The sequence below is a fragment of the Dermochelys coriacea genome, chromosome 27, assembly GCF_009764565.3.
Source record: "Dermochelys coriacea isolate rDerCor1 chromosome 27, rDerCor1.pri.v4, whole genome shotgun sequence".
In the NCBI taxonomy this organism is placed as follows: domain Eukaryota; kingdom Metazoa; phylum Chordata; order Testudines; family Dermochelyidae; genus Dermochelys; species Dermochelys coriacea.
In genome coordinates, this window is record NC_050094.1 from 5,356,689 (window position 1) to 5,428,509 (window position 71,821).

At 47.9% G+C, this 71,821-nt stretch overlaps 1 protein-coding gene across 1 annotated transcript; it reads right to left on the minus strand.

Annotated features, from left to right (window-relative positions):
* Nucleotides 1-13,333: 13,333 nt before the first annotated feature.
* LOC119849185 (aquaporin-5-like) lies at nucleotides 13,334-30,642 on the minus strand. Its single transcript, XM_038386015.1, has 4 exons — nucleotides 30,112-30,642; nucleotides 18,348-18,590; nucleotides 17,828-17,908; nucleotides 13,334-13,522 (listed from the first exon to the last, which is right to left on the minus strand). The coding sequence occupies exons 1-4, from the start codon at nucleotides 30,640-30,642 to the stop codon at nucleotides 13,334-13,336; spliced, it is 1,044 nt and encodes a 347-aa protein (XP_038241943.1).
* Nucleotides 30,643-71,821: the final 41,179 nt, after the last annotated feature.

Below are 71,821 nucleotides of genomic sequence, written 5' to 3' on the forward strand. Positions count from 1 at the left end.
TCCCTACACCTTTGAAGATGGTTCCCCACCACCCCTTGCACCTCTGCTTATTAGTGGGGGCTAAAAGCTAAGCACAGGCTTTGTTTATTCCGATACGTGCTAATAGCGCTCATGATGTCTGCCCAGCCACCACATAGGGTCACCTAGGGTGACCTGACAGCAAATGTGAAAAATTGGGATGGGGGTGGGGGATAATAGGAGCCTATATAAGAAAAAGAACCCAAAATTGGGACTGTCCCTATAAAATCAGGACATCTGTTCACCCTAGTGGTCACCACCTTTGAAATGCAAAAGAAAAAAAAAGACACCCCTTCCCGCCCCCCACACACAAGATAAGCCCACAGCAACCCCAACCCCCAATAGCCAGTTATAGTATCTGAAGAGAGAACACACAGAGATGACTGATAACATCATTGATAACAAACGGGTGTTCTATCAGCGAGCTTTTTTTTCAGGGCTGTAGTAGGATCTCTCGCACCTTTGCTCTGATCTTCCATTATTTAATATGCCTTGCACGTGTCCTCCCACTTATGTGACTCAAACGTTCTCTTGCACACGCGTGTGGTACACTCGCACAGTGGCGGGAGGACAACTGCTCTATTTTCAACCGTTTTTATCTGTTAGCACTTAAACTGCAGAAGAGGGAATGCTGCAGCATCTTTAGCTGGACATAGAAACTTTTAACATTAGATATCCCAATGTAGTGTGATAATAATGCAAATCTTTAGACCCATGGAAAAAAAAAACCCAGCAGATTCAATTATTTTTCTAGCAACTGGCAAATCCAGAAGGAAACCAGCCAGGCCGGTCAAATACCAGCCAGATGGTAACCCTACCATCTGAGGACAAACCCAGCCCTCTCTGGAGGGCGCCTGCCTTATCAGCTGCACGAAGCTTTTTATGGCAGCCCCATAGACTGTGTATTATAGGCAGTAGGGGTGAAAACCCAAGACTTAAGCACTGCCTAGGGCCTGAGCTCTGACTCTGTGCAAGGGGGAATTTCATCCTAAATTAAGTGTCACGTATAAGGTGCTCCTCTGTGACACACCCCATCAGAAGGCTCCCCTGCCCACTCGGGGCTCAGGGCACCAACAAGCTCCCTTGTAATGATAGCCAATGCTGTAGCAAGCACTCCAGAATGATACACACAGCCCATCGCCAGCTCTGTCTTGGGGGCAACCAGCCACTGCTTTAGAAACTCTCTGCTGTGGCTTGATTTCCTCACCCAGCAGCCCAGCTGTTGCTGTCCCAGCTGATTGACCGAGCAGGGTGGCCATGAGGAATGAGGAGGCAGCTGCTGATCAGACCCCTGCTGTTGATTCGCGAGGAGGATTTGAAAAGCATGGGGCAGAGTCACCTTCTTTGTTTCCAAACCTTTCCATGAGTGTGGCCAGACGACCTCTTGGATCCGCCCCATTTTTCTCCCCACCCCTCTACCAGGAGTTGTAGTAGTGGGGGGTTAGCTTTGCAGGCAAGAAGTCTGGGGAAAGGGCCTTGCAAAAGCCTATGTCTTGTTATACAGAAGCAGTTGGGAGCTAGTAAAGTGTCTCTTTCAAGCACCGATCCCCACACTAACTTCCTCCCTGCCTCAGTCTCCCCAGTGGTAGTGTGAGCACTTTCTCCTCTGCAACTTCTGCTGTTCGGAACCATTTCTGTTCCCCACTGACTCTCCATGCGCTTTCCAATCTCTCGTGCAAACCTCTCTCTTTCCCAACTGCCTGTGGTAGTGGCCTGATGAGTTAATGCTTTCATTTATTCCCCACAAGCTGCCTTTCCCATCCTGTATTCCGTAATTCATACCATTCGCCATCTGCTGCTTTTTATTATTTAACTATGTACAGTGCTTTGGGGACAGTTTGCATAAAGATCGCCAGTCAGCCCTATGCTGTGTATGTTTGCTGGGCTGTTCTCAGTTGCTCATAAGGTCTGCTTGCTGGAGAAGTGGGTAATTTGTGGGGATTCACTAAACAGCCATAGGACTAGAGAGACAACTGCCTAGTATGTGCATGCGTGCTCGCACGTTTGCACACTCGTGCACCAGTATTGTCTACTGGATGGAATGGAAACGGCTGACCTGGACCCCTAACAGGCAGTGGAGGTTTTGCTTTAGCTCCCCTGGGAGGGATGGGTGTTTGAGGATCTGCTGTTGCCATGAGGTCGCGGCGGATGTGATGTGCAGTGTATTGACAACGGCTGTGACAGCAGGAAGGATGGGGTAGTGGTCAGGGGACTAGCCTAGGACTTGGCAGACCCAGGTGCAATTCTCTGCTTCCCCAAAGAATTCCCCTGTGACCTTGATCAAGACCCTTAGCTTCTTCAGCTGTGTAATGGGTTGAACAGCATTGCCTCACAGGGTGCTAGAGGGTTAAACACACTAAAGGGTCTGACATGTTCTGACACTACATCAGTGGGGGCCAGATAAGCCCCAGTGCTAACTCCTTATTACATAACCTTCCCAACAAGAAGAAAGCCAAGGAAAGTGTGGGCCCCTTACTGAATGAGGGAGGCAAGCTAGTGACAGAGGATGTGGAAAAAGCTAATGTACTCAATGCTTTTTTTGCCTCTGTTTTCACTAACAAGGTCAGCTCCCAGACTGCTGTGCTGGGCAACACAAAATGGGGAAGAGATGGCCAGCCCTCTGTAGAGATAGAGGTGGTTAGGGACTATTTAGAAAAGCTGGACGTGCACAAGTCCATGGGGCCGGACGAATTGCATCCGAGAGTGCTGAGGGAATTGGCGGCTGTGATTGCAGAGCCCTTGGCCATTATCTTTGAAAACTCGTGGCGAACGGGGGAAGTCCCGGATGACTGGAAAAAGGCTAATGTAGTGCCCATCTTTAAAAAAGGGAAGAAGGAGGATCCTGGGAACTACAGGCCGGTCAGCCTCACCTCAGTCCCTGGAAAAATCATGGAGCAGGTCCTCAAAGAATCAATCCTGAAGCACTTAGAGGAGAGGAAAGTGATCAGGAACAGTCAGCATGGATTCACCAAGGGAAGGTCATGCCTGACTAATCTAATCGCCTTTTATGATGAGATTACTGGTTCTGTGGATGAAGGGAAAGCAGTGGATGTATTGTTTCTTGACTTTAGCAAAGCTTTTGACACGGTCTCCCACAGCATTCTTGTCAGCAAGTTAAGGAAGTATGGGCTGGATGAATGCACTATAAGGTGGGTAGAAAGCTGGCTAGATTGTCGGGCTCAACGGGTAGTGATCAATGGCTCCATGTCTAGTTGGCAGCCGGTGTCAAGTGGAGTGCCCCAGGGGTCGGTCCTGGGGCCCGTTTTGTTCAATATCTTCATAAATGATCTGGAGGATGGTGTGGATTGCACTCTCAGCAAATTTGCGGATGATACTAAACTGGGAGGAGTGGTAGATACGCTGGAGGGGAGGGATAGGATACAGAAGGACCTAGACAAATTGGAGGATTGGGCCAAAAGAAATCTAATGAGGTTCAATAAGGATAAATGCAGGGTCCTGCACTTAGGATGGAAGAATCCAATGCACCGCTACAGACTAGGGACCGAATGGCTCGGCAGCAGTTCTGCGGAAAAGGACCTAGGGGTGACAGTGGACGAGAAGCTGGATATGAGTCAGCAGTGTGCCCTTGTTGCCAAGAAGGCCAATGGCATTTTGGGTTGTATAAGTAGGGGCATAGCGAGCAGATCGAGGGACGTGATCGTTCCCCTCTATTCGACACTGGTGAGGCCTCATCTGGAGTACTGTGTCCAGTTTTGGGCCCCACACTACAGGAAGGATGTGGATAAATTGGAAAGAGTACAACGAAGGGCAACGAAAATGATTAGGGGTCTAGAGCACATGACTTATGAGGAGAGGCTGAGGGAGCTGGGATTGTTTAGTCTGCAGAAGAGAAGAATGAGGGGGGATTTGATAGCTGCTTTCAACTACCTGAAAGGGGGTTTCAAAGAGGATGGCTCTAGACTGTTCTCAATGGTAGCAGATGACAGAACGAGGAGTAATGGTCTCAAGTTGCAATGGGGGAGGTTTAGATTGGATATTAGGAAAAACTTTTTCACTAAGAGGGTGGTGAAACACTGGAATGCGTTACCTAGGGAGGTGGTAGAATCTCCTTCCTTAGAGGTTTTTAAGGTCAGGCTTGACAAAGCCCTAGCTGGGATGATTTAACTGGGACTTGGTCCTGCTTTGAGCAGGGGGTTGGACTAGATGACCTTCTGGGGTCCCTTCCAACCCTGATATTCTATGATTCTATGATTCTATGATTCTATGATGCAACTTTTGTGCCTGGGAGGGGACAGCAGGACAGTACCAGCTGACTCAGCAATTTGCCCCACATGTGAGGTTAACTAGGCAGGTGCCTCGCACTCCTTGAGTCTCACTCAACTCTTTTCAGTAAACCAGGGAGACCAGTAGACGTCTCAGTAGGTGCATTGTCTAGGCAGCTCTCTCTCTAGTCCTATGTGGAAACAGAGAACAGAGAAGAAGCGTGCCTCAGAAAGTCTCCTCGTCTTCCTCCCACGCAAAGGAGAGGCTGGGGAACAACAGGGCAGGGAGCTGATCAAGGGAATATTAAAGAACAGATTTGAAGGAAGCAATTGTTTTCCCTCTGGTGTTTCTGCATTGAAAAGACCTCTCCTGCCCTCTAGCGTCTCAACCCACCCCTGCTGCTCTTGGAAGGAAAGCTACTTGGGGTGTTTATAAAAGTATGAAGAAAAAGACCTCAATGGTTTGATTTTTTCCCCCCGGACTTTCTCTGTGCTTCTTTGCTTCCAAACAACGGTGAAAGTTCTGAGCCATTGTCACTTTGAAACACGTTGAGTGTGAATGACTCGAATCTGGCTGGGAACAGGATCATCTAGTCTGACCTCCTGCAAACCCAGGCCAGGGAACATCCCCTAGAGAGATTCATGCATCAACTCCATAACTTGGGCTTGAACCAAAGTAGGTCATTTAGAAAGACAGCCGTACTGGATTTAAAAACTCCAAGTGTGGAGAATCTACTACACGCTTTGGTAAATTATTTCAGTGGTTAATGACCCTCACTACTAAATATGTACACTTATTTCCTGGTTGTGTTTGTCAGGCTTCAGGCTCCAGCCACAGATCTTGTTCTGCCTTTGTCTCCTAGACTGAAGACCTCACCCCACATATTTCAGATGTCTTCACCCCACGTAGGTGCTTGCAGACTGTAATGAAGTCAATACTGAACCATCTTTTTGATATGGCCAATTGACTGCGCTTCTTGAGTCTCTCACTGTACGACAGGTTTTCAAGATCATGCTCTTCTCTGAAATGTCTATAATTTTATTACAGCCTTTTCAAAGTGAGGACAGCAGAACTGGCCACGAGTCCAATAACGGTCTCACCGGTGCTGTATTCAAAGGTAATATCACCTCCCTCTCCTCCTCAATATTACTTCGCTTTAAGCACTTTTTGCCACACATCACACTGGGAGCTCAAGTTCAGGTGGTTATCTACAATAATCCCTGTTGGAAGGTTTTTCCAGAGTCACTGCTTTCCAAGATACAGTCCCCGCTCCTGTAAATATGACCTGCATCCATTGTTCCTAGATGCATGACCTTGCAGTTGGCTGTATTAAAACACAAGTTGTTTAGTGGTACCCAATTTACCAAGCGATCCAGACCCTCTGTATCAGAGACCTGCCCTCAACATTATTATTTTAAAGAATGCTTATTGAGGTTACAGGGACAAACCATCCCGATGTGTAGAAAGAATAGTAAATATGGCAGGCGACCAGCTTGGCTTAACAGTGAAATCCTTGCTGATCTTAAACACAAAAAAAGAAGCTTACAAGAAGTGGAAGATTGGGCAAATGACCAGGGAAGAGTATAAATATAATGCTCGGGCATACAGGAGTGAAATCAGGAAGGCCAAATCACACTTGGAGTTGCAGTTAGCAAGAGATGTTAAGAGTAACAAGAAGGGTTTCTTCAGGTATGTTAGCAACAAGAAGAAAGTCAAGGAAAGTGTGGGCCCCTTCCTGAATGAGGGAGGCAAACTAGTGACAGAGGATGTGGAAAAAGCTAATGTACTCAATACTTTTTTTGCCTCTGTCTTCACGACAAGGTCAGCTCCCAGACTGCTGCATTGAGCAGCATAGCATGGGGAGGAGGTGACCAGCCCTCTGTGGAGAAACAAGTGGTTCGGGACTATTTAGAAGAGCTGGATGAGCATAAGTCCATGGGGCCGGATGCGCTGCATCCGAGAGTGCTAAAGGAGTTGGCAGTTGTGATTGCAGAGCCATTGGCCATTATCTTTGAAAACTCATGGCGATCGGGGGAGGTCCCGGACGACTGGAAAAAGGCTAGAAAAGGAAGGAGGAGGATCCTGGGAACTACAGGCCAGTCAGCCTCACCTCAGTCCCTGGAATAATCATGGAGCAGGTCCTCAAGGAATCAATTCCGAAGCACTTAGAGGAGAGGAATGTGATCAGGAACAGTCAGCATGGATTCACCAAGGGCAAGTCATGCCTGACTAATCTAATTGCCTTCTATGACGAGATAACTGGCTCTGTGGATGAGGGGAAAGCAGTGGATATGTTGTTCCTTGACTTTAGCAAAGCTTTTGACACGGTCTCCCACAGTATTCTTGCTAGCAAGTTAAAGAAGTGTGGGCTGGGTGAATGGACTATAAGGTAGATAGAAAGCTGGCTAGATTGTCGGGCTCAACGGGTAGTGATCAATGGCTCAATGTCTAGTTGGCAGCCGATATCAAGTGGAGTGCCCAAGGGTCGATCCTGGGGCCAGTTTTGTTCAATATTTTCACTAATGATCTGGAGGATGGTGTGGATTGCATCCTCAGCAAGTTTGCGGATGACACTAAATTGGGAGGAGAGGTAGATACGCTGGAGGGTAGGGATAGGATACAGAGAGACCTAGACAAATTGGAGGATTGGGCCAAAAGAAACCTGATGAGGTTCAACAAGGACAAGTGCAGAGTTCTGTACTTAGGATGGAAGAATCCCATGCACCGCTACAGACTAGGGACCAAATGGCTTGGCAGCAGTTCTGCAGAAAAGGAAATGGGGTTACAGTGGACAAGAAGCTGGATATGAGTCAACAGTGTGCCCTTGTTGCCAAGAAGGCCAATGGCATTTTGGGATATATAAGTAGGGGCATTGCCAGCAGATCAAGGGATGTGATCTTTCCCCTCTATTCGACATTGGTGAGGCCTCATCTGGAGTACTGTGTCTAGTTTTGGGTCCCACGCTACAAGAAGGATGTGGAAAAATTGGAAAGCATCCAGCGGAGGGCAACAAAAATGATTAGGGGACTGGAACACATGACTTATGAGGAGAGGCTGAGGGAACTGGAATTGTTTAGTCTGCGGAAGAGAAGAATGGGGGGGATTTGATAGCTGCTTTCAACTACCTGAAGGGGGGTTCCAAAGAGGATGGATCTTGACTGTTCTCAGTGGTAGCAGATGACAAAATGAGGAGTAATGGTCTCAAGTTGCAGTGGGGGAGGTTTAGGTTGGATATTAGGAAAAACTTTTTCACTAGGAGGGTGATGAAACACTGGAATGCATTACCTAGGGAGGTGGTGGAATCTCCTTCCTTAGAAGTTTTTAAGGTCAGGCTTGACAAAGCCCTGGCTGGGATGATTTAGTTGGGGATTGGTCCTGCTTTGAGCAAAGGGTTGGACTAGATGATCTCCTGAGATCCCTTCCAACCCTGATATTCTATGATTCTATGATTATTTACCAACCCCGATCTTAGTTGTGGGCCCTACATGTTACTAGTAATACAGATAATAAATCCTATATTGTTACAAGGACATCACAGATTTCCTTTTTGCTGGCATTTCTGCAGAGTCCAAAGACTGAGTGGCTCATGGCAAGGATCTCTTCTATTCCTAGCATGGGTGTCCCCCCACCCAGAGCAAAGTTAATAAATATGGTGAACCTCAGATGAATAACAGAGCACCAAGAGAACACTGCTGCTGTCGTCCAGAAATGAGTCCTCTAATTGCTTAGTGTAATATGCCAGGAAGAACCAATTCCAGAAGAGGTGACCTCAATTATTTGCTTAGGATTAATCTAGGTATCTAAATATGTTTGGAGATCGGGGTGTCAGTCTCTCTACTACCAGTTAGTGCCAGCTGTGGTGCCCATTTTGGTATCATTCACTCTTGTCCACTCAGAGCTGGACTGAGGGTCCCCCAAACTCATGTCACCTACAGACGCCCAACAGCCTTCAGGAAGCATTGCCGCTCAACCCGGTGCCCTAGAGGTGACAAAGTCTTTATAACTCAGTGGCATTCCTGTCCCTGCATTTTTATGAGCCTATGTATGTGTGGGAGAAAGATTTAACCAATTCAAATGCCAGTAGATCTACAAGGCCATTTCATTCCATCCAAACGTAGCAAGCGGCAATTTTGCACGTTACACTGTATTGATTTGCTTCTTGCAGCTGCACTTGGCTACTGTTGTTTATTTCAATGTTCGTACAGCGGTGGGGAATCATTTCAATGCACATCTAGGAAAGGCAGCTAATGAGACAGAGCTTTTTTTAAAGAAGCCCTGCAATCCCCAGCTCCTGAGCAGTTCAGGGCTGTATTTTATGGGGACAGTTTTATGAGAAGATGCCATCATATGATATGATTAGATCTGCCACTGTGCAACCAGGGTGGTGAAACACAACAGGCAAAGCCCATTGCAGGCCTGCCGAGTTTAGTGTCTAGTGATTAGACCAGAGGTCTGGACATAAGAAGTCGTGGGATCTGTTTGCTCCTCTATCCCTGAATATTGGGGGGCAATTAATTTAGGCCTTGCTCCTCAAAGACATGTAGGTGCCTAGCTCCAATTGATTTCAATCAGAATTACTTCAGAACACTTCAATCCCTTGGAGGATCTGTGCCTTAAACAGTCTGCTCTGCAGTTTCTCCAGTCTATGGAAAGGGGCTAATAGCCCCTTCTCAAAAGGGGGACTGCAAAGGTTAATTAATGCTGGTTGAAGGGTGTGAAGAGCTGCCCTTGAAGCTGCTAGACCACATTACAGGGTTGACTCTGCTGCGGAGAGGCACTGCCTAGGCTGATGGAACCGAGCATCTCGCTAATTCCTTTCTCCATAGAATTTTCGCTTTGAGTTTTTAGCGTATTTAGTGCTGCTGGAAAGTGCCAGGTTCACAGGCCGGGAGAAAGAAATTCTGTCTTCTCAGAAGCAGTCCAGCACAGGCCTACCCCAATACATCTAAAGAGAGATTGCATCTCCATGAGTCATTTTGTCCTTGGCCTCTCAGTTGAGACTTCAGCAAAGGAGGCCTCTGAGTGCAATGAACAGCTGTGGTTACTCTAATGTTACTAGTATTGATCATTTGCATTACCATCACATCTGGGAGCCCTCATCATGGACCAGGTCCCCATTGGCCCGGGTTCTGTACAAAAAAAGAACAAAGAGACAATGAAGACTTGTCCCCTGGCAATTGGACTGAGCCCCCGCCAGCCTGTTTGCGGAGTCCACAGAACAGCCATCAGAGAGATAGCAAAGTTTGGGGTCATTAATAATCACGGGCAGGTTGGAACAAATGATCTAGCTGTGAAAGGCTCTGCATCCCACTACGAAGCCCCTGAGCCATCAGGAGCTCTATCATCCTTCCTTTGGCTATGGAATCATATAATATCAGGGTTGGAAGGGACCTCAGGAGGTCATCTAGTCCAACTCCTGCTCAAAGCAGGACCAATCCCCAACTAAATCTGCATATTGAATAAATGTGTCTGCTACAGAGCTGAGCAAATAATTGAGTTTTCAGGTCAGTGGTAAAAAAAATCCCATTCAGGTCAAATTGATTCTAAATTTGTCTGAATTTTCAATGTCCATTTTGAAGCTGGTTCAGAGCAAAGATTTGCACCTGGACTCCCAGACCCCTGGTGACCCCCCTAACTACGGGGGTGAAGGCTATCTGGGGCATGGGGGAAGTGCCACCACCTCTGCTGGATTGTTTGGAAATGGCTGAAATGATCTATGATGATTCTTCACACAACGCACAGTTAACCTGTGGAACTCTTTGCCAGAGGATGTTGTGAAGGCCAAGACTACAATAGGGTTCAAAAGAGAACTAGATAAGTTCATGGAGGATAGATCCATCAATGGCTATTAGCCAGGAAGGGCAGGGATGGTGTCCCTAGCCTCTGTTTGCCAGAATTTGGGAATAGGCAACAGGGGATGGGTCACTTGATGATTACTTGTTCTGTTCATTCCTTCTGGGGCACCTGGCATTGGCCACTGTTGGAAGACAGGAGACTGGGCTAGACAGACCTTTGGCCTGACCCAGTATGGCCATTCTTATGTGTCAAATTTGTGAATAGTTTCAGGTCAAACAAAATTAATTTTTTGTGGAATAAAACTGGACATGGAAGGATTCCATTTTATTCAGTAAATGTTGATAAACATCAATTTCAAGGCACACACATAAACCAATCTCCAGCAGCAATAATCGTAACCTACAGACAGGCACAGTAAGAAATATGCTGCTTGAGAATTTATTCGAGTGAGATTGAAGGATATTTACTTTGTATGTTTTGCCATGTGACGGTGACAGTTTGCTGAACCGTTATAAAGCTTTAACATTTTGAAATCAGCATCTCCTGTCATTAAATAATTATTGTCTGATCCACCCCACCATGAATTCCCACAGCTGCAAAAATTAAAATAGATTAAAAAGTGCTTTAAACATAAATCTCTATATTATCCATCCAAATTAGAAAATCAGAACTCTGCCAAGCTGAAATAAACCAAATTAACTATGAATCCAAAAAGTTACACCCTTCTCTACATCTGCTGTTCCGACTGGGTAGTATTTCACGCCCCAGCAGCCTGGAATGGGCTCAAGGATCCCTGTCCGTCCCATGGCTGCGAGAGGTAGACGAGGAAGGGGATGCTGGCTCCGGAGGACAAGGCAGTGTCCTCTCCCCCCAGCTGGTGGAGGCAGGGAAAAGCTTCCGGGAACTGTCGCCCCTTGGCCATGATCATTGGCTCCCCTTCCTTGGCTGGGGGAGACAGAGCGAAAAATGCATCCCTGCTTCATGCAAGTGTGAAGGAGTCACTTCACAAGGGGTCAGGTGGGGAAAGGTCGGGCCTAGGGGGGTCATTTCTAGGCTATTGAAGGGTTGGAGCATTGTTTAAAAGATTCTTTTCCTTGAATTAACTTTAAAATCGGCCCCTCCAAAGACCTTCTCTTTCTGCAGAGTGTGTGTAAAAAGCATCCAAAGCCCATCATTGTAGTGTCAGATCTTCTCCCAGACAAGAGCCATCTCGCACTCGCTGCTTCCCTGCCTGGAGGAGATTGCCCAGTTAGCTTATTGTGGGAGGGGATTGTTTGTTTTTGTTTGTTTGTTTGTTTGTTTGTGTGTGTCAAGGTTCCTTCCCCACTCTGAACTCTAGGGTACAGATGTGGGGACCTGCATGAAAACCTCCTAAGCTTACTTTTACCAGCTTAGGTTAAAACTTCCCTAAGGTACAAACTATTTTACCGTTTGCCCTTGGACTTCCACTGCCACCACCAAACGTCTGGGTTTATTTTTGAGAAAGTGTTGTTTGGAAACGTCTTTTCCCCCAAAATCCTCACCAAAACCTTGCACCCCCCTGCCTGGGGAAGGCTTGATAAAAATCATCACCAATTTGCATAAGTGACCACAGACCCAAACCCTTGGATCTTAAGAACAATGAAAAAAACATTCAATTTCTTACAAGAAGAATTTTAATATAAGAAAAGGTAAAAATCTGTAAAATCAGGATGGTAAATACCTTACAGGGTAATTAGATTCAAAACAAAGAATCCTTCTAGGCAAAACCTTAAGTTACAAGAAAGACACAAAGACAAGAATATTCATTCTATTCAGCACAGTCTAATTTCTCAGCCATTTAAAGAAATCATAATCTAACACATCTCTAGCTAGATTACTGACTAAGTTCTAAGACTCCATTCCTGTTCTGTCCCTGGCAAAAGCATCACACAGACAGACCCTTTGTTTCTCCCTCCCTCCAGCTTTGAAAGTATCTTGTCTCCTCATTGGTCATTTTGGTCAGGTATCAGCGAGGTTATCCTAGCTTCTTAACCCTTTACAGGTGAAAGGGTTTTTCCTCTGGCCAGGAGGGATTTTAAAGGTGTTTACCCTTCCCTTTATTTTTATGACAGTGTGCATGTGGGTGGATGGGTGCTGTGCATGTGTGAGGGGGCGGGTGTGCTTTGTGCGTGTGTGCAAAGCTGACAGCAGCTGGCACTCTCCCATATATATCTGAATTCTTTCCATTCCAGCAATGGACAGGGTTAACAACATAGGTGCTTCCAGCTATCCTGACGGTGCCCTTTGAATAGTAGCACTTCCATTCATTGACATTAATTCCCAGGGCAAGTTTCTCTTTCCTTTCTGGAGACAAGGCAGGGGAGGGGCTATCTTTGATTGGACCAACTTCTGTTGGTGGACGGGACAAGATTTTGAGCGCCACCAAGCTCTTCTTCGGGTCTGGGGAAGGTGACGAGGATGGAAAACATACAACGTTAACACATGGTGCAAGAACGGGGGAGGGATAGCTCAGTGGTTTGAGCATTGGCCTGCTAAACCCAGGCTTGTGAGTTCAATCCTTGAGGGGGCCATTTAGGGATCTGTGCCAAAAATTGGGGATTGGTCCCCCTTTGGGCAGGGGGTTGGACTAGATGACCTCCTGAGGTCCCTTCCAACCCTGAAATTCTATGATTCTAAGAGACCAGAGTTAACACCTCTGCAGGCATAGGACAAAGGAGGGATAGTGGGTTAGAGATTATTGCAAAGAACCATCAATTCAGTGTCTTGATTAAGTCTGGCCTGGAAGGTGGCACATGGCTGATGTACCATGCTCAATGGCACTGCCAGAGAGGTCTAAAAGACTCTCACCCAGACAGGCATATGAAAGCTTGGCCATTTCACCTCCATCCTTTCCCATCAAAAACCCAAATCGATTATTCAGTATGAAAAATGTCCTGGGTATTTCAGCGTGACTATGGCAATGGACTCAATGGGCCAAGTCGGGATTCCCAGGAGGAGTAATATGAGCATGTTCACTGTCAAAGCAAACTAGTGTTCACACTCCCAGTTCAGATAGAGCAAGGAATTCACTGGGCTTGGGGGAAATCTGGGAGACAAACTGGGAAGGGCACAAAAATCAAACCATTTCCAACCTGGGTTTCAAAGGACAACAAAAGAAATACGGCCCCAATTATCTAAACCTAGTAAATATCCCAGCTCGGAGCACAGGGGCAGCACCAGATAGCATCGCGGATGCTCCCTATGGTCCATCAGCCCCCAGACGCGACACTGCATTGTTCAACAGCTGTTCTTGGTACATCCCTGTCCTTGCGCCTCAGGGCGTCTCGCTCAATCCCATCTCTTGGGTGGTGCTCTCAGCCTTGGATTGCAGGTTGCGCTCAGCCTTTGGTCCCTCCTGCAGCATGGTCAGCCACTGGCGGAAGCCGCTGCCTGTCGGGGCCAGTACCAGCTCATTGAGAATGGCCGCAGCCAGACCCCCGCCAAGTGGGCCCAACCAGAAGACCTGCACAGAGAGCCGGAGCACAGATGTTAATGAGAGTGGCCAACTCTGGGCCTGCCTGGGCTGGGTTGCTTGCAGGGGCACCGGAACAGGGGGGATAGGGCTATGCCCTCCCACTTTTTACCAGCCATAAGGGCAAGCAACGAGGGAGGGGGAGGAAAGGAGTGAGCAGGGGGCGGGGCCTTGTGGGGGGGAAGAGGCAGTGCCAGGGCAGGGCCTTGGAGAGAATGGACAGTACAGAAGCAGGACCTCAGAAGAAGGGGCAGTGTGGCACAGGGGGACAGGGTCACAGTTCAGGCACCTGTGGCCCCCACAACTTTTAGGGCACTTCCGCTGCTCCTGGTTGCTTGCCTGGAGCAAACTGTCCATGTTGCTAAAGCAACCTCTTTCTCTGGGAGCAAACTGGTGTAGGATATTCTCAAATGCTTTGATAGTTCAAACTCATTCACAATAGAATCTTAGTGGATAACTCATGGTCTGCAGCAGAGCTGTGTGAATAAAAGACGTTTTGATTTGCTGGCAATTCTGAACAATTGGGGAAAAAAACCCCAACCCCTTATTTCAGGTCGACCAGAAAATAAATCTTTTTCAAAATTTTGGTCAAATCAAAAGGAAAAAAATTCATTTTGGGTCAAAATGAAATGTTCTGTTTGATCCAGAGTCCAACATTTTGGTTCGATTGCAAGCATTTTAAAATGTTGTTGAGTATTTCATTTAAATAAAATGAAATGCAATTTTGAAAAAAAAATCTTTCTAAACTGGAAAATTGAAATGTTTCATTTCAAAAATGTTAAAATGAAATATTTCAATTTTTCAGAATTTTCTTTTTTGTTGTTTTTTTTTTCAATTAAAACAATTTTGTGAAACCAACAGAAAATTGCTAACAGTTTCAGTGTCAGTGAATCTCTCTTTTCACCAAACAAATGTTTGGTATGAAAAATGTCACTCCTCTCTCAAAGGTGCTGGAGCTAAGGGTGCTGGGGGCTGCTGCATCCCGTGGCTTGAAGTGGTTTCCACCGTATCCAGGGTTTACAGTTGGTTCAATGGGGCTCTCAGCGCCACCACTATAAAAAATTGTTCCAGCCTCTCTGCCATCTCTAGACCACAGCCAGGCACTGTGAAGATTGGGACTCAGAGATCCAAGCCGTGGTATCTCATTTGGATTGAACCTACCCATCTATATTAGAGGCAGAGATGCTAGCAATGCCTATAGTTAAGGTTGCCTGACACTTCCCATTATAAGACCCTTTAGTGGTTACTGTTGCTTATATCTTTACAAACACTAACTGTTCATGCTGACATTTCCCATGTAGTACAGCTGCCTCAGGCTGAATTTTTGGGGGAAGTTTCAGCAAAAATGGTTCAGCCCTTTCTAAGAATGAGATTAGGGGAAAACACATTGCTCGGACCATGTTAAAACAACTCCCAGCGCCGTCTCATTGAAAAGCTCCAGCGCCTCCATGCTTTGGAGCAGGGGCTTGAAATGGGCACCATTTAATGTCCTTTTAACATAGATTTGTGTGTGTAAGTGTGGATCCTAAAAAGGCCACAGTCACCATTGAGGTAGAACCCAGAGCCAACAGCACTGAAAACACGAAGCAAGATCCCCAGCCAGTGTAGATTAGCCCAGCTCCGTTAAAACAAATGCAGAGGTGTCTATTTGCATGGGCTGAGGCTGCAGCCCCCAGGCATCTACCACTTTAGCAGACAGAATTGCTCTGTTTCTCTCATTGTAGTTGTTTGGGCCAACTCCTAGTGGGAAGTATAATCACACCCACAGGTCAATTTGTGAGGTGTTCCCCAGCTCTGGAAGTTCCTTCACCTGCCCCCCGACTCAAAATCATAGTCAATAACAAAATTCCCATGGACCCATGGAAAAGAAGCCCTTGAGGAATTCCACCATGATTTCAACAATTTCCATCCCACCATCAACTTCAGCCTGGACCAGTCCACACAAGAGATCCACTTCCTGGACACTATGGTGCTAATAAGCGATGGTCACATAAACACCACCCTATATCGGAAACCTACTGACCGCTATACTTACCTACATGCCTCCAGCTTTCATCCAGACCACACCACATTATCCATTGTCTACAGCCAAGCTCTACGTTACAACTGCATTTGCTCCAACCCCTCAGACAGAGATAAACACCTACAAGATCTCTATCAAGTGTTCTTATAACTACAATATCCACCTACTGAAGTGAAGAAACAGACTGACAGAGCCAGAAGAGTACCCAGAAGTCACCTACTACAGGACAGGCCCAACAAAGAAAATAACAGAACGCCACTAGCCATCACCTTCAGCCCCCAACTAAAACCTCTCCAACGCATCATCAAGGATCTACAACCTATCCTGAAGGACGACCCATCACTCTCACAGATCTTGGGAGACAGGCCAGTCCTTGCTTACAGACAGCCCCCCAACCTGAACCAAATACTCACCAGCAACCACACACCACACAACAGAACCACTAACCCAGGAACCTATCCTGCAACAAAGCCTGTTGCCAACTGTGTCCATATATCTATTCAGGGGACACCATCATAGGGCATAATCACATCAGCCACACTATCAGAGGCTCGTTCACCTGCGCATCTACCAATGTGATATATGCCATCATGTGCCAGCAATGCCCCTCTGCCATGTACATTGGCCAAACCAGACAGTCTCTACATAAAAGAATAAATGGATACAGATCAAACGTCAAGAATTATAAAATTCAAAAACCAATCTGAGAACACTTCAATCTCTCTGGTCACTCGATTACAGACCTAAAAGTGGCAATTCTTCACCAAAAATCTTCAAAAACAGACTCCAACGAGAGACTGCTGAATTGGAATTAATTTGCAAACTGGACATGATTAAATTAAGCTTGAATAAAGACTGGGAGTGGATGTCATTAGACAAAGAAACTATTTCCCCATGTTTATTCCCCTCCCCCCCCACGCTGTTCCTCACATGTTCTTGTCAACTGCTGGAAATGGCCTACCTTGATCATCACTACAAAAGGGTTTTTTTTTGTTTGTTTTTTTATTTGTTTTTTTCCTCTCCTGCTGGTAACAGCTCACCTTTCCTGATCACTCTCGTTATAGTGTGTATGGTAACACCCATTGTTTCATGTTCTCTGTGTATATAAAAACTCCCCATGCATTTTCCACTGCATGCATCCGATGAAGTGGGCTGTAGCTCACGAAAGTTTATGCTCAAATAAATTTATTAGTCTCTAAGGTGCCACAAGTCCTCCTTCTCTTTTTGTGGATACAGACTAACATGGCTGCTACTCTGAAAACTCTCCTTGAGTCCAGCGGGTCAGGATCTGAGATTCTCCGGAAAAAAACAATGAGATTCGCAACAATTGGGTCTTTTGGTTTTTTTTTTTTTTAAATCCCTCCAATTCCATTACAAGTTGAGTCTCTTTATGGAGACATGAATAATCAGGGAAGCCTCCACAGGATTGTGCTCTGCATGTATCCTGATTGAGAGCTTTAATAACCTGCCATGCGAGATGCACTTTCTGTCGCCCTCATAAAGCAAAGAAGGAAATTGGCATCATCAGTCTCAGAGGAAGAAAAGGCAGAATTGTCAGCAGTGGTACTAAATATGCCAGGCTTTGCCACAAGCAGCGGCAATGTAAACACAATCCTCGCTGAAACCAGCTGGCATTTATCTCCCAGGGCGCTGGGGCCTGATTATGTGCTCCCTTATACCATTGTAAATCAGGCACAACCCATTGGGCTAAGTGGAGTGACACCGGTATGGAACCGGTGTGAGATCAGAATCAGGCTCTGCACTGAAGTTCCAGCTGTGGTTATTTTCTCCAATGGACTTGATTCTGCCACTCCCCCTCACACAGAGTATGCTGACTGCTGAAAGTGATACGATTGCTCTTTACTCCTGTTAGCGCTGCAGAAGCCAGGACAGCTATATGGAAGTGAGCCAGCCCGAGTCTGTTCCAGCTTGTGCATCATCAACAGGATTTGTTGCTAATTACCTATGTTACAAATGTGCCATTGAAGGCCACGGGCTGCACAGTGTCAATGGAAGCAGAAACTGGTCTTCAGGACCTTTATTACTGGGGATAATGCATGAAAAGGAGAGGGCCAAGCTTGACTCCCAGGAGGGTCTTGCAGTTCTGGTAGCTAGAAATTACCTATCATTGTACTTGGAACCTGGGCACACTTGATCTGAGTAATCAATAAACCCAGAGATCCCACAATGCCATTTGTACAGTCTCTTGCTGGAAAAGAACCACACTTGAAGCACTACACAGTCTAAACCAGGCTTGGAAAGAGCTCACTTACCCAGTGATTAGCAAATTCAAAAGTAATCAAAGCAGGGCCCAGTGACCGGGCAGGATTCATGCTGCATCCGGTGTAATTGATCTGAAGAGAAAGAGTGACAGAGACACAAAATAAACGGGAAGGCTGCAGAAGCTGTCAAAGGGGGGAAGTGTAGCGATCCCAAGTAGCAGGATAACTTCTGCAGATGCATCAGCCCAACTCCCTAGGGTATGTCTACAGTGCAATTAACCCCCCGCAGCAGGCCTGCATCTGATGACTCAGGCTTGGACTGCAGGGCTGTAAATTGTGGTCTAGACCTTCGGGCTCAAGCTGGAGCCCAAGCTCTAGGCCCCATGTGAGCGGGGAGGGTCACAGAGCCTGGGCCCCAATGTCTACATGGCAGTTTTACAGCCCTGAAGCATGAGCTCTGAGCGTCCAAATCCCAAGACTCCCAAAAGAGTTCTGCCCAAGGGCTGCCTGCAGGACCAGGCTTCCTGAAAGGGACGAGCTGCTGCTAGCTTGATGTGACCAAAGTACTCACGGCAACCAGGTGCCCCAGCATGACAGAGAGCCCGATGACCAGGTGCCTGCCCTTGGAAGGGTCTCTCTTGCTCCCAGACGTGGTGAGGATGCAGAGGACCAGCTGGAAGGAGATGATCACCTCTATGCTGAGGGCTTGCAGCAGCGTGACCCCCGGAGCCAGCTGTGCTTTCAGAAGCAGAGACAAAACAACAGCGTTACAAGGTGGAAGGGTCCGCTGGGCCAGGACCTGGCCTCTGCTGGGCTATGGGGAAGGGCAGGCACCACATGCAGATAATGCCTCGGGAGCGTTCCCAGCCCAGGCTCTGGATTACCCAATAGGCAGACTAAGCACATGCTTAGGGTACCAGCAAAGCAGGGGGCACCAAAAAAATGAGATTTTTTTTTAAAAATATGATTTGATATTTCAAAAAAAAGCATCGAAGTAGTCATCATGGGAAAAATCAGAACTTTGTTAGTCTTCCTTACACTCCACTACACACTCTTCCCCCGTTTTTCTGTTCTCTTTTTATTACTTATCCCCACCTAAACCAGGGGGGCATCTTACTAACGTAGATCAAAATAATGCGAGGAAATCAGATCCTGTCATGAAATGCAATAAATTTATGTTTTATTATTGATATATTCTTCTGAGTTATATGTACTTGTATCATACTTATCCAAGACAATATGTGATGAACTCATTGGTCTAATGAGTGACAATGTTCGTTCAGCTATTGTGGATGAAATAAGGTACTGCGGGGTACTTCAGTTTATCTGTTGACTCTACACCTGATCTTTCACATATTGATCAATTGAGTATTGTACCAAGATGTGTCTCCCACAGATGGAAAACCAGTTGAACAATTGATAACATTCCTCAATTTGAAAAGCCACATTGGTAAAGAAATGGCAAATCAAGTACTGCATTATCTGTGCCAAGTTTGCAAAATAGATTTCTCAAAGTGCAGAGGTCAATCTAATGACAACGCTGCCAACATGTCAGGGTGTTATCAAGGAATGCAGAAGCAGCTTTTAGAACAGAACAAATATGCCATATTCATACCATGTGCTGCACACTCTCTCAATCTTGTTGGCTGCAGTGCAGTTGATTGTTGTCCGGTGGCAGTAAGTTTTTTCTCAACAGCCCAGTTACTTTCTCTGCCTCAACACACTGATGGGCAGTTCTTAAAACATATTTGGGCAATGATTGTGTGTTGAAATCTCTTTTTAATACTCACTAGGAGGCACATGCAGTGGCAACAAGTGCAATTCTGGAGTCCTACTCAAAGATTGTGGATGCATTAGAAAGTATAGCTGAAGATCAATCACAAAAAGGAGAAACTATACGAGAGGCAGAAAACATTGCAGACAAGATGCAAGAACCAGCTTTTGTATTCATGTTGACCATGTGGAATGAATTTTACAACACTTTGACCACACAAGTCAAGCTCTCCCAGAAAAAGAATTGGATTTGCAAACATGTGCAGACCTCTGTCAATCATTAGCAGACCACTTACACACTTTGAGGAATGATTTCGAAAGATTTGAAGACATATCAAAAGATATCTTGCCTGATACTTACTACAAAGAAGCACAGTCCCGCAAGTGAATCAGGATAAAACGAGCAAACGATAGCAGTGCAACAGAAACAGCATTGAATCCTAGAGACAAATTTCGCGCATCTACTTACTACACTATAATTGATACACTTGAAGCTCATATGAAGAGGAGAGTTGAAGTGTACAAAGTAGTATCAAGTAGATTTTCTTTTCTAAATGATATGGCCTTATCTGACAAACAATATTCACAAGGTTCCCAAAAGCTAGTTGACTCATACCCTGTTGACTTGAACATGAATCTCTGTGGAGAAGAATGGCAGTTCCACTGTTATATGTGTGCAAAGTTTAATGAAACAGGAAAAACGAAATTCAGTCACACTGAGCTTCATGACACAATATTGAAAGACGGAATACGATGTGTATTTCCAAATGTAGAGATCGCACTATGGATTTTTTTAACATGATGATTACTAACTGCTCCGCAGGATGCTCTTTTTCTCAGCTGAAAAGAATAAAAAACCCTCAGAGCAGAACAATGTGTCAGGACAGACTTGATTCACTTTCCCTATTGTGTATGGAAGCGGACATGCTTCATCAAGTCAGCTTTGATGAACTTATCCAGAATTTTGCAATCAGAAAATCTAGAAAGAAGCTATTTTAATTTCAGCATACCTGTAAGTTTTGTGTCATTTCGAAAAATAAGATGTTATTGCACGGGATAGTATTGTTTTTATTTTTAATCACAATGGGGGGTTACCATAATCTTTTCAGTGCTTACGGCCTCTAAAGGTCTTAATCCTGCCCTGCTCAGGGGTGTTCACAGCACAGGCAAGCAAGGCAGGCGACCACAGCACTTGCAGCTGCTGGGCAGAGGAATTTCACAGGTGGTTCCATTAAGGCCAAAGCCCTTCATGCCCTGGCAGCAATGGTGGGATGTGGCTAACTGTCACTCTTTTCTTCCACCATCATTTACAAACAGGGGCGAGGGCACTGGACTGGCATGCAGAGTTCAGTTCCCTGCATGGCCACTGCCTGCTGGGCTGCTCTTCAGCAAGTCCCTTCGTTGTTCTGTGCCTCAGTTTCCCCATCTGTACAATGGGGATAATGATACAGACCTCCTTGTAAAGGGCTTTAAGCTGTACTAATGGAAAGCCCTATGTATTAGTATTATTATTATTATACCCAGAGAGGTTTGGCAACCTGCACCTAGGTGTGAACACACACACACCCCCATACCATAAACCTGCGTACAAGTGTGCAATCACATAGATGCAATAACACCTCCCCTCCATATACTGCAGTTCCACACTCACTGGCCCCAGGCTCTGACACACAGGCACATACCCAGCCATGCACACACCCAGCCACACACACACCACTACCCCCAAATTCACACACACACCCCCAGCCCTTCGCCCAGAACTGTATGGGCACACTCGGCCAGCACATTTCCTTGCACCTGATCACAAACACACCGCATCCTCTATCCCTTCCCTTTTTAAAATTCTTACTCATGTTTATCTCATCAGTGCCTAAGGACACGTGTAATGCTGACAGACTCTGGTCATCGGCAGGCAGGATCGAACCAGGGAGCTCTGGAGCTTAGTGCATGAGCCTCTACCACATGAGCTAAAAGCCAACAGGCTGATAGCTAAGGCTGTAGAGCAGACTCATTTTATCTCTCTCCCTATAAGTGGTCTCAGTGCCACTAGATGGGACAGAACACCACACCCAGGAGGTGTGTGGGTTACACATGAGAACGGCCATACTGGGTCAGACCAAAGGTCCATCCCGCCCAGTATCCTGTCTTCTGACAGTGGCCAATGCCAGGTACCCCAGAGGGAATGAACAGAACAGGGAATCATCAAGTGATCCATCCCCTGTCGCCCGTTCCCAGCTTCTGGCAAACAGAGTTTAGGGACACACTCCCTGCCCATCATGGCTAATAGCCATTGATGGACCTATCCTCCATGAATTTTTCTAGGGTTTTTATTGAGCCCTGTTATAGTCTTGGCCTTCACAACATCCTCTGGCAAAGAGTTCCACAAGTTGACTGTGCATTGTGTGAAGAAATACTTCCTTTTGTTTTAAACCTGCTGCCTATTAATTTCATGTGGTGACCCCTAATTCTCGTGTTATGAGAAGGAGTAACTAACACTTCTTTATTTACTTTCTCCACACCAGTCATGATTTTATAAACCTCTATCATCTCCCCCCTTAGTCGTCTCTTTTCCAAGCTGAAAAGTCCCAATCTTATTAATCTCTCCTCATACGGCAGCTGTTCCATACCCCTCATCATATTTGTTGCTCTTTTCTGAACCTTTTCCAATTCCAATCTATCTTTTTTGAGATGGGGCGAGCACATCTGCACGGAGTATTCAAGAAGTGGGCGTACCAGGGATTTATATGGCAGCAATATGATATTTTCTGTCCTATTATCTATCCCTTTCTTAATTATCCCAACATTCTGTTTGCTTTTATGACTGCTGCTGCACATTGAGTGGATGTTTTCAGAGAACTGTCCACAATGAGATCTGAGATCTCTTTCTTGAGTGGTAACAACTAATTTAAACCCCATCATTTTTTATGTATAGTCGGGATTATGTTTTCCAATGTGCATTACTTTGCATTTATGAACACTGAATTTCATCTGCCATTTTGTTGCCCAGTCACCCAGTTTCGAGAGTTCCCTTTGTAGCTCTTCCCAGTCTGCCTGCGACTTAACTATCTTGAGCAGTCTTGCACCATCTGCAAATTTTGCCACCTCACTGTTTACTCGTTTTTCCAGATCATTTATGAATATGTTGAACAGTACTGCTCCCAGTACAGATGCCTGGGGGACAACACTATTTACCTTTCTTCATTCTGAAAACTGACCATTTATTCCTACCATTTGTTTCCTAGCTTTTAACCAGTTACTGACCCATAAGAGGACCTTCCCTCTTATCTCATGGCAGCTTATTTTGCTTAACAGCCTTTGGTAAGGGAACTTGTCAAAGGCTTTCTGAAAATCTAAGTGCACTATATGCACTGGATCCCCCTTTTCCACATGCTTGTTGACTCCCTCAAAGAATTCTAGTAAATTGGTGAGGCATGATTTCCCTTTGCAAAAACCAAGCTGACTCTTCCCCAACAAGTTATGTTCATCTCTGTGTCTGATAATTCTGTTCTTTACTATTGTTTCAACCAATTTGCTAAGTACTGAAGTCAGGCTTATCGGCCTGTAATTGCCAGGATCATCTCTAAAGTCCTTTTTAAAAATTGGCATCTCATTAACTATCCTCAAGTCATTTGGTAGAGAAGCTGATTTACATGACAGATTACAGATGACAATTAGTAGTTCTGCAATTTCATGTTTGAGTTCCTTTAAAACTCTTGGTGAATACCATCTGGTTCTGGTGATTTATAACTGTTTAGTTTATCAATTTGTTCCAAAAATCCCTCTAATGACACCTCAGTCTGGGACAGTTTCTCAGATTTGTCACCTAAAACAGAATGGCTCAAGTTGGGGAATCTCCCTCACATCCTAAGCCATGAAGACGATGCAAAGAATTCATTTAGTTTCTCCGCAATGGCCTTAACATCCTTGAGTGCTCCTTTAGCATCTTGATCGTCCAGTGGTCCGAATGGTCATTTAGCAGGCTTCCTGCTTCTGATGTACTTAAAGAAAATTTTGCTGTTACTTTCTGAGTCTTTGCTAGTTGCTCTTAAAATTCTTTTTTGGCTTTCCTAATTATATTTTTACACTTCACTTGCCAGAGTTTATGCTCCTTTCTATTTTCCTCAATAGGATTTAACTTCCACTTTTTAAAGGATGTCTTTTTTCCTCTCACTGCTTCTTTTACTTTGTTGTTTAGCCATGGTGGCTCTTTTTTGGTCCTTTTACTGTTTTTTAAATTTCTGGTATATATTTAATCTGAGCCACTATTATGGTGTCTTTAAAAAGTTTCCATGCAGCTTGTAGGGATTTCACTTTTGGTGTTGTACCATTTAATTTCTGTTTAACCAGCTTCCTCATTTTTGTGTAGTTCCCCTTCCTGAAATTAAATGCTACCATAGTGGGCTACTGTGGTATCCCACCCCCTCAGAGATGTTAAATTTTATTAGGTTATGGTCACTATTACCAAGCCATCCAGCTATATTCACCTCTTGGACCAGAGGACTAAATCAAGAATTGTGGGTTCTAGGACTAACAGCTCCAAGAAGCAGTCATTTAAGGTGTCAAGAAACTTTGCTTCTGTATCCCATACTGAGATGATATGTACTCAGTCAATAGGGGGATAGTTGAAATCACCCATTATTACTGAGTTGATATCTACAGCCTCTCTCTCCCTGAGCATTTCATAGTCTCTATCACCATCTGGGTCACTGTGTCCACTCACTGCAAATGGCACCCCCTGCTGGCTGCCCTGGGGATTAGCTCTGCCAGCTTGCACTCTCACTTCAGTGGTGTCTTCCCCGACCTCTCTCGTTCTGCTGTCCTGCACATTCCCAGGCCTGCAGCCAAGTCACTAAAGTCTTCCTCTTCCAAAGAATTCAGTCTTTCCAGACCTACTGTCTGGCTGATGCCTCCAATGCCCTGTCTACTCCCCAGTGGCTAGTAGGGGAATCTAGGCCTGCCCTCTACACTGGGGTCCAGGCCAGAGAACCTATAACAAGCAGCCACAGTCCTAGCTCTTGCTGTTGTTTCCCTGGGCCTCTTCCTACATAGCAGGCTTCCCCAGGTTTGCCAGCCTGCAACTCCCTCCACTCAGGGCATGACTACAGCCTATTTCCCTGCAGCCAACCCCTAAACACACCTCCCTCATCCAGAACATGATTACCCCTTTTTCAGCAGCAGAAACCCCTACCTGTAGCCAGCTACCTAGCTTTATACAAGCCCTGCCTTTCCTGCACTGGTGAGTCTGTTCCTAATTAGCTGCCTCCAGCCTAAAGCTCCCCTTGTTTGCAGTCTCATTAGCTGATTGGGCCCAGTTGGCCTAAGTCAGATCTTGCTGGGCTAGTGTGGGGGACTTCAGCCATCACAAACTGGGGGGGAAATGAGATTTATTTACAAGCTGAAAGCAGGTAAACACACACACCAATGAGTTACAGGTTTAGGTTCCAAAAGATTATTGTAACTGCTGTATATGTGCTTTAGGGCTAACCTAAACTAACCATCTTAGCGATCCCTCACTTATGCTTGGAAATATTGCCCTCTGCAAATCCCAAGCATCATAGAAATGATAATTTCTCTTTAACAGGCATTTTTATTCCCTTTCCCCAGCTTTCAGGCTGTGATGGGATGAGGTCTTGTGCACAAACTCTCTTCATGGGGGGGAATCAACAAAGTCTTTTATCCCCTGATGTTCCACAATGGTTTGTCTGGTGTCTCTAAGCCATCGTTTGTTGGGGAGGAGATGACACCTCTTGTGGTGAACTCGTATTTCACACTCACTGATGCTTCTCTCCTGACTGTGGGGTTTTACAGTTATAGCAAACACTTTCCTAGTTGCAAAGCAAACACTTAAATATTACCTTGCAGCATGGGATACAGCTCGATTAATACATGTAGCATCCTACAAGCATTTCATAAAGTCTAAACATATTCTTATAACTCTGTCAATTTTAACAATACTAACAGACAGGTGAGCCAGACTGGTTTCCAGCTATGCTCAGCGAGGCCTAGGGACCTTGGCATGAGCTGGCACCTGGTCTGCCAACGTCACAATGTTTACACTACAAGTGCTGCAGTGGCACATGCCATCTCTAGGGATTTTACTTCCTTTGCTCTTAACTTTAGGGCCTTTTTGACTAACCTTCTCATTGTATTGCAATCTTCCTTCCGTATGGATCAGAGCTCGGTTGCTGACATATGTTAGCAACTAGTCTTCTGACCGCATGGTGGATTCCTCTCTTAATAAGACACATGTTGCAACAGCCCCTTGCTCCCACTGTGATGACGTAGGCAGGAACTCTGCATTTTAAACACAGGGCCAACCTAGCAGAAGTAGGCCAGTCACCTGCCTGCTGCAGGAAGGCCTTGAGGCTCCATTGTCTTATGTGCTGTACAGAGTAGTAGATGGGCCCTGCCCTGAATATCTTAGAATCTAAATAGACATGCCAGGCACAGGATGAGGGAAAGGGGCAGATCACTGGCTTCACCTTTCTCCCATTCTCATTCACCCCGATGCACTGGCTGCTCTGCGGCTGGTCATTATCACTAGTAGCTAATGCCATGTCACTGAGAGCTCAGTGCCAAGTGGTAGCAGCATTAGGATGCTGTCACGGAGCAGCAAACTCATGCCGTGCACATCAGTCAGCACCATGGGCTCCCCCATTCAAATCCTTGCCTAAGCCTCATTCACTTCGCTGGGAGTTTGACCTGGGTCAGGACCTCAGATCTGGGCCCTTGAGCTGGAAAAGTTCTGCTGGACCAACAAGTCCATCCTGCCCAGCCCCACAAGGCATCAGCTCAGGATTAAAACTGGTTGACAATTTTTGTACAAACCCTTTTTTCACCCCCCAAAAGAATGCAGATTCAGATTGACTGAAACATTTAGTGAACTCGTGTCAATTTCACGGAAGTGGAAAAAAATCCGAAACAATCAAACCGCTTTGGGTTTTTTATTCAAAGCAACTTTTGGTTTTGAACTTTATTTTAATTTTATATTTTAAACGGTTAAAAAAAACTCACGTGAAACACAACAATTTTTTTCCCTGACTTTTTTGGTTCACCGAAAAAATGCAAAAAAAAAAAATCATTTCCAGGTTGATTTTTTTTTTCAGATTTGTTGGTTTATACCGTGAACCAAAAGAAATGTTTATTCACACAGCTGTGTTCAGGCTTGTCCCTTACAGTGCATTTAGTTTCAAGGGCAGACAAGACCACCAGTCTGAGATGGCTGGGAAGTCCTGCCCCATTGAAATCACTGGGAAAAAACTCCCATTGACTTCAGTAAGCCAGGGTTTCACTGGATGTATTACCTGGCAGGACCAATGCTCTGGGAGCTACACCAGTTAGTCCCTTTCCCTATCCTGGAGATGGATATTAATCCCTAGATCTTCAAAGAGTCTCATATCAATCCCTTGTTATGTGGTGATTAATGTAAAGGTCATTACAACTTTATAGAAATGCTAAGAACAAGCAGATTACGTCAGTGGCACTCAGGCTCATGGGGCTGTTGGGAGCCTAGAGCAGACTTCATGCATGTCGCTCTCTACGCAAACTCTTACTTTTTTTCCAAAGTGTTTGGTCTGTTTTGGAGATTTTCGTGAAAGGGGTTTGCTGCACTGGTGAGGCTTCCTATTGCTAGGGTGACCCGAGATCCCGTTTTGGCTGGGACAGCCCCTTTTTTAAGCCCTGTCCCGGCCACCCCGACCTTTTTGGCAAAGGTGGGCATTTGTCCCGTTGGCTCTTGCCAACTCAATCTAAATGTTTTTTGTCAAAAAGTGGGATGTGGTGGAAGATGCTGGGGTGGGGCGGTGGCGAGCGGAGATGCCAGCCCCGCATGGGGGGCGGAGGGGGAGATAGGGCTTGGGCAGGTGGCAGGCAGGGCTCAAGCGACGCCAGCCCCAACCTCATGGGGGAGGCCAGGCAGGGCTTGGGCAAGCAGCAACGCCGGCCCCCTGGGAGGGGGGCTCAGGTGAGTGGCTGGGGCCAGCCCCATTGCGGGGGTGCGGCTCAAGCAAGTGGCTCCGGCCAACCCTGCGTGTTTGGGGGGGGAGGGAGGCTCAGGCTAGCCCCAGGTGGGGGAGGAGAGGCCTCAGGCTAGCCCCTTTGGGAAATCTCGTCACCCTGCTTATTGCAATCCCAACACCTCCACATTTCTGCTAACGTGCCTCTCTCCTGGCCTGCGAAACACCCTGCAATTCAGGTGGGGACCCACTTCTGCCGATGCACCTGAATCTTGATCTGCAGTTCCCCCTGCCCGTGCCAGTCTTGAGTCCCTGTGTCCCCTCTCCCCCCCGCCACCCCGCCCCGTGCCAAACACCTCAGCTCTGGCCTGTCCCTGATGATGGGGGCTGGTGGTGGTAGCAAATTGTGACTGGGTAGCAAAACACAGCACGTAGGTGTCAGTAACAGCTGCTGGTAGGGGATTATGACAGGGGAGCGCTTTGGATCTCTGCAGTGGCAGGCTGCTGTATTAATCCGCTTGGCTGGGGGAACAGAAAAAAGAAGGGTGCCAGGAGCCCCAGTGCACAGGAGTCCCCCTGGTGTGGGCTCTGTACTCAGGCAGGTAGCTTGGCAGGGCAGGCGATGAGGGAACGGGAGCTGCTTTCACAGCCCTGGGACCTGCCCTGGCATCAGGAGTAATGTGGAGGGGAATGGTATGGGGGCAGGGCTGGGCTGAGGGAGGGGACAGTGTGGCACCTTGCAACGTGGCACATGTGTGAGAAGAGATGGGCCATGCAGTGGGAGTTGGTGAGGGAGGTCTTTGTGCCCTGGGAGGGGATTCTGGTGGGTTGGAGGAGGGGGTATTTTGTAACAAGATGTGCAGAGCAACTAAGGAGCTACCCAGCCCCTCAGCTTCTGACCCCATCTGCCATCACTCTCACGTTAGGAGACTAGGGCAGGGATTGTGTCTTCCCATAGATGCCCCCAGCAATAAGACGTTTCCCTATGCAAGCCCAGAGCCTTCTAGCAAATGGAGGCCAGAACCTGCCTGTAAACCTAGAGGCAACACCAATGACTGCTGACATATCTGCTCTAGGGCACTTCCTCTGGCCTGTTTTGGGCAGGGATCAGACTGGATGATCGCAGTGGTCCCTTCTCACCTAGGAATCTACGAATAGCCCCCTCTGCCTGTCTGTTCCTCAGCCTTTTCCCTGTGTGGTGCCTAGTCTGTCTTGGGCCCTTTCTCTCTGGTGTTATGCTTCCCTCAGCATTATCCCAAGCTCTGCGCTAAGCTGTGACTGATGGATGGACTGACACAGCCTGGCAACACTAAGGCCAAGTATATTCCACCATCCTTTTCCACACTCAGCTGCACGGAAGGGGTCCAAACCAGGGGGACAAAAATGCATCCAATTAGAGTGACAGGCCATATCACAAGAGTTGTTACTGGAACTGGCTACTACACCCCCAGAACACAAGCAGCGCCATGGCTCCCCAGCCCAGTTTCCTGTCCCAACCTGGAACAGATGAATCTTCAGAGGAAGGTGCACACGTTTTATTTTTACCCAAACAATTTGGTGAGACTGGCATGAATTTGCAAAATGTTTTGGTGTTGCTGACTCTGCCTTTTTCACTGAAAAAAGGTTTTGAGCGGCCGAAAAGTTTTGCCCAGCTCTATCTTAGCCCTGGTCTACACTACAAAATTACTTCAGGATAACTACGTCACACAGGGATGCGAATCCACGTAGCTATATGAACCTAAGCGCCATTGTAGACAGCGGGTGGATTAACTAAGCTAACGGGAGAAATTCTCTCCTGTCGGCTTACAGCGTCTTCATTAAAAGCGCTACAGCAATGCAGCTGCGTGCTGATGCATCCTTTTAAGTGCAGATCTGCCCCTAACCCCAGTTTTTGTTCTGCACTCTTTGGGGCTTTCCTGTCTGCAGTGATAGGCATCCCGTATGTGCTGAATTCAGTGCAGACTCTCACCCCAGACACACACACCATGCTCTCTCCCCTGGAGTCGTTAATTTCTGATTGGTTTCCTTAATCTAAAATTCTTTTCATCTGGAACTGAAAGTAACTGGCTTGTTCTTTGTGTCTGGATAAGAACACACTAAAGCTGAGCAAAGGATTGATTTTTTTTCCGTTTGGTCACCAAACCAAAAAATCTGGAAAAAAAAATATTTGTTTTGAACTGAAACTGGATTTTTTTCAGTTTCTCTGACTGAAACAATAAATCAAAACAACAACAAAAAATCTTTCAGACTGAAAAACACTGAAACAAGATGGAAAAAAAAAGGAAACCAAACTATTTTTTTCAGCTTTTGCATTTCACTTTGGGTGTTTTTCAGCCTCTGGTTTTTGACTGGGTCGGTTGGTTTATAAATCGAATTAAATTTCAAAATGAAACCTTGTTTTGAAATGAAAAGCCAAAACGTGTCATTTTGAAAGGGTCAGAACAAACTGCTTTGGACACAAAGTTCAGAGCCCCCCCTCCCACCCAGTCCAGAACCGCACAGAGTTGGATTTGATCCAGGCCCATCTCTAATGCACATGGCCCATCTCCTGCTTGGGACCTCTCTCAGAAGAACCAACTCCCCAGGGCCCTTGAGCTCTTTACTCACCTTGTTGACACCCATCTCCCCCCTGGTGTGTTCTGGAGTCAGCCCGTAGAGAAGAGCCGAGGCGGTGATGCCCCCAAGCAGCTGTGCCAGGATGTAGCACATGGCCCAGGCTGGCCTCACTTTCACAGCCGCCAGCATGGAGACAGTCACTGCCGGGTTCAGATGACCGCCGCTCAGGGGCAATGCACAGTACGACATGACAGCTGCTGAGCTCCCAAAGGCCAGCGACACGTGGAGTGAGTTGGGGTAGGCCAAGCTGCAAGGAGCTTGCTTCCCCACGTCCCCCAGGCTTGGGGTGGCAGCAGCAGCTGGCGGGGCTGAGTACACGGTACTGCTCGGCTCAGAACCAGCCACGGAGGACTGGCTCTGGGCAGTGATGCCCAGATTCCCTGAGTCAACTGCAGGCTGAGTCCAAGGAGTGATGGAGGCCAAGCTGGTGAAGAGAAAGATCCCGGTGCCCATAAACTCAGCCAGCAAAGCTTTAAGGAGACAAACGTCCCAAGCTCTGCAGGTCACCCGGGGCAGCTCCATCCTAAAACACGGCGAAGGATTCCAGGGCACGAGTGACACTCTAGGGCTCAGTTCTGTCCCTTTTGCATTTATAGCATCACCCCCTCCCTCTCTCCTTCTGGAGCAGGTGCTACACAGACGTCAGCAGAAGGCGGGGACTGGCTTGCAAAGGTATTGAGGCCAGCAGGCTTTCCAGAAACAGGACCCAAAGTGGTGCAGTGTCAAGACCCACCACTAGGGGCCTTGGCCAGAGCATGGCTGAGGCTGATTTGACCTGGCTTGGCAGGGTGGCAGAGGTTTGCCGGGGGCGGGGGGGGGGAGGTGGACATGGCCCCTCCTGCAGACTGAAGTGTCCTGCTGACCAACCAGGAGGGATACAGGATTCCCTTCGGCCAGCTCTCCTTATGGATAGGGGATGATCCGGCCTCCAGCTCTTGTGTGGGGAAGAACCTCCTTCCATCTTCCCTCTCCCACGTTGCACAGGGCAGCACCCATCCAAGGGCAATGAAAATATCTACCTGCCTAGTGTACAGAGCTGCTGGGGGGGCTAAAGGCTGGGCTCAGCCAGCACTCCCAGGCAGAGCATTTACCCTATGAGCACTCCCATTGACCTCAGCCGTCTGCAGGCTCCACTGCTCATTCCATCCTGTGCAAATGTCTCAGAGGGATAAACTCTGCTCCCTTCTACCCTTCTGCCAACTGGGAGGGACCCCACAGAATTCCAGGGAGCTAATCTCCACTTGCTCCGGCCCTGCGTGATGTTATTATGCTGGCAACCACTTAACAGAGCAACCAAGGGGAAATACGATCTGGTTTGCCAGTCCCACTGCATAGAGCAAATACCAGAACCCAGCTGGGAGGGATCCAACTGCAGTGGGAAAATCCACCAGGGTCAGAGGCTTTTCTAGACTTGAACTCTGATCATTTTACGGCTTCCCCATCACATCACTCTCTTCGTCCAGCCTCCGCATCCATGTGACGAGGGACGCCCCTGGGGTTAAACCCCCCTTTGTCTCCACCCCACATGGGTCTCAGGGGACCTCACACTCATGACTGTATGCTATGGAGGTAACAAAGGATGACTCCTGAAGCTGAGCAAATACACCACAGGCGCAGATGCCCCGAGGCCATATACTACCGCTAGCAGGTTAGCTCAAATGGCAGGGACTTGATCTTTTAGAGCTGCAGGAGGTGAATTCTCCATCTGCTTAACTTCTGAGCCACGGTGGTGTCTGTTGGTGGTGATTGACACATCCCAGGCTTCTTAAAAATAGCCGGGCGTTGAGCACTTTTTCATGAAATGGACTTGCAAGGGAGGGGAGGGGGATAATCAATTTGTCAACAGGACCTCATGCATCCAGCGAAACCCCCTCCTACCCCAGCTGTGGAACTGTATGCAAGACAGGCTGGACCCTGAAAGGTCATCCTAGAACAAAGAGGGTACAGAGACTGGATCAGATTAGAAACGGAAAAACAGAAACATAAGCCAGGGAAAATGTAAAGTATTTAATCAAAATTATTAATCACAGGCTGAGTTGTTGAAATGAACTTGCCAAAAATACTGACAGCTTCTAATATACCTCTGTGTATTTTATCTAAAATCCAAAACATACAAATACAACAGAGATCAATTCTCAGGCCTCGCTGTTTGGGGAGAGGATTAATTAGTTTGGGCTCTGTTGTAGGGCCTCAACATGTGCAGAGATGGCCAGGTATACAGAAGTCGTTTTAAACCAGGCATTGCTAGTTGAGGTACATGCAAAATGAAATTCACAGAATCAGAAGCAGGTTCTGTCCCATTGAATTCCCAGGGCTGCTGTCCAGTCCCATATAAAAAGGAATTCACCAGGGGGCATTGACATAGGATTTGAAGTTTCTTTTATTGCAATAAATATCCTTGGCTTTCTATAGGAGAGGAAAAATGCCCTATAATCAGACATTCAGATAACTGTGTCATGTGCAAGTGTCAGCCCATTCAGCAGGACAGAAGGCAGTCTTGGCATCACTTTTCCCAAACATAGCAATGCTCTCTCAGGGCCACCTGGGTATTATCCATGCCCACTTTGCAGTCACAGCAATTTCTCCCCCTCTCCTACTTCCAAGGCAAGAATCCAGCAACTGGCATTGTGGCTTCCTTGTCTACCTGGTTTTGCATAGGGCTTTTTTTTAACTTTTAACCATGGGATCCGTAAACAGGACTGAGCTAATATTGTTGCATCTGGTCTTCTCAATCCCAGGCAGTGGAAATAGCGAAAAGCCCAGATCTTGTGTTATTTCAAGACCGTAAAAGGATTGTTCAGGCAAGATCTAGCCCATGAACATACCATAAATAAGCATCAGTCCTGAGCCATTTAGATTCCAGAGATCATGTGTGAAGCATTGCTGATCAGGGCCATCCACACAGCCCTGAAAAACAAGGAGCTTGGGGGAGTGTTTATTCATTCAACTTTGCAATTGTTTGTGTGAATGTGAATCCTGATCCTAACAATCATCTTTACTTATCTGGCCCCATCACCATGGTATCAGTCTTTAATGTCTTTATCCTCATAAAACCCCTGTGAGGCAGGGCAGGGCTATTAGCCCCATTCTACAGAGGGGAAACTGAGGTACAGAGCCAGGGTAAAACGTTCCAAAGTGCCTAAGTCTCATTTTCAAAACTGATTAAGAGGGGTAGGCGCCTAGATGCCAGTGAGAGTTAAGCTCTTCCTCAGTACCGAAGTCACTTTCGAAAATTGCATTCTAAGTGACTTGCTCACGGGCACACAGGAAGTCTGCGGCGGAGGTGTGGGGGTCTCCTCGATGTCCAGCAAGCCTCCTAGCTCCTCCACCACCTTACTCTCTGCCCCACTGAAATGAAAAGGGACTCGACGGGTGACACCCCGACACAGTGTCAGGCCCTTCATGCTGGCAAAGGTCTCTGCTTCGTGCCCAGCAAGCACAGGGCAAACAGCAGCAGCCTCAGCTGCCGTGACACCACGTGCCTCACCTCCGATCAGGAGAGAGCCCCCCTTACGGGTGACAGTTGATTTTTCCATGTGCACACTCAGAAACCGCCCCAGAGCAGGTGTGTGAGTGCTGTGGGCTCCCCTTGATGTCTCTGGCGTAGCAGCTCCTAGCAGAGCCTGTTCGGGTTAGTTTCTCTGTGAGCGAACGCAGGGTAGAACTCAAGACAAGCCAGCCCAGTGTCATGAACGCACAGGCTATTGCTCCACAGTTTATGAGCCATTTCGGAGCCTGGTTCTTTCCAGATGGCCAGCGAAACGGACGCTCAATAGGAGCTGCCTTTATCTGCGGCCTGCAAAGGGTTATGGTTGGTGACATTTCTGCCCCTGAAACCCAGCAAACAGATTCCGTTCTGCTTTCCTTGGGCAGGCGCTTTGTGAGATTCAATAATAGACAGCGTCTAATTAAACCCAGTGGAAGCCAAAGTGTTTTGGTTACAGCAACTGAAAGCCGACACATTTCTCATGACACCAACTCATCTGGGAACAGTCTCGGCTTATTTGCACCAGTTTGACTTCGGAGCTGGCCCTAAGGAGCGGAGTGGGGAGGGAACCAGCACTTCGTAGGCCAAGTTTCTGGGCTTCAAATATTTCTGCCTGATTCGTCTCTGGGGTTTGTTCACCTTTGCTTGGGACTGGCAAAGCACTCTGCACCCAGCCCCCATAGATTGGCCTAGCGCCATACAGGCCTTGTGAGCTTGACCAGACACCCCACACCCTACAACAGAACCCCATGACGATGGACTGATCCCCATATCCACTCCCCAGGGGAATCACAGCGCCTGCAGGATGCGTCTTGCCTGTTCTATCCCGCTGGCTGCCGCTCTCAGCCCCTTAAGGGGCAGGGGAATGGGCATGAGGACCGTATTGATTACAGTTGGTCGGGAATTTTCTGACGAGACTTTTTTCATCAGAAAATGTCAATTTGTCAGAACCAAACCTGTTTTCAAGAGAAGATTGCTCTGGACCAGTTTCCCCATTGGAATTTAGAGGTTTCAGAGTTGTCCTAACTCTCCAAGCTGACATTTTCTCAATGAAAAAGTCTCATTTTTTTATTTGAAACAATTTTCCATTTTGAAATTTCAGTTAAGTCATACCTCAAAAAAAAAGGTTAATTTTTGTTCAGTGGCAACGTTGAAACAAAACGTTCTGACTGACTCACTCCATCCTCCCCCCCTCCCCCCCAATTATTAGTCTGTGAATATTTTCAAGATTTTTGACTTTTCATCAATGTTGGGACAGGAAAAGTTTTTGAAATCTTGAAAGCTGGTCCAGGACAGGAAAAACATTTCCCACCCAGCTCCAGTATTGATCAGCAATAATCAACACTGAGATTCCCCCCAAAGACACATGCAGACCCTGTTACAGTGAGCAACCATCCCCTTCCTACACACTGGCCCTTGCCCAGGTTCAGCAGCCTCTGCTGGGCTTCTCCACGAGGTGAGGGAAGAGGGATGTGTGCTGCAGACCTGACAATGCACCCCCTTCCATGCACCCCTACCTAGAATTAGCGCTCTGTATCCCTTCTACCAGAGTCACTTATTTGTGTGCATCTCTCTGTGCCAGCCTCTGAGTCTACCATCTCTCTGCAGCTGGCTGGCATTTCGCAGCGGACAAGACACGGAGTTTTCTGGCATGCCAGGATGCATTAAAAACCAGAAACAGCAGAGATGAGTCCCATCCCATCTGCGGTGAGACCCAGGTTAGCTCCTCAAACTCATTTCCTGAGACTCAACAGACAGAACAGCTACAGAAGGGGGATGCTTCTAAACCTCATTGCTGTATGTAGTTAGCATCCTGTAGTGCCTGTTGCTTTCTATATGCAGCACCTTGAATTGCCTAACTACTCTCCCTGCATGCAAAGTTCAGCAGCCATGCTGTTCCCTGAGCTGATGCAGGGGAACTATAGGGGAAATGTACACACCGTGCTGTCTCCTGGGAACTTTACTTTTAGCCTTTCTTGTTGTTCTTTAAATAATGTTACATCTTTTTAGCCCCAGCACTTAGCAGATATTTGAGGTCTCGTGGATTGTTTATATTGAGAGAAGAAATGGATGATGGAGTCAGATGTATTTTGATGCAACCCTGTTTATTTACAAAGACGGCACACAAAGGCCCTGCCTAGAGGAGGAATCAAACAATGTGGGGCAGATTCTTTGCTCAGAATTTCGAGCCTCTTTATAGCCAGCACTCTTCCCAAAAGACACTCTCTTGGTTTTCTCTGAGTATCATCTTACTAATGAATCTGTTGTTGTCTCCTGGCAAGCAATTGGACCCAGATCGCCAAAGTCCTAGGCTCAGTGCTAGAGTACCAGTGCTCTATCTGATTTCCTGATTTTGGCTGTGACATACACACACGCACAGCTCCCTCCCTCCCTCCAACTGCATGTCTCAGCTCCTTTCTCCAGCCTTGCCATGCTGGTCTGTGATTTGGGCAGTGGCTTCTATCAGTCCATCTGTCACTAAACAAAAAGAGCATTTAGATGCTCCTTCATATAGTCTGCACGGAAGATGGCTAACATGCCGTCAGCTTCAATGAAGTTGGTGACTGCCTGCCCATCGATCAAAGACACGCTCCCTGGAAGCCAGCCTCTAGCATAACAATCAAATAAAGTTTATCCTGAGAAGCTCATTAGTTGTCCAGCAAATTTAATCTTTTTTTCTCTCCCAGTGACTCATTCTTGAACCGATCCTGATTCCTATGGGCAAGTTCTTTACTTGTGTTTGCTACAATTTCCAGCCACAGAGCTGGTCATAAATGTTTGCGTTGACTCTATGTGATGTATAGTATGCAGTAGGCCCCCCAAATCACATGTCATTGTTCCGGCTCCCTGAATGGAAGAAACACATTAAGAGAACAAAGAATGAGGCAGTGTCTGCACTATAGAGCCTATGCTGGCATAGCTATGTCTGTCCACGGTGTGGAAAACAGACCCTGAGCAACGTAGTTATGCCAACAACTCCCCCTGTGCATATGTAGTTATGCTGATAGAAGCGTGGTCTGTCAGCATAGCTAATGTTCAGGGAGATGGTGTTACTCTGCTGGCAGAAAAACTCCTTTTGACATACACTGAGACTACCCTGGGGCTAAGCTGGCTTAGGCTCTGCAGTGTAGACACAGAAGAAGAGAGTCCCTGTGCTCACCTGTAGCCGTGGAATGGATGAGCTTACATAACCCACCTATCAGTGTGTGTTTGGGGTCTCTCTCTTTGCCCGATCCAGAGAGTATGTACGTCTGTTCTAACCCCAGTTGGAGAGAGACTCATGACTTCAGCTCTGATGGCTTCCTGCTTCAGTCTCAGGTGTGAGCCAAGAGGACAAGCCTCATGCTTGTTTTTCATGGCTGGAGAAACATAACGTGCTCCAGACAAACACTCCTTTGGCATCGCCCATTTTCTCCTTCCTGGAGTGTTCTAAGGACAGGTTGGCTGGCAGCGTGCATGCAGGAAAAAGCCAAGCATACGAGAACCAAAGTGCTTTGGAAGCATCTGTATTCACATCAGCAACCCAACAGGGAGTGAATGGATAGGGTTAGGATGTGGGCAGTCCCCCTGGCCTTGCACGGCTCAGCGTCTCCCGTGGGAGCAGAGTCTGTGCAGGAGTGTTTGGGGAACGTCTCTTCACCTTCCATGGTCACATACCAATTGGGTGATTTGCTCTTCATTATTCGTCCGGGTTTCAGCCATCCAGCCAGGGAACCCCAGCAACATCCCGTGACGTAGGAACCACCACCTGCCCTCTATAGAGAATGGGCAGAGGGAACCTTTAGCCCTGCAACCAGAGAGGGGTCCGGCGAGTATTCAGGAGTGATGAACCTATCTGTAGGAATCTGGGCCAGTTTGGGAATGATTCCTGGAGAGCAGAGACAGATTTACAATGAAACACACCGTGCCGTGGCACGGGGCCCCCCAGCTATAGGGAGGGAGCCATTTAAAAGCCGTGCTGGAGGCACACGTGCAGTGCACTCTCCTAGCTGGTGAGCCACACTCCTGCTGGCTCCCGGGACTCCTACTGTAGGCATGTTTTTTTTAGAAAGTGCTCTTATCCAAAGCACTTTTTAATAGTGAGCTAATGGTACAAACAATATTTGGAAAGATCATTAAGTGGTCCGCCGAGACCCCCAGCGATTTTCAAGTGGTCTGTGAAAAAAAAGTTAGACTATAAAAACAATCCAGGTACCTCACTTTATTTTCATTTAATTCCTATTACTTATAATATAGGAGGAGGATGAAGAAAAAAGAATGAAAAACAGGGTTGGGGGAGATATGAGAGAAAGTTCTTTTTCTTGGCTGCGTCCCAAAGTGGGGCCCCAAAAATGAAGCTGAACATAGGGCCCCACTCACTCTAAAACCGCCACTTCTGGAGAGAGAGAGGAAGAAAGGAGCAAAATTCACTGGATAATTTACTGGGGACCAATCATTCAACTGGCTCCAATGGTGATTTTTAAGCAACATCGACAATAAATAAGTGCAGTTCCAATGTTTTTTCACTAGATGGTGGTGTAGGCTAAGAAAAGAGGACAGCATTGCTTTCTGGGGTGCTGGGTGTAGTAACCCAACATTGTGAGCAGGGGAAGTAGGGTGACCAGACAGCAAGTGTGAAAAATCAGGACAGAGGGTGGGGGGTAATAGGAGCCTATATAAGAAAACCCCCCAAATATCGGGATTGTCCCTATACAATCGGGACATCTGGTCACCCTAGGAGAGAATGGGGTACAGAACCTTGCATCTCTAGGTCACTGGGCCAGAGATAGGTCCGGGATGTTGGGCTATGAGTGGCAGCCCCGTCCCACTTGTTTGTGGATGAGAATTCACATCACCTGGAGGCAGGAGGCCTGGCCCAGGCAGGCTCAGCAGAGAGGCCAGAACTGAGCAAGGATGGAGACAGACCAGCCCCTAGAAGTGGGCCCTATAGGACTGGCTGGAGGCACGTAGCTGAAGCAGCGTGAGAAAGCCCATGCCCTCCCCATGCCGTGCCCAACCTGTGGCAGAGGAGTGACACTGCCTGGGATGTCGACCAAGCACCGTTCTTCACATTAGGGCATCAAGCCCAGCATGGATACATGCCGCTCAGAAAAGTGTTGGGGCATTAACAGTGCAGAGCTTGGAAACGGCAGGGGGGAACTCCAGCGGGCCATGCCCAGGCACAGATGGTGCCAACCCTGCAGCTACCCTGAGTGCCCAGTCAAAGTGGTGGCAGCTTTACCCAAGCCTGTGCCTGAAAGCTCTCAACACCACTCACTTCTTCCCTAGGAGCAGCTCACGGGGTCAAGCCCTGAACTCCAACCCCACGGGAGCTTTTCCCAAGGCTCTTTCATGCCGCACCCCAGGGCTGGAGTGGGGTTTTCTTGCATGCTGCAGGCAGCCGAGCCCTGAGTGCCATCAGGAAGCTCTGTGTACCCTCCCTGTGCTGGGCAGAAAGAAACCCATGCTGGCAGCTTGCCTGCTCTCGCTTGTGGCTTCTCCAGGTATTTTCCCTCTATGTTTTGCCCAAATTAAATCCTCCTCTCCTCACCAGTGAAGAAGCAATGGGCTTAAATTACAGCAAAGACAATGTAGGCTGGACATTAGGAAAAACTTCCTGACTGTCAGGGTAGTTAAGCACTGGAATAAATTGCCCAGGGAGGTTGTGGAATCTGTCAGAGAGAGAGAGAGAGAGAGAGAGAGAGTTAGGAACAGATTAGACAAACACCAGTCAGGGATGGTCTAATTATTACTAGAATTTAACCCAACCATGGCCCACACACCCAAATATTAAGAGCTTGTATGTACAAACCAAATGGGGCACTCCTAGGCGTTACTGTAATACACTTAATAAATAACATACCGCGCCTAGCACACTGGGGCCCTGGTCCATGACGGTGCCTAGGTGTTACCGTAATGCACCTAATAAATAATATTGGCTGACTTGAGAGACCATACTGGCCTTTAAAGAGGAGCTGTGTTCCCCTGCATGCTCCCAGGAACTCACTGCTGGGCACCAATGAACCTCAACGCCACCTCCGGGTCTGAAGGAGTCGGGTGAGCTGTGCACTCTCCTCACAAACCTGTAAGTCCGGTAACTGACTGCACAGAGCTGGCCATGGAGCTGCCATCAAGGGCGCCAGCTCCCAGCCGGGCTGCATGTAGACACTGCTCGATCTGAGAGTGAGTCTTCAATGTTCCATTAATCTCACCTGGGAGACGAGAGATGGAGGGCGGGGTCCATTTCCTTCCAGTCAAAGAGACCAGTGGAGATCAGAGATCAGCACTCTTATTATCACCCCAGAGGAGGCTCTGTTTCACCCCACCGGTCAGGGTCCACATGTACTAGGGTTCAGCTGCTTGGAGATGGTTTTTGTGCAGGACCTGTGAGCTCCTCCCCTCTCAGCCAGCAAACGGGATCTGTAAGAAGCAATTTCGATCCATTAAAATCTCACTTTTCTCCATCAAGGGCCTGGTTCTCCCCCTACCTTTCCCCTTGTGTCATCAGTTACACTCATGCAAAGCACATGGAAAACCCTACCCTGGGCTGTAAGAGCTCAGGGTCCTACCTACAAAATGGTAAGGGGGGGGGGTGTTCTTAAGCATCTGGCTGCAGAAAGAGTTTGGGGCCTGGGATCAGTGATTTTCTGGTGCCCGGCAGCGAGAAGACCAGGGTAAACTTTATCCAGAGAACATCCTACACTGAGCATCAGTGATGCTCTAGGGGTTGATTTTCAAAGCCACAGCTCACACTTAGGTGCCTTGTTCCCAGGCACTTCGGTGGACCCCTTTGAAAATCCACCCTGCCGTCTGAATTCTTTTGCATTGTACAGACAATGAAGCCAGCTGGTGTTTTCTTTCAGCTGCCTGCATGAACCAGCGAGAATTGTTTCCTTCCAGAATTGAACAACATCCACCTCCGCCCAATTGAGATTGTCAGGATTAGCGATTTGCTGTACATGGAACGAAGGGTCCAGAAATCTGTCTCTTTCGTAGAAATGTATAGAAACAGGCCAATAGCCTACAAACTCTTCCTCCCACTTCCCCATAGGGAGTCAGCCATACAGGAAACCACAGGAGATGAATTTTAGAACTAACCCAAAGGATGAATTTTAGAACTAACCCAAATTTTGGAACACACGGTTATGGTCACGCACAGAACCTTAATGCTGCCTCTAGATGCCTTTAGACAAACATATCCAAACGAACCAAATGATTTCATCTCAGTGGCCGCAACCCCTAAGCTGCTCTCCTCGGACGCACACTGCGGCTGTGTCATTTCTGGCAGTTCTGTGGCGATCTGCTGTCCAGAAAAAAAAGTGTACTTCATAAAGGCCTGGTTAGGCAAACTGAAGGCCAGTGTTCTCCTGGCTCTGTGGGCCAGACTTGCAAAGCTATTCTTGTGCCTGAAGATGCCGCTAAGGGGATTTGCAAAAATGCCTAAACAGGTTCAAAGTCAATGGAAGTTTGGTGCCTAACTCACTTAGGTTCCCTCAAGGGGGAAGCTACCTATCAGAGGCAGATGTGATGTGCCTCCGTCCCTATATAAGGCAGTTAACCCATTCCCATAGGGAGCACGGCTGCTGATTGAAGGGCAGCTGCAAGCAGGAAAGCAGCAGACAGTTAAATGAAATGAGCCAAGGTCTGAATGAGTGAGCACATCCAGCCAAAGCAACTACCCAGAGGGCTCTTTATCGGTCTCTGTCTACTCAAGCTCCTGCCCCACCCCTCGGTCTGTCTAGCCTAAGTTTTTCTACAGCATCTTTAATCTAAAAATGGTTAAAAGACAGAGGGAAAAAACCAAGAATGGGAGCAAATGGTCTGTCTTCATCCTGGCAAAATGGTTACTGGCAGATGCCTCGAGGTTCTGTGCTAGCACCGACATTGTTTTGTGTTACAGAAATGCCACTTGCAGTCCCAGCATTGAGGAGGAGTTGAGTTTTATTCAGAAGGCTGGGATTGCACCATAGTGTGATGGGTACAGTGTCCCCTGCCCAGAATTACAGCACTCGCTCTCAGACCGGAAGAGGACCTCAAAAGCTTGTCTCTCTCGCCAACAGCAGATGGTCCAATAAAAGATATTCCCTCACCCACCTTGTCCTGTAGTGCTTGCTCTTGGAATGCTGAATTAGTTCCCTGAGAACTGACAAGCTAATGTGTTAATTAGTTGATGAGTTTAAATGAATGAAAAGATGGCACTTTAAGATATTGAGCCCCCAGTGTCAGACTTTGTCCAGCTTCTGTAAAAGACCTGGCTGTGGTTTAACCTCAGGGTGCCAGAAGATCACGGACACAGCAGTGAGCCGGCACCATAGAGGCACAGAGAAGAGGTCACCACATCCTGACCAGCCACAGAGGGATGAAAGCCTCCCTCCCTGCATGGCCTCTTCTGGGGAAATATGCAGAAGTCCTGGAGCTATCCTCAGCTGGGGTAAATGGTCATTGCTCCACTGACAGAGCAGATGGCTCCCGAAGACAGTCCCATGCCCTGCTCAGCTGGGATCTGTGGACGAGCATATTGTTACTCATGGGCCATATGAGTCCCTCGGCCCAGCTCCTGGCATCCAACTGAGCCCCCGTGTACTATGGCATTCAGTCTGAGGCAGCTCCCCAATCCCAGCTGCATGGGGGAGCCCGGCCCAGCTCAGAGGCTCAGCTACCACTCCTGGGGCTAAAGCTCTTTGTTTGGATCAGGCGGGAGCGGAGGAGGATTAGAAATTAACATGAACTTAAATTAAGCTCCAGTCCCGGTGCCACCTTATGATTCTGCTCCCTTCCCTCCCTGGAGGTGGGTAGAAACAGGAGACGAATAATAAGGTGACACCGCCTCTTCCCCAGCACAGCAAGGACTACATCCCACCTTCCCCCCCCCCCCCCCGGCACTCCTGCCTAGCCCTCTTCCCCTGCTGACCCCTGCTGGGGGGACCCACCAGAACACCTCCCCACAGAGCCACAGGGGACCCCATCCACCACATCCCCAAGCCCATCCCACCCTGACCAACAGGGGGAACTCACGGGCCCACCCTGCAAACCCCAGGTGGCTCAGTGGGAATGGAAGCCTCTGCAGTAGTAAAAAGAAAAGGAGGACTTGTGGCAACTTAGGGATTAACAAATTTATTTGAGCATAAACTTTCGTGAGCTACAGCTCACTTCATCGGATGCATTCAGTGGAAAATACAGTGGGGAGATTTATATACATAGAGAACATGAAACAATGGGTGTTTCCATACACACTGCAAGGAGAGTGATCAGTTAAGGTGAGCTATTACCAGCAGGAGAGCGGGGGGGGGGGAACTTTTGTAGTGATAATCAAGGTGGGCCATTTCCATCAGTTGACAGGAATGTGTGAGGAACGGGGGGGGGGGGAATAAATATGGGGAAATAGTTTTACTTTGTGTAATGACCCATCTACTCCCAGTCTCTATTCAAGCCTAAGTTAATTGTGTGACCAGAGAGATTGAAGTGTTCTCCAACTGGTTTTTGAATGTTATAATTCTTGACGTCTGATTTGTGTCCATTTATTCTTTTACGTAGAGACTGTCCAGTTTGACCAATGTACATGGCAGAGGGGCATTGCTGGCACATGATGGCATATATCCCATTGGTAGATATGCAGGTGAACGAGCCTCTGATAGTGTGGTGTGTTTATTCCCCACCCACCCACCCGGCTGTTCCTCAGACGTTCTTGTCATCTGCTGGAAATGACCCACCTTGATTATAACTACAAAAAGTTCTTTTCCCCCCCCACTCTCCTGCTGGTAATAGCCTTGGTGCCTGGACGCATCCAGCCCGCCGGGGCTCTGAGCTCCATGCTGCCAGGATGCAGGTCGAATGCTCATGCTCCCAACGGCCCCTGGGCCACTCTAATGCAGCCAGGAAACCAAGCAGCCACCACGAGGGCCTGCAAAGCCCTTTTACTCTCTTAGCAGCAGGGCTGGATTACATTACGCATCCCACTGGGAGGTGCCAGGCCCTCACTGAACATTAAAGAGAGATTTTCGCAACAGGATTCGTCGGGAAGAAGAGTTTACCCAAGGCGTGCCGGTGAGTGGTGCAGGTATCTGTGTGAGGCGGGGGGCAATCAGGCTGCGCCGGGCATGAGGATTTACTTGTCCTGCCTGTATCGGGAAGGACTGGCAAAGAGGACAAGCATACAATTGATTATACCCAAATCCCCACTGATTTGGGGAACAAGACAAAAACGTCGACTGGTCTATCTAGCCCTGAGCTGGGGGCTCTGTGGTGGCAGCTGCGCAGCCAGACATTCCGGCGGCTCCCACGGGGAGCTGGGCAGCAGGTTTGGACAAATTTTTTTTTTGCCAAAAAATGCATTTTTAGGGCCCAAATGCAGCCCATTTTTTTTTCTGTTGGGGGAAAAATATTCAAAAGGGTCAAAATGTTTCACCTCAACTTTTCAATGGGAAATGGTGCCCCGAGTTCAAATGCCCTTGTTTAACCCACCCCCCCAACTGGGGTGAAAACACCCAACCTGGCCGATTCAAAATAAAAAACCACAAAACCGTTCTGTATGACTCAAACCCTTTCTATCATCTGGACACAGAATGTTCTGGAGGGTTTTGGTTCAGGGAAAAGAAACTGTTTCAGTTCAAATTGGATTTTTCACTTTGCACCCCAAGCCGGCAACTCTAAGTACTCAGCACTGCCTAGGAGCCTGCAGTCTAGGGCAGCGCTTAACTTGCAACATGCACCTAAATCCCATTGACTTCTGTGGGATGTAAGCACATGGTGATGTGGTTAAGTGCTGCCCTGACTAGGGATTGGAGCCAGTCAATAATGTTCTCTTTAGCACTTTTGAAAGGTTCCATTTCTAGTCATTGCAGCCAAAGCCTGTCTCTTGACTAGTACAAGAGGTCACACCAACTATCTCTAGACACCCCTCAGGGTGCCATGAGAAGGCACACGGCCAAAGTGGAGTGACTTTCCCAAGGCGTGCAATCAGAACCCAAAAGTCAGGCTGCCAGGCCCCACATAAACAATTTCAGTGACAAGAGTCACTTCAAACTAAAAATTAGCCCAGCATCTTTTTTTAATGGCAATATTTCAAACATGAGCATGGCTGGCAATCTGGCTACGGCACAGGATCTTCCGGGAAATTACACCTTCAACCCCTTCTGGATTGATGCAACGGTTTCATGGGCTTTTACATTTCAGGTTATATAGACTCTGCCATTGTGTTTTCAAAGGGCTGGGATACTGCTATGGAAGCCAAGAGAGAAGAAATCTTGCAGCACTCGGATGCGGAGGAGATAGACACCTCACACCTAATAGAGACAAATAACCAGCTCACAGGCTTCAGGGCAGCAGCTGTTTGCTGCAGAGATAAAACCAGAGCTTTCTCCCATGTGCACCACAGCATGGAAGGGCTGGTTTAAACCCAAAGTAACCCCACTGAAGTTTATTAATTATTCGTTGTTATTTGTATTATAGTAACACCTCAGAGCCTCAGTCCACAACCAGGACCCCACTGGGCTAGGTTCTGAAATGGAGTTACACCAAATCTGCATCAAGGTCACAGAGCTCCAAAGCCAGCCCCTAATTCAGAAATTGATACCAGGGATTGGAACTACATCTTTTTCTAGGCTGCCCTGCCAATTTTTACTGACTTTTTTTTTTGAATGAGAGCCAATTGTTATTTAATATGTATTTAATACTGCCAGTAAGTGCATCGTCTGCCAGCCCCACCTGAAATACGCTGTCTGTGAACCTCCCATTGTGGCCGTGCAATGGAATTTACGGGTTAAAGTCAAGGAAGCAGCCAGAGGTCTGTGTATCCATTGGTCAATGCACAGGGGTGGATGTCCCTGACAGAACTCAGGCACCGTATACTATGTTTTATCCTAGATGGCTTGATTGCAGTATAGTCACTCAATGTCTCCCCCTAGTGACTGATGCCAGTCGCTATAACAGACAGCTACATATTCATGCTGACATGCTGTTCTTTCAGCTCAAGATGCTGTGACTTGGGTCATGGGTTCAGTCCCCATGGCAAGCGTGGCCTCTTTATATAGGTGAGCTCAGTTTAGTAGCCATGCATTGGGAACCCTTCCCCACCCTCTTGCTCTGTCCTTGGCACTCTAATTTGGATAACACCTACCATCAGCCGGATGAGTTGGAATTAAATATTGGCCATACTTGGTCACCGTTTAGAGGTGAAGTTTGAGTGACATCACCTAAAAGAAAAGTAGTACTTGTGGCACCTTAGAGACTAACAAATTTATTAGAGCATAAGCTTTCGTGAGCTACAGCTCAAGCTTATGCTCTAATAAATTTGTTAGTCTCTAAGGTGCCACAAGTACTCCTTTTCTTTTTGCGAATACAGACTAACACGGCTGCTACTCTGAAACCTGTCACCTAAAAGCTTTTCAATGAACCCAGACCAGAAAGTCCCCCATGTTCCAATCCACATTCACAGAAGGGAACACTTATTATAGTAATGATAGCCCTGAGCTTGCTAGGGTTAATGTAAGCAGCAATACCAGCTTTTGGGATCTATCACAGCAAATTCATCACAGCTCCTGAGACACCTGTTACATTGAAATGTTCTGCAAGTACCTTTATTCAGAGATTCAGAGTTTAAACTCAGGAGGGACCATTAGATAGGCTAGATCATAGGTGCTGGAACTAGGGGGGCTGCCACGCCACCTGGCTTGAAGTGATTTCCATTACATACAGGGTTTACCATTTGGTTTAATGGCTCTCAGCGCTTCCACTATACACATTGTTCCAGCACTTCTGGGCTAGAGCATCTAGTCTGACCTCCTGCATAGCGCAGGCCAGAGAATTTCATCCAGTTACTCCTGCACTGAGCCCAAAATCTTATGTTTGGCTAAAGCGTCTTCCAGAAAGGAGGTCGAAAATCCATCATTTGCCTTGGAAATTTGTTCCAGTGGTTAATCCCCCTCCCTGACTAATTTCTAATTTGAATTTGTCTGGCTTCAGTTTCTAGCTGTTGGCTCTTCTGATTCCTTTCTTCGCTAGATTAAAGAGCTGGTGTATTTTCACTCTGGAAAGGCGTCTGTGTATTTTTCCCCGTGAAGGTAGCTGCGATTAGCTGGTGCAAGGAGATCTTAGGTGTCTCAAGTTAGACCGTTTACAGTGAGTCAATATTCACACACACATGCAATTAAAACAAACAGAAATGCCTAATTAATGCAAAGCCCTTATGTGAAGAGAAAGCCCAGTGTTCATCATCTATCTATGCCTGCTGGCTCAGTAGTTTTGTATGAATTTGCCACCACAGGCTTTTTATAATCACAATTGCTAGTGCTGTCCAAAGATCCAAAGACCTGAGGGTCAGCTCATGTTAGCATCCAGCAACTCGGACATTTCTCCACCGTTTATTACACAAGCTAAGCAGTTTTAGGCTGGGTTGCTAAGTGGATGAGAGCTTGTCTGGGAATGCTGATGAGTGGTGAAGGCAGTAGCATCCGATGAAGTGAGCTGTAGCTCACGAAAGCTTATGCTCAAATAAATTTATTAGTCTCGAAGGTGCCACAAGTACTCCTTATCTTTCCCTCTGACTGAATAAAAACTAACTTCCCCAGAGTGGAGTTCTGGTGCTGCCACGGTGAAGCGAGATGTCAAACTGAAACCCCGGCTATTTGTGGTTCTTCAAAATCTGGTGGCACTTTTTGTACAAGTTTGGGATATTAAGTCCTGACCAAAGTCACACTTGAATTATTACATTCTGCTGACCTAAGCTCGTATGGAGGTTGCAAATGGATATGGGATTCTTTGTCACTTCCTACCCTAACCTGGTGTGCCATGTTGCTATGTGCTGTTAAACAGGGGCTATGCTCCACCTCAGATGTGGCTGCATTGCCATGGTCAGGGAAGCAATCCCATTATCTGCCTTACACAGGGTGTTATCAAGCTTAATTAACTCATGTTGCAAGAGCCTTGCATGAAAGAAGCAATGCCACTACATTAGTTCTGTTATTACTCCAGTCCAGAAAAGACCACAAGAGCTGTTATTCTTGAGATATTTCCCTAGCTCACATAGAAAGGGGGCAGAGGCCTCCCCTGAACCCCACAGAGAGCTCTCCATAGGTCTGGTGGTCCATTCAAGGAGACAGGCCAGGCCATGACAGGGGTTGGGGCCGAGCATTGTCCAGATCCTTGCAGTGACTCTGCAGACATTCCTCCCAGAGAGATAACATAGTCCCCACCCTCCCTCTGCACTCAGGATCCCTCAGGGAGCTGCCTCCTGCTGCAGAAGCCCTGAATGCAGCTTCCATCGGCACTGGGAACAAGGGGATTGCTGGGCTTCCAGAACCAGCCTGAAGGCCCAAGGCCTCCCATGGAACCTGGATTAAATCTGAACCCAATGCAAATACCAGTTTCTGAAAAGCACAATATGTTCCAACTGTGCATCATAGCCCCTATACTGACAACCAATAAAGGAGATTCTCCACTACCTCAAGCGTGAAGATCTGTGCTTTACTTCTGAGTCCTAACCCTGCAGTTGCTGTGATGTTCAGAATGGAGCTGGTTGGGAATTTTGCAATGAATTGTTTTTTCATCAAAAAATGCAAATTCATCAAAGCCAAAACTGCTGGTGAACCAGGGTCAGTTTGATGAATTTCCCAACTCAAAAAAAAAAAATTCAAGGAAGTTTCAAACTATTCCAAATGTATTGTTTCGACATTTTTAAAACAAAAAATTCCAGTTTTCCAGTTCAAAGTGATTTTTCATTTTGAAATTGAAGCTCGCTAGGCTGAAAAAAGGTTTCCATTTCAATCTTCTTAAAACAAAACAAAAGCTCTGAAATGATCTAAACAAGATGTTTAGTTTGCCCTGAAATGGGGGGGGGGAAATCAAGTTTCCAGTTTGCGACTATTTTTGAGATTTCAACGGCTCATCCTGATTTGACACAGGGAAAAATGTTGAACTCCTGCAAATATTCACAAGACGGGAAAACTCTTTCCAACCCAGCTCCCAATGTGAGTGACCAGCGCACAATGTAGTGACAGCTGGGGAATCACAGGGGGCTCCAGATTGCTGCCAGTGTATTGTGAGATATTTGGGATTGTGCACGGCTGACCAAGAACCCCTCCAAGTCTTTTAGGTCATTGTAAAAGGGTGGACTCACCGCTGGCACACCTCCGGGTGGCTGGGCATGGCATGGCAGGCTCTCCTAATTTAGCATCCTCCTGCCATGCGATGACCTCTTTCTTTTCATAACTCAGACCTTCATCCCAATCACTTTTCCATCCCACCCTTCTGGGCTAACAGAAAGTCCAACAGAAACAAATGTGATCCCTCCGTCCAGTCTGCTGGCCTCCATTCTGAGCCCACATGCCCTTTCCTCAGGACTTCAGTATCCATATTTCTATCTTCTCTGGGATTTCACACCACCTTCCCAGTGGCTGGCAGGGACCCCAGTCCTGCCTTCTACGATGGACTCCAGCCCAGGGACCCTAGAACAGGCAGTCAAGGTTCACTCCACCCGACTCCTCGCTACCACCTCCCTTGACTTCTTCCTACTGAGCATTTCCCTGGGCTTTCTCTGTCCCCTCCAGATCCTTCCTGTTCCCTCCAGGTCTCTCCATGTCCCACCACAGGAGAGTGACTGCAGCCCATTCTATGCCACGCTTCCTCCGGGGATAGCGCCATCCAGACCCTCCCCTGCTGGGTCTCATAATTAATTAGGCCAGTCCCCCTTTCCAGCTGCAATCAGCGGGGATATAATTAGCCACTCTGGCCCACATTAACCCTTCCATCCCCTGTGGGGTAAGCGCCCCATCTTAGTTGCTTTCCTCACTACTTCAAGAAGGCCTCTGCTCCCACATCACAGGGTACCAGCGATCTCCAAATAGAGCAGATATGGGCAAGCCAAGCCTGCAGCTTGCAGTTCCGTTTGCTAACTCTCGAAGATCAATGCAGCGGATAAAACTCATTCACTCTGCTCTCAGGGTATGCCTGCACTGCATTTGAAAACCCACTGCAGCCAGTCTCCGAGCCCGGATCTACAGATTCAGGCTTGCAAGGCTCTCACTACGGTGCTGTGCCCACCTCGGGCTCAGGCTGGAGCCTGAACGTCTACACAGCTGTTTTTAGCACCCGAGTGCTTGGGCTCTGCAGACCTGGGCTCTGAAATTCATGGCCGTGGGTTGGTAACACGGTGTGTACGTAACACTAGTGAGGGTGGAATGAATCAGGGACCAGTAGAGTTGCTGCCGAAGTAAAAGAGAGAAGAATTTGGCCCTGGAATGTCTGCTCATGCAAGAAGCTCTATTCGGCTGAGATTGTTTTGCAAACAGATGCTTTTTTTTTTGCAGCTAGTTTCCCTCTTATGCAAACTCCCTGCCTGAATACAGCTACTTCTCTGATAAAGGGTGTTCCAATAGACTGTTCTGCAGGGGCTTGTGGAATACAGAATGAAGCATCCGCTCTATTACCTGTTCCTTGTGATGGCTGAACAGGTTCAGCTCAAAATGCCTGGCAAGCTGCATGAGAAAAAATACCCTCAAACAAGTATTCTCAGGTCCTTCTGCATCACAGCCCCGGCCCGGGCTTCCAGGAACTTAAGGGAAAGTTTGGATCCAAAGCCAAACTTTGTAGCATGGTGAAAATGATTGTACTTTCAGCTTCTCATTGTGCATTTGCTAGTTTGATTAATGGGCCAGGATAAATGCAAGTGGCAGGGACCCACTCTGAAACGGATGCTGTTTACACAGCCTAGCCCCGCACCTCGGATGGGGAGCCACACTGGCTGCTGAGACCAAGGAAAGTGTGCGGCTGGGAAAACGAGACAGCGGAATGGCAAGTGGAATATCAGGCAGGGGTGTCATTGACTAGCAATCAGTGAGGCGCGGGCGTGCGGGGGAGAGGGAATCTGGGAGATAGGAATGTGGCTGTGCTGCCAAACACAGTCCCACGGCGATGATTAAATTACGCCGAGGCAGTGCAGCATCTGTATGCAGAGGCGGGCTCCAGCCCTCTCCATCACCTTCTAATTTATGTCCCTGCTAAGCCCTGCACAGGCCTCTTGGCTGGCATTTTATCTGCCTAGCTACCGGTCGCATGCTCGGCTCAAGCTGAGGGAGAACAGCAACAGACAACAGACTCCATAGGGCTCTCTCCTGGCTCTTTGTCTCGTTCGGAGCCAGCCTCCCAGAACTGCTTTGCCCAAGGCCCTGGCAGAGCTTCCCTTTGCTTCGCATCCCTCCAAAGCTGCCTTCTCAGTCCCCCACCGCCACCCAAAAGGAGCTGGGGTTTGCCCAGTTCTTTAAGACAGGCACACAGACAAAGGGGGCTAAAGAAGTGGGACTGGCAGCTTTGCAAAGTAACGACTTGTGTCCTTGTTTGCACACAGTGGCATCCACAGGTGTTATGACGGCTCTGGCCAACACTCTGGGGGCTTTCCAACTGAAAACAGGAGCTGCTGTAGCTTGAATGGAAGCTTTCCAGCCTGGGGCTACGACCGGACTCAAATCCTCCCTGGCTCAGCACGGGGGGGGCCCATTACACACTCACCACATGTTCACCCACCACCGGACCCAGCTCCTCCCTCGCTCCCATGCACCAGCCTCACACGCCCACTTCCTCATCCCCCCTGGGGATGCCCAGAAGCATTCATCTCTCTGCAATGAACTGGGCTGATGTATAAAGGTGCCTGAGGTTCCCTTGGGTGGGATTAACTCCACTTCGCACAGCATTGGACTCAATCCATCTGTCTGGCTCATAGAATCATAGACTATCAGGGTTGGAAGGGACCTCAGGAGGTCATCTAGTCAAACCCCCTGCTCAAAGCAGGACCAATCACCAACTAAAACATCCCAGCCAGGGCTTTGTCAAGCCTGACCTTAAAAACTTCTAAGGAAGGAGATTCCACCACCTTCCTAGGTAACCCATTCCAGTGCTTCACCACCCTCCTAGTGAAAAAGTTTTTCCTAATATCCAACCTAACCCTCCCCCACTGCAACTTGAGACCATTACTCCTTGTTCTGTCATCTGCTACCACTGAGAACAGTCTAGATCCATCCTCTTTGGAACCCCCTTTCAGGTAGTTGAAAGCAGCTATCAAATCCCCCCTCACTCTTCTCTTCTGCAGACTAAACAATCCCAGTTCCCTCAGCCTCTCCTCATAAGTCATGTGTTCCAGTCCCCTAATCATTTTTTGTTGCCCTCCGCTGGATGCTTTCCAATTTTTCCACATCCTTCTTGTAGTGTGGGGCCCAAAACTGGACACAGTACTCCAGATGAGGCCTCACCAATGTTGAATAGAGGGGAACGATCACATCCCTCGATCTGCTGGCAACATCCCAAAATGCCATTGGCCTTCTTGGCAACAAGGGCACACTGTTGACTCATATCCAGCTTCTCGTCAACTGTAACCCCTAGGTCCTTTTCTGCAGAACTGATGCCTAGCCATTTGGTCCCTAGTATGTAGCGGTGCATGGGATTCTTCTGTCCTAAGTACGCGACTCTGCACTTGTCCTTGTTGAGCCACAGATTTTTTTTGACCCAATCCCCTAATTTGTGTAGGTCCCTCTGTATCCTATCCCTACCCTCCAGCGTATCTACCTCTCAGCCCAGTTTAGTGTCATCTGCAAACTTGCTGAGGGTGCAATCCACACCATCCTCCAGATCATTTATGAAGATATTGAACAAAACCGGCCCAAGGACTGACCCTTGGGCACTCCACTTGATATCGGCTGCCAACTAGACATCGAGCCATTGATCACTACCCGTTGAGCCCGACAATCTAGCCAGCTTTCTAGCCACCTTATAGTCCATTCATCCAGCCCATACTTTTTTAACTTGCTGACAAGAATACTGTGGGAGACCATGTCAAAAGCTTTGCTAAAGTCAAGGAACAACACGTCCACTACTTTCCCCTCATCCACAGAGCCAGTTATCTCGTCATAGAAGGCAATTAGATTAGTCAGGCGTGACTTGCCCTTGGTGAATCCATGCTGACTGTTTCTGATCACTTTCCTCTCCTCTAAGTGCTTCAGAATTGATTCCTTGAGGACCTGCTCCATGATTTTTCCAGGGACTGAGGTGAGGCTGACTGGCCTGTAGTTCCAAGGATCCTCCTTCTTCCCTTTTTTAGCCTTTTTCCAGTCGTCCGGGACCTCCCCTGATCGCCATGAGTTTTCAAAGATAATGGCCAATGGCTCTGCAATCACAACTGCCAACTCCTTTAGCACTCTCGGATGCAGTGTATCCGGCCCCATGGACTTGTGCTCATCCAGCTTTTCTAAATAGTCCCGAACCACTTGTTTCTCCACAGAGGGCTGATCACCTCCTCCCCATGCTGTGCTGCCCAGTGCAGTAGTCATGGAGCACCCTCTGGTGTGGATGTGTCGGGAAGGCTGCTGGGTGGGATTTGTCCTCGTCCTGGGGATCCTCAGAACGGCCAGGGGCTCATTTCAGAGAGGAATCCAGGACCAAACTCCCCTGGGCTAAGGGAAAGTTCAGATATAGGTCAGGATCCAAATGTTGCCCCACAGGCCTATGGCTAATCCGAACTTCTCTGATCTGGATGGAGTATCTGAAACCTCCAGCACAGCTGGCTTGTGCATGCAGGGGCGTGCACATGGATGAGCAAGCCTGGGCATGGGCCCCCCAAAATCAGCGGGGTCACAGAGCTCCTCTGAGCAGGGCTGCTAGAACAATGTGTATAGTGGGGGTGCTGAGAGCCATTGAACCAAACTGTAAACCCTGTATAGGTTGGAAACCACTTCAAGCCAGGGAGTGCAGCAGCCCTCACAGTACCCCGAGTTCCAGTTCCTGGGGCCGCAGCGGGGTGACAGAGCTTCCCCGGCCCTGGGGCCAGAGGAGCTCTACTTTATTTACCCGCTGCAGCCCTGAGGCCAGAAAACATGTCAGCTCCCACTGCAGTAAGATGAGGCTTTGAAACATAAACAGTTGGTATCAGAGGCCTGGTATGAGGCCTGAACTAAAGTAATGGTCAAGACTTTACTAACATAAAGTAAAGTTAAGCTGTGAGCCAGAGGCAGTCCCTGCTCACAGAAGTTGGCAAGGAGAAGGCGGCTAATTGGATGTATACACACATCTGAAGGGTATCAAGTACAAATAGGATAAACACATGCTAGGATGGTACCAGAACACTTGCACATTCCACACACATAACAAAGAACCGGCTGACCCATGCTAAAGACAAGGGGCAACAGGGTAATATGATGGATAGACTTGTTTTGTTCAAACCAACACGTACAAGGTGAGAGGCGGCACCTTACTGGGTAGAGAGGTTGCACCTCGATACAGCGGGAGTGATGTGTAACTTGTTTGTACCTGTTGCATCCCTGGGGCGGTGACTTTGTCCAGTCTAGGGGCCAGTGGAGAGTCCTGCCACTGATTGAGCTGCGTCCATTGTCAGGGAGCGCATATGTACTAGCAGAACTGTAAACATCTGATCCGGGGAGCTAGAGACTGTGTTTCTTTTGGCAATAAACCTGGCCGAGTGCCTTTGTACCTTATCAGAGTCTGTGGTCATTGGGCGATCTCTCAGGGTCTGCTGTGTCAGCTATCTGTGCAGAGCTGGGGCAGCACACAGAGGGAACATACACATACTCACATTATGAACATTGAACAGAGAAGAGCACCACACCGGTGGCGTCTGACGACAGCAGCCTGAGCCGAGAAAAGCTCTGCACCCCCACCACAGCCCCAGGGCCGGATGATCTCTTTGCCCACTGCCATGGCTGGAGGAGCTGTCCCGTCATCTCTTTTGCTCTAACGAACCCCTGGCTGTAACGGCCAAATGGCTTGGCTCCCCTGGGGTTCGTTATAGAGAGGATGGACTGTATTTCCTCATAACATCGTGTGTTTAATGTGCCCCTCCAAAAGGGGTCAAATTTAAATTCCTGCGCGCACCCATTTGCATGGCATTCCCAGCACTTCCCATGCTCAGTGTGGACAGCAGGGGGTATAAAAAGAGTGAAACCTGATTCCCAGTCCTGTCCGCCTCCCACACCTGGCTCTGCAGAGAGCTCATGGATTCATGGCTTTAGGGTCAGAAGGGCCCGTGATCATCATCTGGTCTGAGCGCCTGCATAACCCAGGCCAGAGAAACTCCCCCAAGGATTCCTGCATGTTTTCCCAGAGAACATTTACAGACGATTTCCAAAACTCAAAGTAAGTGGCGTTTCCTGTCACTTGCGGGTGCAGATCCACCAATGTGCTACTCATTGTGTGGGATTGTGGGCCAGCCGCATGTGCTCCTAGCCAGTACTGCTCCAACTATCCAGCAAGAGGGCAGAGTAATGGTTCACTCAGGTCACATGGCAAGGCTTCTGCTCCTTGATTGTATGACACCACCTTAAAACCAGGAGCGGTGCCATCAGACAGCTCCAGGGCATTGAGTCTTTCAGAGCGGTGGGGAGAGAGATGTAGTAGTGGAATTTGAGCGTATTTAAATCAATTCCTCTACTCTTTTGCATCAGAATGAGCATGAGATCTGGCTGCCTATGCGGAGCTGACATACAAAAATAGCTGCATACCTCCTTCCCCGATGGAGAGGGAGGGAAAACACTAAGCCAGACCTCCCACTCGGTGCTCCCTCGCCACCTTTCTACCTCGCAGCCGAGCATGTTCCAGAGCGAATGTGCTCATTAGGCAGAGAGAGAGAGAGCGGCTCTGTGACTAGCGTACGGTCCCTGAAACTCTTATCTCTTGTTGCATCCATTGAAGTCAATGGGTCACACAGGTGTGAGCCAGGACAAGGTTTGCCCCAACAGGTCGGTTGGCGGAGTTAGGAATAGAGCCCGGGTTTTCTGACACCCTATTCGAACCACCGCACGTGTGATGGCCGGCACACTGGGGAGTGAACAGGGCCTCCAGAGCTAAAAGAGTGCTCCAGTGTAACCCGAGCCAAAGCTACCTAGGTGAGATGAGAAAAAGGCTCAGAACCTCTATAGATTTGGCAGAAAGTGGGGGGACCGTGGGAGATACACTCCCCAGTGGGTTATACATCTACTCCGTGCTACCTCCCTCTTCCAGTCTTGGGTCTGTGCATTCAGAAACACCCCATCTTGCATGGCTGTGCAGACAGACAGAGGATTGCTTTGTGGCTAGCAGATTCGCCAGGCAAATGCAGAATGTTATCAGGCCAGATGTCCTCCCTGATGCGAATGGATGGAATCCTCTGAATCCAGCCTTCAGGGAACTCCATATCCAACTAATATCTATCACAGAATCATAGAAGATAAGGGTTGGAAGAGACCTCAGGAAGTCATCTCGTCCAACCCCCTGCTCAAGGCAGGACCAACACCAACTAAATCATCCCAGGCAAGACTTTGTCAAGCTGGGCCTTAAAAACCCCTAAGGAAGGAGATTCCACCACCTCCCCAGGTAACCCATTCCAGTGCTTCACCACCCTCTTAGTGAAATAGTGTTTTCTAATATCCCACCTAGACCTCCCCCACTGTAATTTGAGACCATTGCTCCTTGTTTGGTCATCTGCCACCACTGAGAACAGCCAAGCTCCATCCTCTTTGGAAGCCCCCCCCACTTCAGGTAGTTGAAGGCTACTATCAAATCTCCCCTCTGTCTTCTCTTCTGCAGACTAAATAACCCCAGTTCCCTCAGCCTCTCCTCCGAAGTCATGTGCCCCAGCCCCCTAATCATTTTTGTTGCCCTCCGCTGGACTCTCCAACTCATCCACATCCCTTCTGTAGTGGAGGGACCAAAACTGGATGCAATACTCCAGGTGTGGCCTCAGAATAGAGGGTAATAATCATTTCCCTCAATCTGCTGGTTCAGTGATTAACCAGAGGCTGATGCAAGGAAACCTGGCATCAAGTGATGGTTGGATGGTACTGCAGGGTTCCCCTATCTTGGCCAAGTCCATTGCACCGAGCAGCAGCTTCTCAAGTGGCAGAGGTCTTTGAAAACCATCTGGTGAGACCTCAGCTGCTGCTTTCATTGTTAGTAGCACAAGCAAATTGTGCCTCCTTGAGTGGAAAGGAATCTATCCACCCACGAGCAGCTTGGAGACATTCCCAGTGTTTCCCACGCATGGAGCCAGATCCACCAAGGCCAAAGATAAGACAGAAGCAGACCTGCTCTGCCCAGTCACACATCGCTCCCGGCACTTGGAAAGGACACAGTGGAGAGCGTCGAGGATGCACTGGAGTTGGTAGCAGCTACGAGCTACAATGCAGCGCCCACAGGTGTCACGTTGTGTGCAAGCTGCCTCTTCTCCTAAGCTGAGCTCTGAGCTCCATGGTGGTGAAATCGGGGACACGCTTTCCTCTGAATCGGTGCTGCAGGAGCTGGCTGTGATTAGGAAAATCCAATGAGCAGTTTTTTTTCTCAACTCCAGATGCCTCCCTGTCCTCTACTGACATATATACCCCCCTGCAGTCTCACTTGAATATAGTGTCTCCTTCACTTCCAGTCCCAACGTCTTGTGCTGCTCTACACTGTTAAACAGCTGCTGTGTTTCATCCCAGGGGTGGCTGCATTTGAGAGGTGGCTAAAGCATCTATAACATGGACCTATCTTTGTTAGGTTAGTGCAGTACGTTGGGATGCCCAGGATGGAGGGAGCTATATCACTGTAAAAGGCTAGAGCCTTGCACTTTTCATGCAAGGTTCACAGAGGGCTTGAAGCTCTAGTTAATTCACGCTCATGACTCCTGCATGGGCAGTGGTCAAGTCTGATGAAGCCCATTTAATGGGCTGAGAAACTGAGGCACACAGAAGTGACAGCCAGACACTCAGCTCATGGACTCCCAACGTGGACGTTGGCCGATGGCCATGGCCAGAGCATTGAGTCGACATAGGGCTGGGTGCCCCCTGTAACAGCCCATGATTCTCAGAATGAGGCTGCAGTGGGGAAGGGCTGAAGACCCTTTGAGGACCAGCCCCAGGTCAGCACCCCTGCCACAGCTGCCCTTCCTGAACAAGTTAAAGGCAACTAGAGCAGGGTTGGCTGTCAGAACAGCGGCAGAAACTGAATCAATTTGCAGAAGCTTATCAGGCCTTGCGCTTGATATGTCTCTGCCAGCACATGGCAGGGTCTGTGGCCTCGGATAAGCTAGAGGGGGGCTCAATTCTCCACCCAGCTGCCAGGCCCTTCTCTAATCCGTCTGCCCTGGCTGGGGGGCAGGAGCTCGTCAGGAGAGCGATGCCGAGACGGGGCGGCTCTGAATCTTATCGCTCCTTTGGCAGCAGGCCAGGGATGCCAAGGGTGTAATTGTCTCTGCCTATCTCCTCTCCCCACTGCAGAGCACGCCCGGCGCCGCAGCTGGGCAGAGTTCCCCTCTGAGGGGAATGAAAGAGCAAACCTACGGGCTCCTGATCTGCTAGGGCCAGGAGCCCCTGGCTTCTAACCTTTCTCAGCGACTGCAATGGGGCAGAGCCATTTAATGCCGGGGCAGGAGGTTCACACTAGATCCCTGTGCCAAGGTCCCTCCCTTCCTCCTCCTCATGGCACCAGCTCCAACTGTCCCAGAGACCTGAGGAGGTGCCACTACAGACCCAGGGCTCCCCACTCAGGGAAGAGCAGATGGCATCAATCCCCTCCCCGTGAACGCTGCACAAAATGGTCCAGTAAGTCAGCCTGGCCAATGCTGCAGTGCCCTGGGTGCTGGAGGGGTCTCTCCCATGGTGGGGGCCCTGAGCCGTGCTCTCAGGAAGCCGGGATAGAGCCATAGGAGGCCAGGTGCCAACGAGGAATCATAGGCCCCTTTGCCTCGAGCAGCCCTGGAGATCTCTGTGTGGGGGTCTGCAGGGCTGGGGACTGACCCATGGTTCTCCTGCCGGGGACACTCCCCCTCCTAGGGAATGAACATGAGGAAAGGAACTGGAGAATGAGTATGTGGAGAAGACAGAACTGGGGCATTGTGGGTGTATGTGGGGAGCAAACCGGACTCTAGGTCTACCTGCAGCCCACCGCTTCCTCTGGGCCCAGCCACCCCTGCCCATTCCTCTTTGCCGCGGGTGTTCCTGGAGACAGGGGCAGCCCAGGTCAGGCATTGCAGATTGCATAGCACCTGGGGCTCCATGGCATTGAGACTCGCTGCAGAAAGGGCTGAGCGGGGCCTGCTCAGGGAAGGGGCAGCATCTCTGTTTGCACAGAGGAATGAGCATCCTTCAGGCACAACCGGCGTCCGGACTCCAGGACATTTCTTATAGTTTCCTCTGTGGTTCCTTGCGTTATGCTAAGGCACTGAGGGTCTTTAGCAGTGACCTCTCCAGCCTAGTCATGGTACTCCTCTAAGAGCAACGCATGGTTCCATAGCTCCTGGGAGTTAGCGCAGCATATGGGGATGTGGGTTCTAGTCCTGGCTCTGCCACAGATCATCTGGGTGGACCTGGGCAAGTCATTTTGCTTCTGTGCCTCGGTTTCCCTCCTTCTGTCACATAAGTAGGACCCTACCAGATTCATGGTCCTTCTTGGTCAATTTCATGGTCATAGGATTTTAAAAATCATAAATTTCATGATTTCGGCTATTTAATCTGAAATTTTGCAGTGCTGTAATTGTAGGGGTCCTGTCCCAAAAAGGAGTTGTGGGGGGGTCACAAAGCTATTATAGGGGGGATTGCAGGACTGCCACCTTTACTTCTGCCCTGCTGCCTGCAGAGCTGGGCCCTCAGTCAGCAGCTGCCACTCTCTGGCCCTCCAGCTCTGCAGGCAGAACAGAAGTAAGGGTGGCAATACCACGATCTCCTTAAAATAACCTTATGATGCCCCTGCAACTCCCTTTGGGTCAGGACCCCCAGTTTGAGAAACGCTGGTCTCCCTATGAAATCTGCATAGTACAGGCTAAAAGCACACAAAAGACCAGATTTCATGGGGGGAGATTTAATGGTCCATGATGCATTTTTCATGGCTGTGAATTTGGTAGGGCTCTACACATAATATAATGTAGTTGAAGGCTTTTTTGTGACTGCCATCATCTGTCAAATACAATGTGATTGACCTGCCTGTAAAGAAAATTAAGCATTACAGCTGATCAAAAAGCCTGGAGGAGGTGGAGGTCCATGTAAAATTTCAACTTTTCATCAAAAGTAATAATCATTTTTTTTCAGCCAACATGGTTCCATTTTTGGGTGTTCCGGGGTTTGTTTGGGTTTTTTCTGTCAAAAAGGTGACATCTTCAAAAACTAGACACTTTCTAAAATAAATGTGTTTATTCGAAAACCCCAATTTTCCACCGAATACCTTATTGACGGGAAAATTTTAATCAGCCCTAGGAAGTACCATTACCTCTATAAATGTTTACCATCAATCCAGTTCTAGGAGAACAAACTACATCTCTGGAACCTCTGCTGAAGACATCAGGGCAGAGCAGGTGCCTCTGGGTGGGGACCCCATTTGACCGGAAGAACCTTATTGCTAGCAATGACATATAAGAAAGATGAAACCAGCTTGACTCCCAGATGCCGGGCTTTTCAGGGATGGAAGTTAATGGAGTATAATAATAAATGGAGCATATTTGATCTGGAGTCATTGAGAGACAATGAACATCTAATGTAATTTCAGAGTAAAGCCATGGTGGGGCAAGAAATAAAGAAACTGCTCTGGTAATTTCAGTGCCACTCAAAACACACAAAGAAAAACAAGGGCAGCACTCCTTCAGAAGGGAGAGTGGCGCCCCCTACTGAGTCCCCTGTTCCACTCACTGCAGCGCTGCGCTATGGCACTGTTTCAGTACTCATTGTGATGGGATAGCACCACCCACAAAGTCTTCCAACTCAGCTCTTCACAGTAACCTGGGTTAAAGAAAAAGGGGGCAAAACCACCTTGAAGGTCTCTCTATATTTACCGTCACAGCGGAGGAAAGGGCATTTCAAATCAGAGAAATTCAGGATTTGATCTTGATGGGAATTACAGCCCTTAGGAAGCATATGCAGAATCCAAGTTCAGGAATTTATCCTGATGAACTTGAGATGCAGGGACAGTGGGGTTTCAGGAAAGCCAACTCTGAGGGCTCAGATTTCATTGGAGGAGTAGGAGTACTTGTGGCACCTTAGAGACTAACAAATTTATTTGAGCATAAGCTTTCGTGAGCTACAGCTCACTTCATCGGATGCAGCTCACGAAAGCTTATGCTCAAATAAATTTGTTAGTCTCTAAGGTGCCACAAGTACTCCTTTTCTTTTTGCGAATACAGACTAACACGGCTGCTACTCTGAAACCTGTCATTGGAGGAGTAACTCCCTTATTCACAGCAGTGTTACACCCAGGCTGAATTTGGACGTATGTGTTTACCATTTTATGGAAAGCACTAATGGACCAAGGCAGATAGACACAAGGGGATGTGTCTGACAAGTGCTTTCATGAGCAGCTGATGGTTATGAACCGGTCTGAGATTCTGAACATTTCACAATGAACAACACAATTACTGTGGTAGCTGCTGTCTCCCGAGCTGGCTTCCATTCTGTTCTGACAAAGTCAGACCAATAATAGTCACTGAATCAAAAGCAAAACTTGGCTGATTAGTCCTACGAAAATCAAACGCAAACAAGCAGGAAATTAGTCATGACGCTATTTGATGCTGGATTAATTTGCTGGGCCATTTGAAAGAGTGAGTATTCAGCATCCCGCAATGGAGATGATTAGCACTGGACGGCAAATTGAATTGCCTTCCTGCAGGATATTCTGATATTTCAAAATTTGTAGTCAAAATTGCTCATGGGAAAGAAATTGCAAAAAATTTTGAATTGGAAACATCAAAATGAAATGATTTGACAATATTGAAGTCAAACAATTTGATTTAGTCGAAATGTTTTGATAAGGTGAAACCATCATTTCAAGAAGGTTGAACTATTATATGAGTTGAAACTAAATAACAAAGAAACAAAATGTTTTCTCCTTAATGAAACATGTCAACATTATTGAAACAAAATGAGCAAGTTGAATGAATCATTTCTACTTTTTCCCATTAAAAATCTTGCAGAATGTGACACATTCCCCCAAAATGTTTTGATTTTGACAAAACTGCATTTTCCAACTGAAAACTTTCCTGTCAAAATGGTTTTTAACCAGCTCTACCTATAATGTTGAATTTGAAATCTTCCCTTTTCCGCAAAACACTTTTTAGGGTTCGGTTCTCTGATGGAGCATCTAAGATGGTCCAAGAGAGCAGATATTTTCTGAGAAAAAAATTGTTGGGTTAAAAACCCAATTTTCTGTCCAGAACAGAAAGGTTGGAGAGAGAATTCTTTCAAACAGCTGTAGTGAACAGGGAGAGTCTCCCCTACTCAGAGTTAACCATTAGCTTCAGTGCTTTTATAATCTGATCGGATTCCTTGAGATCTTTGGAAGAAGGCTCCCTACTCCATCTGTAGATGGATGCAAGTGGGGTAGGGAGCTATGCAATTGTTATGATTTTCTTTTCTGTGTACTGCATCTTTAAATTTCTAAGAAGTCTGTTGTCTTCAGAAAGTGGCTGCCATTTTAATTAACAAAGCAGGTTGCAGAATGTCACATGCTGTGCTAGCTCTTGATGTCTCGTGGAAACTTTACTTTTGTTCTTTCTTGTTTTATTGTTTTCCTCATCTGAAATCTATACGCCATTCATGGTTCAGGTGTCTTGCTTTGTGCATATAGAAGAGGTGTAGGAGGAGCAATGTTATTTTCCATCACACAAAACCCTTTATGTTTTTGAGCAAAATGGACAATGAGATTGCAAAAAAACAAATAAAAAATCAGGTGTGATCAAAGCAACAATGCACAGAGGAGCAGGGGCCAGGACTCATCAGCTTAAACGCTTCTCATTTCTTGCTACCAAAAGGATGGCAAATCTATTACCTTGTACAAGGCTTAAGGCAGCTGCATGCTAGGGGGCTGTTCCTTCACTCTCCAAGTCCTTGATTCAGGAAAGCACCTGTGGAGAGCGGGTGGAAAAATTTTCAGCGAAAGAGTTTCCCATTAAAAAAAAATGTGGTTTTGTGAAAATTGAAGCCGTTTTGGGAAATCTCAGTTTTGAGGATCTTTTTAGAGGGCAAAAGCTGAAACATTTTGTACCAACTTTACAGTTTTGATTCATTTTGTTTAAACTTTTAATTATATTAATATATTCATATTATATTTGAATAGTGTAAATATATGTTGTAAAACTCAAAATGAATCAAAACGAAACAATTTGACAGTGTAGAAGTAAAACGTTTAGCTGGCCCTGAATCAAATTTTGAGGAATTGTCATTTCAGGGGAAATCTTGAAACTTTGTCTTTTCATGCCAACTTGGAACATTTTTTTGAAACTTTGGAATTTTCTGCAGAAGAGAAATTCTGGTTCCCAACCAGCTCTGCACTTAAACATGTACATCATATCAATCACATGCTTCAATCCCATTGAATTTCAGTGGGATACAGGCACCTGCCTCCCATAGGCCCCATTCAAAATCCCACCCATATGGTCTTTGGGGAAGGGACTGTCCTTTTTATTTGATGTTTGTACAGCACCTTGCACAGTGGGATTTGCTTTGGCTACTAACTCAATGCAAATAATAAATCCCCATCATTATAATCAGTTTTCAAAGCAGATAGTAGATTTAATCGAGGGTTTCACGTCTCACCAATTATTTTACTAACTTGGTCTTACTCAGCAAATCCCAGTATGGAGCTAACCACATGTCTCCTGGCCCAGTAACTGTCCACTCGGTGCCTCCAACTATTAATTACACGCAGCCAGCAGGCAAAGATGTACATTACATGCCCTGCTCACCTATAGGCATGCACCTTGCCCTAACACAATCATTAAAACAGAAAATATTACAATGCTACTATAAAAAGAAAAGGAGTACCCGTGGCACCTTAGAGACTAACAAATTTATTAGAGCATAAGCTTTCGTGAGCTACAGCTCACTTCATCGGATGCATTTGGTGGAAAAAGCAGAGGAGAGATTTATATACACACACACAGAGAACATGAAACAATGGGTTTATCATACACACTGTAAGGAGAGTGATCACTTAAGATAAGCCATCACCAGCAGCGGGGGGGGGAAAGGAGGAAAACCTTTCATGGTGACAAGCAAGGTAGGCTAATTCCAGCAGTTAACAAGAATATCAGAGGAACAGTGGGGGGGGTGGGGGGGAGAAATACCATGGGGAAATAGTTTTACTTTGTGTAATGACTCATCCATTCCCAGTCTCTATTCAAGCCTAAGTTAATTGTATCCAGTTTGCAAATGAATTCCAATTCAGCAGTCTCTCCTTGGAGTCTGTTTTTGAAGCTTTTTTGTTGAAGGATAACCACTCTTAGGTCTGTGATCGAGTGACCAGAGAGATTGAAGTGTTCTCCAACTGGTTTTTGAATGTTATAATTCTTGACGTCTGATTTGTGTCCATTCATTCTTTTACGTAGAGACTGTCCAGTTTGGCCAATGTACATGGCAGAGGGACATTGCTGGCACATGATGGCATATATCACATTGGTAGATGCGCAGGTGAACGAGCCTCTGATAGTGTGGCTGATGTGATTAGGCCCTATGATGGTATCCCCTGAATAGATATGTGGACAGAGTTGGCAACGGGCTTTGTTGCAAGGATAGGTTCCTGGGTTAGTGGTTCTGTTGTGTGGTGTGTGGTTGCTGGTGAGTATTTGCTTCAGATTGGGGGGCTGTCTGTAAGCAAGGACTGGTCTGTCTCCCAGATCTGTGAGAGTGATGGGTCGTCCTTCAGGATAGGTTGTAGATCCTTGATGATGCGTTGGAGAGGTTTTAGTTGGGGGCTGAAGGTGATGGCTAGTGGCGTTCTGTTGTTTTCTTTGTTGGGCCTGTCCTGTAGTAGGTAACTTCTGGGTGCTCTTCTGGCTCTGTCAATCTGTTTCTTCACTTCAGCAGGTGGGTATTGTAGTTGTAGGAATGCATGATAGAGATCTTGTAGGTGTTTGTCTCTGTCTGAGGGGTTGGAGCAAATGCGATTATATCGTAGCGCTTGGCTGTAGACAATGGATCGAGTGGTATGATCTGGATGAAAGCTAGAGGCATGTAGATAGGAATAGCGGTCAGTAGGTTTCCGATATAGGGTGGTGTTTATGTGACCATCGCTTATTAGCACCGTAGTGTCCAGGAAGTGGATCTCTTGTGTGGACTGGTCCAGGCTGAGGTTGATGGTGGGATGGAAATTGTTGAAATCATGGTGGAATTCCTCAAGAGCTTCTTTTCCATGGGTCCAGATGATGAAGATGTCATCAATGTAGCGCAAGTAGAGTAGGGGCATTAGGGAACGAGAGCTGAGGAAGCGTTGTTCTAAGTCAGCCATAAAAATGTTGGCATACTGTGGGGCCATGCGGGTACCCATCGCAGTGCCGCTGATTTGAAGGTCTCCATTGTCACCAAATGTGAAATAGTTATGGGTCAGGACAAAGTCACAAAGTTCAGCCACCAGGTTAGCCGTGACAGTATCGGGGATACTGTTCCTGACGGCTTGTAGTCCATCTTTGTGTGGAATGTTGGTGTAGAGGCTTCTACATCCATAGTGGCCAGGATGGTGTTTTTAGGAAGATCACCAATGGACTGTAGTTTCCTCAGGAAGTCAGTGGTGTCTCGAAGATAGCTGGGACTGCTGGTAACGAAGGGCCTGAGGAGGGAGTCTACATAGCCAGACAATCCTGCTGTCAGGGTGCTAATGCCTGAGATGATGGGGCGTCCAGGATTTCCAGGTTTATGGATCTTGGGTAGCAGATAGAATACCCCAGATCGGGGCTCCAGGGGTGTGTCTGTGCGGATTTGTTCTTGTGCTTTTTCAGGGAGTTTCTTGAGCAAATGCTGTAGTTTCTTTTGGTAACTCTCAGTGGGATCAGAGGGTAATGGCTTGTAGAAAGTGGTGTTGGAGAGCTGCCTAGTAGCCTCTTGTTCATACTCCGACCTATTCATGATGACGACAGCACCTCCTTTGTCAGCCTTTTTGATTATGATGTCAGAGTTGTTTCTGAGGCTGTGGATGGCACTGTGTTCTGCACGGCTGAGGTTATGGGGTAAGCGATGCTGCTTTTCCACAATTTCAGCTCGTGCACGTCGGCGGAAGCAGTCTATGTAGAAATCCAGGCTGCTGTTTCGACCTTCAGGAGGAGTCCACCCAGAATCCTTCTTTTTGTAGTGTTGGCAGGAAGGTCTCTGTGGGTTAATATGTTGGTCAGAGGTGTGTTGGAAATATTCCTTGAGTCTGAGACGTCGAAAATAGGATTCTAGGTCACCACAGAACTGTATCATGTTCGTGGGGGTGGAGGGGCAAAAGGAGAGGCCCCGAGATAGGACAGATTCTTCTGCTGGGCTAAGAGTATAGTTGGATAGATTAACAATATTGCTGGGTGGGTTACGGGAACCATTGTTGTGGCCCCTTGTGGCATATAGTAGTTTAGATAGCTTAGTGTCCTTTTTCTTTTGTAGAGAAGCAAAGTGTGTTTTGTAAATGGCTTGTCTAGTTTTTGTAAAGTCCAGCCACGAGGAAGTTTGTGTGGAAGGTTGGTTCTTTATGAGAGTATCCAGTTTTGAGAGCTCATTCTTAATCTTTCCCTGTTTGCAGTAGAGGATGTTGATCAGGTGGTTCCGCAGTTTCTTTGAGAGTGTGTGGCACAAGCTGTCAGCATAGTCTGTGTGGTATGTAGATTGTAATGGATTTTTTACCTTCAGTCCTTTCGGTATGATGTCCATCTGTTTGCATTTGGAGAGGAAGATGATGTCTGTCTGTATCTGTGCGAGTTTTTTCATGAAGTTGACAGATTTCCACTCTATATGGCTAAATTCAGTGCCTTGCATAATGACAGGTTTCAGAGTAGCAGCCGTGTTAGTCTGTATTCGCAAAAAGAAAAGGAGTGCCCGTGGCACCTTAGAGACTAACAAATTTATTCGAGCATAAGCTTTCGTGAGCTACAGCTCACTTCATCGGATGCATTTGGTGGAAAAAGCAGAGGAGAGATTTATATACACACACACACACAGAGAACATGAAACAATGGGTTTATCATACACACTGTAAGGAGAGTGATCACTTAAGATGAGCCATCACCAGCAGCAGGGGGGGGGAAAGGAGGAAAACCTTTCATGGTGACAAGCAAGGTAGGCTAATTCCAGCAGTTAACAAGAATATCAGAGGAACAGTGCGGGGGGGGGGGAGGGAGAAATACCATGGGGAAATAGTTTTACTTTGTGTAATGACTCATCCATTCCCAGTCTCTATTCAAGCCTAAGTTAATTGTATCCAGTTTGCAAATGAATTCCAATTCAGCAGTCTCTCCTTGGAGTCTGTTTTTGAAGCTTTTTTGTTGAAGTATAGCCACTCTTAGGTCTGTGATCGAGTGACTAGAGAGATTGAAGTGTTCTCCAACTGGTTTTTGAATGTTATAATTCTTGACGTCTGATTTATGTCCATTCATTCTTTTACGTAGAGACTGTCCAGTTTGGCCAATGTACATGGCAGAGGGGCATTGCTGGCACATGATGGCATATATCACATTGGTAGATGCGCAGGTGAACGAGCCTCTGATAGTGTGGCTGATGTGATTAGGCCCTATGATGGTATCCCCTGAATAGATATGTGGACAGAGTTGGCAACGGGCTTTGTTGCAAGGATAGGTTCCTGGGTTAGTGGTTCTGTTGTGTGGTGTGTGGTTGCTGGTGAGTATTTGCTTCAGATTGGGGGGCTGTATAAATCAAGGATACATCCACACCTTGAATACTGCATGCAGTTCTGGTCACCCCATCTCAAAAAATGTACATTAGAAATGGGAAAAGTACAGAAAAGGGCAACAAAAATGATTTTGGGGTCTGGAACAGCCTCCATAGGGGGAGATATTTAAAAAACTGGGACTGTTCAGCTTGGAAAAGAAACGACAAGGGGGGCATATGTCAGAGGTCCAAGACATGGCCAAGACAGAGGACAGACACTAGAGAACTGAGGGAATGGAACAAGACAAGTTGAATCCAGACCGTCTCGTTGCCACAGTCCATTCGGATCCGCTCACTGCGACCCACCCTATGTTCGGTTTCATGTCATCATCCCCAGCAGCGTCCCAGCGGCTCCTCGCCCTGACTCATGCTCCCTCCTCCAGCATGCAGGCCCATCTCTCATTGGGCATCCACTCTGTGACATGGGGAGGGCTTGACGTACAACTGGCTCTGACAGCACCGGACACGTGCTCATTGCAGACGGCAGTGAGTGTGGGCAGGAGAAGCCAGGGGGGCTGCGTGGCTCGTGCCAGGACAAAGGAAGCTTTTCAGCTGTGATGGCTGGGTCAGTGAAATGGGCAGGGAGTCTCCGCCTGGAGCTGGGCTGACCCCTCATTGCTCAGGAGAGAAAATAACTGTGTTTGCCTGGGTCACAGCAGGGCACCCAGCTTCTACGCCTCCAGAAGTGGGGCAGGCAGCCCCGAATGGCCCTGCCTGTGGAGACGGAGCAGAGGAGCTTCCCTCAGGGGTGGCGCCTCAGTGCCATGCGACTCGGTGAGGAGAAAGCTCTTGTAGCAGAGCATGGAGAGAGGTGACAGCGAGTGGGGAGCTGGCATGGTACCTAGGGCTAGGGTTGCCAACTTTCTAGTTGCACAAAACAGAACCCGCTAGCCCCACCCCTTCCCTGAGGCCTCGCCCCTTCCCCACCCCTTCCTTAAGCCCCCACTCCACCCCTTCCCAAAGCCCTGCCCCCTGCTCACTACATTCCCCCTCCCTCGGTGTCTCGCCCTCCTTCTCCCTCACTCACTTTCACTGGACAGGGGCAGGGAGTTGGGGTGTGGGAGGGGGTGAGGGCTCTGGCCTCGGGTGTGGGCTCTGGGGAGAGGCTGGAGATGAGGCGTTTGGGGTGCAGGAGGGGGCTTCAGCCTGGGGGTAGGGCCCAAGTGATTTGGAGTGCAGGAGGGGGCTGCGGATTGAGGCAGAGGGTTGGAGTGCAGGGGGGGTGCAGGCTTTGGGCTGGAGCCAGGGATGAGGGGTTTGGGGTGCAGGAGGGTGCTCCAGGTTTGGGGGGGCTCAGGGATGGGGCAGGGGGTTGGGGATCAGACTTAATTCAGGCGGATCCCTGTCAGTGGTGCAGCGGGCGGCTAAGGTAGGCTCTCTGCCTGTCCTGGCACCGCGCAGTGTGTGCCCCAGAACCAACCAGCAGGTCCGGGTCCTAGGTGGGGGGGCCAGGAGACTCCATGCGCCGCCCTTGCCCACAGGCACCGACCCCCAGCTCCCATTGGCCGAGTGAAGAGCCGGTATTTGCGGCGGGGGCAGCACCAGAGCCCCATGCCCCCCCCCACCTAGGAGCCAGACCTGCTGGCCATTTCCAGGACGCAGTGCGGTGCCACCCAGGACAGGTAGGGACTAGCCTGCCTTAGTGCCGCAGCACTGCCAATTGGACTTTTAACGGCCTGGTCATTGGTGCAGACCGGAGGTGCCAGGGTCCCCTTTCGACCGGGTGTTCTGGTCGAAAACTGGACACCTGGTCACGTAGGCTAGGGCCGATACACCCAAAGACTGCAGGCCACATACATACCTGGTATAAACAGGTGTAACGCCACCTGCTTACAGCTCACCTGGATTGGGCTCTGGATGCTCGTGCTTGGTGGCTCGAGGCCCAGGCAGTCAGTGAGTCTCGCCCACGCCCCTATCCCCGTATCACACCACCTTGCAGGAAGCTTGTCGCCTGGACATTACTTTCCAGCACTGCTGGACTCATCCCAAATGCCCAAGGGGTGCTGCCAAGAGATTCCATGGGACCCAGCTCCCTGGGGCTCTGCTCTTTGCAATTACAGGTCCCACAGCCTGCCAGCAGCCCTGCCCATTTCCAGTCTCTCCCCCAGGGAACCTCCGTGGATTAACGAGACAGGGTAACTTGGCCAATCACCTCCCCGGGCAACAACCGGGTGCCTGCTCTATCCTTTGATTTTGTGCCAGTGCCAGACTCTGGCAAGGAAAGGCTGATGGGGCTAAAATCCAGCCTGGGTAGCAGAAGCTGCTACGTAAGCCACTAGCAGCCTTTCAGGTAGCAAAATGGGTCCCTGAGCTGATGCAGATGGGAAGGTGCCAAGCAAAACATAGGTTGAAATCAGCAGGTGCTAACTGGGACCCGATACCAGTTCTCCTGCCTGAATCCATGTGGATTTAGGGACCTGATATAATTGATCAATTGTTTATTTGCAACAGTGCCCACTATATGCTAGGCAATTTCCAAACAACCAGGGCGGTTGCTCGCTCCTTGGAGCTCCCAGCCTAAGGACAAGGAGACAGAAGGCAGGGACGTAATTGAGATCCAAGATCTTGCAGAGGAACTTAAACTTGAACAGGCTCAGGGCCTTACGGGTGAGGCCAGGGAAGGTGTGTTAGATACAGGGGGCCGCATGGAAGGAGGCGTGGAGATCATGGCATAGGGAGCCAACCGATGGGTGGGTGAGGTTGTGGGTGGGGAATTGAAGGGGAAAGAATGGGCAGGATTCGGAAATGGCCTGTGTGAGCAAGGTAATCAGAAATCCCCCTACCACTGGCTGTGGGTATGAGTGACGAGGAGGCCGGGGGTGCTGGCAGCAGGGGCGGAGAAGATGGGACAGGGAGGAGGTTTGCATGGGGCGGAAGGTCAGGAGTTCAGATTTGGCCCTGCCAGACAAGGTGCCCAAGAGGAGCCCTCAGAGGCACGGGCTGAGGGGCGGGATTGCTTGGAAGGAAGTCATTTACAGGTCGAGAGGAATTTGCGAGGCATTGGCATTGAGATGACGGGCAACCTGAACTCTGACCCACAACCCCAGAGAGGGGCCAAAGTGAAATGAGCAAAAGGCCCTAGGAAAGAGCCTGAGGAAACCCCATGAGCCAGGACATGCAGCGACCATCACCTCTGCCATCACTGGGCCCGTGACCTGGGACCTGTACCAACCACCGACTCTACTAGTGCCAGGCCAATGAAGTGGGACACACACCAACCACCAGCTCTGCTGGTGCCATGCCTGAGAGCCTGGCAATGATGTGGTCACAGAACTAGAGTTGGAGTTGGGACCCTTGGGATTTATTCCCAGCTTTGCCATTGGCTCAGTGTGTGAGTTTGGGCAGGTCCCTCCATCTGTCTGTGCCTCGGTTTCTCGGGCAGTTCTGCTGTTGATCACACCAGTCGCACTCCAGCTCAGGACAGACTTTCTAGGCCTATCGACTGGCGACTCTGGGTATTACCATGGTATTAGGAATGGTGACATACTTTTAAAGTCAGTGTCAGCTCCCCTGTCACTCACTCAGCATCTTTCTGGTACAGATGAGCCCAGCAGGCAGCACTGGGATCCAGGCTAGGCTTGGGATTCATGGTATGAGCCAGAGTCTAGGTAAAAGTCAAAATGACAGAGTCACTGCTCTGGGGAGATTTGAATCCCACTGAAACCAGAAGCAGGAAATGTGGCCCTTCCTGGTTGGGATTCAGTTTGGAACCAGAGACTGGACAGATGGTTTCAGATCAGGGGGGTCTGGCGCAAAGGGGAATTTATCAGAGGTGCCATTCCCCACCTAGCCCACTTCTGCATTTTTCTTACACACAAGATGTTTGCTTCACCCATGAAGCTTTGTGGATTCCTTTCCTTATTAACAACCCCGTCCACCTTGACCATCTCACCTATAGACTAAATCTCATATTGCACAAATCAGCTCTTGTAAGCTAATCACAAATTAAAGATCCATTCATTGAACTTGAACAATTAAGCAGCAGGTAAAGAGTTGCAACTCTGTCTTAAGCCTCTGTAAATACAGTTTGTTAATGAGCTGCTTTGAAATAAACACACAATGGAAACAGCATCTTCGTCTTTCCCATGGGACTAATCAGAACACAGAGTGGGAGTTATTAGAACACCAGAGCATTACAGAAAATCCCAGCAACATCACTTAAAGATTTGACAGCTAATGGCTGGATTCCAGGAGAATCTCACTCCTTGCTGAAGGCTGCATAAGGCTTTCCAGTTTGGCAACTGATAGTTCGTTTAGCATGTGTTAGGGTCGGATTCAGCTCTGACTTACCCCAATATAAATGTGGAAAAAAAACATTAAGGCGAGTAGTGGTTACTGAGCATTTACACTGCTAACATCTGCGTTGTAATTGTTAGTGGTGGTCAAGGTTCTGTAGGTCTGGGTCAAAGAAGAGTCCAAGGTTGGGGACCGGTGCAAGTTTTGGCTTTCTTGAAGGATGACAGCACACTTGGGCTTTGCGTGATCTGAGAATTTCCTTGTTCTTCATGTCCGTCCACTCTCAACCCCACATGGCGATAACCATGAGGGCAATCTGAAGGAAAGGCATTAACGGAAATTTTTTCAACCCAACAAGAGGGTTTGAATTTGGGAGAAGTTT

Excerpts from the sequence above, each read along its gene's own strand:
- LOC119849185 (XM_038386015.1), bottom strand. The coding sequence starts at position 30,642 with ATGGAGCTGCCCCGGGTGACCTGCAGAGCTTGGGACGTTTGTCTCCTT. Across the intron at positions 18,591-30,111 it reads GGGAGATGGGTGTCAACAAG|CCCAGCAGAGGCCAGGTCCT; the intron begins GTGAGTAAAGAG and ends CCTTCCCCATAG. Across the intron at positions 17,909-18,347 it reads TGCTGGGGCACCTGGTTGCC|ATCAATTACACCGGATGCAG; the intron begins GTGAGTACTTTG and ends CTTTCTCTTCAG.